Source organism: Trichosurus vulpecula, chromosome 4, assembly GCF_011100635.1.
Source record: "Trichosurus vulpecula isolate mTriVul1 chromosome 4, mTriVul1.pri, whole genome shotgun sequence".
Lineage (NCBI taxonomy): Eukaryota > Metazoa > Chordata > Mammalia > Diprotodontia > Phalangeridae > Trichosurus > Trichosurus vulpecula.
In genome coordinates, this window is record NC_050576.1 from 238,811,355 (window position 1) to 238,883,443 (window position 72,089).

A 72,089-nucleotide genomic window follows, 5' to 3' on the forward strand; every position below is an offset into this window, starting at 1 on the left:
TATATATATATATGTATAAAGAGAGAGAGAGAGAGAGAGAGAGTGAGAGAGAGAGAGAGAGAGAGAGGCCACAGTGTGAAGATGAAGGGATGATAGCTAAAAGAAATAAAATCAAATTAAGAGATGAGAGAGGAATATATTGAGTGAGAGAGGGAGAAAGGGAGAGATAGAATGGGGTAAATTATCTCATATAAAAGTGGCAAGAAAAAGCAGTTCTGTAGGAAGAGAAGAGAAGGCGGGTGAGGGGGAATGAGTGAATTTTGCTCTCATCAGATTTGACCTGAGGAGGGAATGCCATACACACCGAATTGGGTATCTTACCTCACATTAAAGAAAGAGGAAGAAGATAAAAAAGGGGGCATGATAGAAGAGAGGGCAGATGGGGGAGGAGGTAATCAAAAACAAACACTTTTGAAAAGGGACAGGGTTAGGGGAGAAAATTGTATAAAGGTGGATAGGTTAGGAAGGAGCAAAATATAGTTAGTCTTTCACAATATGAGTGTTGTGGAATGGTTATACATAATGATCTGCATGTGGCCTATGTTGAATTGCTTGACTCCTTAGGGAGAGTGGGTGGTAAGGGAAGAGGGGAGAGAATTTGGAACTCAAAGTTTTAAAAACAGATGTTCAAAAACAAAAAAAAAAGTTTTTGCATGCAACTAGAAAATAAGATACACAGGCAATGGGGCAAAGAAATTTATCTTGCCCTACAAGAAAGGAAGGGAAAAGGGGATGGGGGGAGTGGGGTGACAGAAGGGAGGGCTGACTGGGGAACAGGGAAACCAGAATGTACGCCATCTTGGAGTGGGGGGAGGGTAGAAATGGGGAGAAATTTGTAATTCAAACTCTTGTGAAAATCAATGTTGAAAACTAAATATTTTAAATAAATTAAATTTAAAAAAAATAAAAATCATAAGCTTCTGCCCACACAAAACTGAAACATAGAGATTAAGAAGGGAAGCAGCTAAGTGGGAAAACAATGCTTGTATCAAATTCCTCTGATAAATTTTAGATATCCAAGATACAGTGACAGCTAACTAAACTATATACAACCACAAGCCATTCTCCAATAGGTAAGTGATCAAAGGACATGAATAGACATTTCTCAAGACATTTGTAAATTATTAATAACAATATGAAAGAATGTTTCAAATATATCATAATCAGAAAAATGGAAGCCAAAACAACCCTGAGGTTTCACTTCACACCAAGCAAATTGACAGAGATGACAAGATATGAGAAGAGTCAGTGTTGGAGTGGCTGTGGGAGGAAAGTCACACAAAGGCATTGTTGGTGAAGTTGTACATTAGGATATGCATTTTGGAAAGAAATTTGGAATCATGTAAATAAACTATGTCCATATACTTTGACCCATTGGTTCCACTAAAAAGCATATATTCCAAGGAGGCCTTTAAGAAGAACAAACCTTCTATATACCAAAATATTTATAGCAACAGGTGTTTTTTTTTTTTTTTAGCAAAGCCATGGAAACAAAGTGATGCCCATATATTGGGGAATGGTTAAATTAATTTGGAAATATTAACATAATGGAAAATGGCTGTTCTGTAGGGAAAAAATAGATATAAAAATGCTATATAAAGAAAAGTGTGGAAATACTTTCATGAACTGGTGTAAAATAAAATAAGAGGGGCTGAAAAAGTAATATAATTTTTTTAAAATTCTTATTTTAATATTTAGTGTTTTTAGTTTTCAACTTTGATTTCCACAATATTTTGAGTTAAAAATTGTCTCCCCATTTCTACACCTCCCCAACATGGCATATATTCTGATTGTCCTGTTCCCCAGTTAGCCCTCCCTTCTGTCATCCCAGTACCCTCCCCCATCCCTTTTCCCCTTACTTTCTTGTAGGGCAAGAGAGATTTCCATACGCTATTGCCTGTATATATTATTTCCCAGTTGCATGCAAAAACAAATTTTTTTTGTTTTTTTTATTTTTTCTATTTTTTATTTTTATTTTTAAAAAATCCTTATTTATTTAATATTTTTAGTTTTCAGCATTAATTTTCACAAGAGTTTGAATTACAAATTTTCTCTCCATTTCTACCCTCTCCCCCACTCCAAGATGGCATATATTCTGATTGCCCCGTTCCCCAGTCAGCCCTCCCTTCTGTCACCCCACTCCCCCCACCCCCTTTTCCGTACTTTCTTGTAAGGCAAGATAGATTTCTATGCCCCATTGCCTGTATTTCTTACTTCTTAGTTGCCTGCAAAAACTTTTTTTGAACATCTTCTTTTAAAACTTTGAGTTCCAAATTCTCTCCCCTCTTCCCTCCCCACCCACCCTCCCTAAGAAGTCAAGCAATTCAACATAGGCCACATGCGTATCATTATGCAAAACCCTTCCACAATACACATGTTGTGAAAGACTAACAATATTTTGCTCCTTCCTATCCTATCCCCCTTTATCCAATTTTCTACCTTGACCCTGTCCCTTTTCAAAAGTGTTTGCTTTGGATTACCTCCTCACCTATCTATCCTCCCTTCTATCATCCCCCCTTTTAAAATCTCATTCCTCCTTCTTTCCTGTGGGGTAAGGTACACCAACTGAGTGTGTCCCTCCTCAAGTCAAATCTGATGAGAGAAAGATTCATTCATTGCCCCTCACCTGCTCCCTCTTGCCTCCCAACAGAACTGCTTTTTCTTGCCACTTTTTTGCAAGATAATTTACCCCATTCTATCTCTCCCTTTCTCCCTCTCTCAATATAGTGCTTTCTCATCCCTTAATTTGATTTTATTTTTTTCGATATCATCCCTTCATATTCAATTTACCCTGTGCCCTCTGTCTATATATATATATATGTATATACATATATATATATATATATATATATATATATATATATATATATGCATATTCCCTTCAGCTACCTTAATACTGAGGTCCCATAAATTATACACATCACCTTTCCATATAGGAATGTAAGCAAAACAGTTCAACTTTAATAAGTCCTTTATGATTTCTCTTTTTTGTTTACCTTTTCATGCTTCTCTTGATTCTTGTGTTTAAAGTCAAATTTTCTATTCACCTCTGGTCTTTTCACTGAGAAAGCTTGAAAGTCTTCTATTTTATTGAAAGTCCATATTTTGCCTTGGAGCCTGATACTCAGTTTTGCTGGGTAGGTGATTCTTGGTTTTAATACTAGCTCTATTGACCTCCATAATATCATATTCCAAGCCCTTCCATTCCTTGATGCAGAAGCTGCTAGATCTAGGATTATTCTGATTGTATTTCCACAATATTCAAATTGTTTCTTTCTGGCTGCTTGCAGTATTTTCTCCCTGACCTGGGAGCTCTGGAATTTGGCAACAACATTCCCAGGAGTCTTCCTTTTGGGATCTTTTTTAGGAGGCAATCAGTGGATTCTTTCAGTTTCTATTTTACCCTCTGGCTCTAGAATATCAGGGCAGTTCTCCTTGATAATTTCTTGAAAGATGATATCTAGGCTCTTTTTTTGATCATGGCTACCAGGTAGTCCAATAATTTTGAAATTATCTCTCCTGGATCTATTTTTCAGGTCAGTGGTTTTTCCAATGGGATATTTCACATTGTCTTCCATTTTTCATTCCTTTGGTTCTGTTTTACAATATCTTGATTTCTCATAAAGTCACTAGCTTCCACTTGCTCCAATTTAATTTTTAAGGTAGTATATTCTTCAGTTGTATTTTGTACCTCCTTTTCCATTTGACTAATTTGGCCTTTCAAGGCATTTTTCTCCCCGTTGACGTTTTGGAGCTCTGTCGCCATTTGAGTTGGTCTATTTTTAAGGTGTTATTTTCTTCAGTATTTTTTGGGTCTCCTTTAGCAGGTCACTGACTTGTTTATTGTCGTTTTCCCACATCACTCTCATTTCCCTTCCCAATTTTTCCTTTACTTCTCTAACTTGATTTTCTAAATCCTTTTTGAGCTCTTCCATGACCTGAGACTGAATTTTTTCTTGGAGGCTTTTGATGTAGGCTCTTTGACTTTGTTGATTTCTTCTGGCTGTATATTTTGGTCTTCTTTGTCACCAGGGAACGATTCCAAAGTCTGAGTTTTAATCTGAGAGTATTTTTTATGCCTGACCATGTTCCCAGCCAACTACTTGACCCTTGAGTTTTGAGTTTTTCATTAGGGTGTGACTGCTTGTAGAGTATAGCTTGCCCAAAGCTTGAGGGGCTGCACTGTTGTTTTCAGAGGTGTTTCTACACAGCAAACTCTGCCACACTAGTGCTCCTCCTCCCCCAAGACCTGCCAGCCCGGACCACAACTCAGATCTGAGCAGGCTCTGCACTCTAGCTTGGATCTGCCACTTAATTCCTCCCACCAGGTGGGCCTGGGGCTGGAAGCAACGGCAGCTGTAGCTCTGTAGCTGCCCCACCTCTGCAGCCCCCACAGTGGTGCCTGAACTGCGAACTTCTTTCACTCTGTGCCTGCAGTTGTTTCCCACTAACCTTCTCTGTTGTCTTTGATTTTTGCGGGTTGAGAAGTCTGGTAACTGCCACAGCTCACTGATTCAGTGCTCTTGTGCTTGTTCCACCCATCTCCCCATCAGGTTGGTCTGGGTGCAGCCCATGCTGGGTTCTGCTCCCCTCCGCTCCCAGCTCCATGCGATAGACCTTACCTGGGGACCATGCAGGCTGTCCTGGGCTGGAGCCCTGCTTCCCTCTGCTATTTTGTGGATTCCACAGTTCTAGAATTTGTTCATAGCCATTTTTATAGGTGTTTGGCAGGTCCTGGTGGAGAGTACTAGGCAAGTCACTGATTTCCAGCTGCCATCGTTGGGATATTTTTCAAGAGGAGATCAGTGAGTTCTTTCAATTTCTATTTTGCCCCCTGGTTCTAGAATATCATGGCATTTTTCCTTGATAATTTCTTGAAAGATGATGTCTAGGCTCATTTTTTCATCATGGCTTTCAGGTAGTCCAATAATTTTGAAAATATCTCTCCTGAATCTGTTTTCCATGTCAGTGGCTTTTCTAATGAGATATTTCACATTGTCTTCTGTTTTCATTACTTTGGTTCTGTTTTTTAATATCTTGATTTCTCATAAAGTCACTAGCTTCCACTTGCTCCAATCTAATTTTAAACGTCGTATTTTCTTCAGTGGTCTTTTGGACCTCCTTTTGCATTTGGCTAATTTGGCCTTTCAAGGCATTCTTTTCCTCATTGGCTTTTTGGAGCTCTTTTGACATTTGGGTTATTCTGTTCTATAAGGTGTTATTTTCTTCAGTATTTTTTTTTGTTCTTCTTTAGCAAGTCATTGATTTGTTTTTCATGATTTTCTTGTATCACTCTTACCTCTCTTTCAAAATTTTCTTCTCCTTCTCTTACTTGCTTTTCCAAATCCTTTTTGAGCTCTTCCATGGCCTGAGACCAGTTCATGTTTTTCTTGGAGGCTTTTGATGTAGGTTCTTTGACTTTGTTGACTTCTTCTGGCTGTATGTTTTGATCTTCTTTGCCACCAAAAAAGTTTCTATAGTCTGAGTCCTTTTTCACTGCCTGTTTATGTTCCCAGCCAACTTACTTGACCCTTGAGGTTTTTGTCAGTGTATGACTACTTGTAGAGTAGAGAGTACTTTTCCCAAGCTTTAGGGTCTGTGCTGCTGTTTTCAGTACTACTTCTATTCCACCATTGCCAGAAGCTCTGCCACACCAGTGCTCCTCCTTCCCCAAGAACTGCCAACCAGGACCATATCCCAGATCCAAGCAGGGGAAAGCAAGAGAACCCTACTTCTCTACCAGCAACGCACTCCCTACACTCTCCCTCTAAACCGCCACTTGATTCCTCCCACCTGGTTGGCCTGGGGCTGGAAGCAATTGCAACTGGACCTCTGGTAGCAGCCACAGGAGCTGCCTGCTGCAGCTGCTGCTGTGCCATATCCACTGCCACTTCTGCTTTCCCTAGGGCTGAGGCTGGACCTCTCTCACCCAGATCCAGCTGTTTTCCCACTAACCTTCTCAGTTGTCTTTGGCATTTGCAGTTTGAGAAGTCTGGTAACTGTTACAGCTCAGTGATTCATGGCCCTAAGGCCTGCTCTGCCTGCCTGACTCCTGGTCTGGTTGGACCTGGCTCAGCCCAGGCTGTGCTGTGCTCTGCTCCCAGCACCATGTGATAGACCTTTCCCAGCGATCTTCCAGGCTGTCCTGGGCTGAAGACCAGCTTCCCTCTACTATTTCGTAGGTTCTGCAGTTCTAGAATGTGTTCAGAGCCATTTTTTACAGGTGTTTGGAGGGATTTGGGGGAGAGCTTAAGCAAGTTCCTGCTTTCCAGCCTCCATTTTGGCTCTGCCCCAAAATAATATATTCAAGTTCTACAATAATGTAAATGATGTCAACCTGAAAGTTTGTTTAAAAGATGCAAACAGGCTAGGTGGCATATAAATTCATATTGTTTATTTCCTTAAAGCTAACAAAGCTAGCAAACATGTATGCACATGGAGCCAGAATGTGAAATCTGACTGTCTGATAAATGAATGACCAGTCTTAAATATATTTTAGAACAATCCCAGCTCAGGACTCAATTTTATGATCTCCACGTATGTTTAACCATAGTATAGGAAGATAATTTTCTTAATTGAAAAGATGGCAAATACAATAAGATCAGGAGCACTCTGATCCAAGGCACAAAGCCATACAGGGCTTTATATAAAGTTTTAGACAAAGAGTTCACTTGACACTAAGAAGCACCTTCCCTATTAGCCATAAGGTAAGGCAACAGGGTAGTCTATACCACTGAAATGAGCGAATTTTCAGTATTGACCAATAAGAAATGAGGAATCAGGCAGAGATACCCAGAAAGCAATTCAAACTTGCTACAGCAAGCAAGCTAATAGGAAAAGGAACAGTGCTCCAAGCCAGGTCAGTTAAACCTCATCATACATACTTCATGGTTACCTGGGCCCATACCAGTCAAACTGTTTTTAACCAACTTGCAGATGAGTTTTACAGATTGTAGAGCTTTGTTTTATTATCTATTTTTTTTTACTGTTCTTCTTTAATCAATTCACCTTTGCAATTTTGAAAGGTTTTTTTCCTCCTTTTATGTCTTATTATTTTTGGTTCTTTCTGTTCTTAGTCAGTATTGTGTCTGTTAATGTCTGTCTGTAGCAAAAATGGATAGAGTACTGGACCTAGTGTTAGGAAAACTGGAGTTCAAATTCAGTCTCAAGCACTAACTATTGTAACCTTGGGTAAGTCACTTAATTGATATTTGCCTCAGTTTCCTCATTGTAAAATGGAGATAATAATAGCTCTTACCTTGTAGGCTTGTTCTTAGGACCAAATGACATAATATTTGTAAAAGCACAAAGCACAGTACCTGGCACATAGTAGGAGCTATGTACATGATTTTTCCTGCTTCACCTTCAATTCATTTTGTTTAATCTATTTTGTCACAACTCTTCTTATAGTTCACAACTTCCCACTTCCACAGTCCCATTTGTCAATCCTTTCCTTAGATATTCTTGATGGTATTCCTGATGATTTTTTCTTGATATTAACTCTGGGATCCCACTTATCTTTAAAAGGCAACAAGCCCCTAGATAAACCTCTCCCACTTACCTTGGATAAGAGAACAACAGGTGTGAATGTGGGGGAAGAGAGGGAAATACTCTGTTATATTTTAAACCAGCTTTTAATAACAGCTCATGATCAAGTTTAGAGGGTACTTTCATCACAGTAACCATTTGAGAAGGTTATAATACAAATATTATTTTTATTTTACACATGAGGAAATTGAAATTTAATGAGGTTAAGTGACTTTCTAGAGTCCCACAGCTGACTATAAGGACTGTTACTCAACGAATAACTTCTCATTCCAAGTCCAAATGTTCCTTCCACTTCACCACTCTAATTCTATGGTTCTAGAAGCCAAAATAACCATACATTTTCTATTTCAAATGTAGAATTTAACTGCTATGTATGAATGGAATTTAGGTATTCATTATTTTTTCTATTAAAATAACAACTATAGAAGATAAATTTGTTAAAGAGATGGAGAGAGAGAGAGAGAGAGAGTGAGAGAGAATGGAGATTTTTCTATCCTACTTAGGTTTTAGAATCATCTTCCCCAAATTTATTTTGGCATAACAACAGGCACAGTCAATGACTAAATTCCCCAAGTGTGAGTGACTACTCACATACTTTGTATAAAACTTTTTCATAAAGGAAACTAAGCTTTGGGCATAATTTCCCAAAGGGTTTGTATACTGAATCTCATTTAACATTAATAGGATATATGCCCCTATGAAGAGAACCTTGATCAAAAAATCATGACAAAAAGTCTTCTTTGATTTGCAAAATTAGAATATTTAAGTTTTTCAATCGTGAGTTATGACTGATAGATATAAAGAGGCCAAAAACTGAGTTGAAAAGTGATAAAGAAAGTTTTGGAAATAGGGATGTTGGTTTTAACACTAATTTGGAGAAGACAGATTGATAGGTATTCACTGTAAATTATCGTGTGTTAATTACATGCTTTTGAAATTAATTGAAGAACCATAAGAATAGAGACTTTTAAAACTCATTGTACCATTTCCTGTAAAGGCTATGCCTAAGTCATTCCTGATATAGGCCCATTCTACTTTTTGAGACTCCCAGAGAGGGTGGTTCTATATTTTTAAAAGCTCTCACTTTCTTTCCATTGTATTACATCTAAATCCCTCATGCTTTAGATTAAAGCCATCTTCTCTTCCTCTAGTCTTAGTAGAAGTAAAGATAGTCTGAATCTTATCATTAATTAATTACATATTTAAACATTATTATGCTCATAATTCAGTTTTCTCTTCTCTGGAATGATTGTCAAACACAACAAATTTTCCAATTTTAAAACCACAGGATATCCTAGCCCCTGAACATAGCAACCCAAAGCATTCCTAGGGTGAAAATTCTAGTTGGAGTCAATGGATCTATATTATCTTATATAGGTAATCTTTTACCATTTTTAAGGGGAAAACTGGATCAAATATACATGGCAGGTCTAATTCAGAAATCTGCTTACTTTTAATGGCTGAGATAATTTACTAAGAATAAAATGGGGCTTCCAAAGACATAGTGGAAAGGACAAGGGTTGTGGTGAAAGGCACTGAAGACAGATGTGAGTAGAAATGAGAGTATGAGAGGGTCAAGAATAAAATCATGGAGTTTCAGCACCGAATGATGTTAGTCAGCAGCTAAAAGCAAATTGCCAAGCAATTTCATTCTCTTTGGGATGCATAGAACTCATTCCCTGGCCAAGAAAAAAGCAATGTCACAATATGGCTTTGCAAGATCTATTTGTTTTAAGAATTCAGACAAAATCCATGTGTTCCCTTTGTCATGGGTGTTCCTTCTGCTGACACAAATCAAAACCTCTCTTCATTAGAGTAGATGGATTGTGTGATTTTGCTTCTTTCAAATCTCTAATGAAGGGTCACTTTCTGTCATGAAGCTTTTCTTGATCCTTCTAAGCCTTAGCTACTAGTAATGCTAATGAAATCACAGTTTAGTTGATATGAAAACTTCTAAATATACTTATATATAATGCATAGTATTTCCTCTCATAAAATGTAAACTCCCAGAGGCAAGGATTGCTTACATTTAATCTAACTTGTATTTATTATGAATATACTGACATAAGTACATGGTGTCTCCTCCAATAGCGAGTAAGCTCCTTGAGGACAGTGTTTCATTTTTAATTTTGTATATTTACTATCCAACCCACTCCCTAGCACATAGCATACGACTTAATAAATTCTTAATTGAAGGATCACTATAGTGAATCCCAGTCATTATGAGGTGACTGGCTCATCATCTAGTTATAAGCTTTTCTAAGCATGATTAGATTTATTCTTAGACAATGTATACATGGGCTATTCCCAAGTCTATGCTGAAAGATAACTAACAAGCTTGGTAAGACTTGCCAAGGCATCTGTCAGGTACTTCAGTGAAGAATGTATTTTATTTATTTATTTTTAAGTGAACACCCCTGCGCTATCCATCTCTCTAGTCTAACTGACCTATCTATATATCTTTTTTCTTCCAGCATCCTGCTATCAGAATAAAAGGCAAACAGAAGCACCACCAACATAAATAAAAGCCCTACCTTTCTATTGTTTCTCCTCCAATCTACATTTTCATTCATATTAATCTAACCCTTATCACCTCTCTCAATGGGAAGCAGGCTTTATCAGGTACTGTCTGTCTGATGCCTTAAGTCCTTTGGAACCTGTAATCACAGAATCTCCAGATTGTATAGGACCTTACAGGCCATCTCATAGTATGTGTTATTTTAGTTGAATAAAGACTTCCCCCTGCATTTAGTTGGAAATCCCAAAGATTTATTAAATAATCTGGAAGATGTGGAAAAAAAACCCCTGCTTCTTTAGAATATATCTTTCATCCTACATGGGGCAGCTAGATGACTCAGTGAATATAATTCTGGGCCTGGAGTGAGTAACACTCGTCTTCTTGAGTTCAAATCTTGCCTCAGACACCAATAGTGTGACGCTTGGCAAGTCATTTAATCTTTTTGGCTCAGTTGCCTTGTCTGTAAAATGAATGGAGAAGGAAATGGTAAACCACTCCAGTATCTTTGCCAAGAATACCCTAAATGGAGTTATAAAGAGGTGTTTGCAACTTAAAAATGACTGAGCAACTCATTCTATAAGGGTCCAAAGTGATTTATTCACAACAGATAAAAGGATGGAAATTAGTTTTCAGAGGACAGGATTTTTTTTTTAACATTACAACTTTTCTAGAATTTTGCAATGTGGATATCCTGCTATTAAGAAGCAAAGGGGAAAAGAAAGCAACCAAACCAAAACAGGTAGTGACTGAGACAAAGTCATGTCTATGGAAAACCTTGGTCTTTATGTGTACTGGCCTAGAAGACTGTTACTTTACTAAAGTTAGGGGAAAAAAAGGTTGGGGCAAGGTTGACTGATTGAATTAATGCTCTCTCCTATGTTCATTATAGCAATAATACTCAAAAGAAAGCAAAAGTGTGAATAAAGCTAGTGAATCTTTGGATTGTTGGAGTTTGAAGAAAGATTATAAATGAGAATAAATGTAAATGTTGCAGTTTGAAGAAAGATTATACATGAATATAGCAAGCAAAATAAAGCAGGGGACAGGGGCCAGATGAGGCTCACAGGTATTGTTAAGTGATCACAGCTGATTGGCTGGGGCCCAGGCATCTTCCTATTGCTTGCAATTGTGGGCTCTGGTATTTGATGTTGGAAAGAACAATGAAGAGAGTTATGGTATTAGTGTATCCAAAATATAGAAGTTAGTTTCAGTTATGTTATTTGTTCCCTGATATCTAGGTATACCTTCATTCAGGTGCAGTTACTCTGATGATAGACTTGTCTAAGGTCGTTGGTATAAGCATCCCTAAGAAAAACTTTATTTCGGTCAATCTACCTCTCTAAGAGTTTGCCAATTTCTCTTGCTTTTGGACCCTGGCAGTCAGAGTCTGTCAAAATTTGATAATTCTCTTCTAGCCTTAAACTGCTGCCTACTGCCTACTGCCTACTGCCCCATCCCCTTCTAATGGATTCTTAAGCCATCCATATAAAGTGATAGAGTTTTCATAAGAGCACAGCTTGGTAAAAAGAAATTTAAACAAAAGAAGAGGAAGTGCCTTTCTTGTATGGATTAGGTTTGCTATCATATATACTAGGCATTTGTAGTGCTGTGTACTCAAGAAGCTAAGAATTGTTTTAAGACCCATAGAGGTTCACAATGGAACAAAATAATTATTCCCTTTTCTAGAGGATCTTTGTTGATTAGCTTGCATCTGATGTTTGATTATGAGCAAGATATAACAGATATGAGAAGACAAGCCAAATTTACAGAAAAAGTAATGAGTCAATATTACTTCTTAATACATTATAAAATAATTAAGAGGCACATTTTGTTTTAACCTTTTTCCTTATGAGAAGTTGGCTATAATTTTAATGAAGTACTTTGAGGTTATTTATAATTTTATTAAATTGATATTTCATATGTAATTATGGTTAAGTGAATAATTTCTGATATTCTCCTCAGTTCCTCTAACCTCAAGAATGAAATAGCTAGACTTTATTGCCTAAATAGAAATGTCTATTAACTAAGGATTAGCTACCTTGGACAGAGTTTTGGGTGAATTATTCCACTCAACTAGAAGTTTCGCGACATCTCTAAACTCAAAATGGTTAAAAAGTCCCAGAAGTAACAAAACAACGTTATAATTGTTTTAATTTGTGTAACAGTGATGAAAATTAGACCAGCAAGAAAGGAGAAAAAATCAATGAAAATTAGATGAGTAGATAAAAAGAGTTCAAAGAGTACAAGAAATAGTTTAAAAATATGTCACCAGCTTCACTTTCTTAGAAAACCTGCATTATTTTTCCCTAAACCAGTAAACAATTATTCTAAACAAATAGGCAACAAATTATGCCGAGATTAAATAGCATTAGGACATTAGGCCAAATAGCAAAGGGAAAATTGTCCATTAGTTTTGAGCATCTTCAATCCTAGAGTACCTCTTTTTAACCTGTTATTACAACTTATGGAACACTACAATCTCAGAAGAATCAAAATTTTAGGTGGACCCTTAGATCAATGGCCAATCAAGTGATGGTTGTAAACAGAATGAGACATATTAGCAACAATAATTTACGTGTAAAATGTAGCATAAAAGACAACAAGAGAATTTAGGATAGGTTGGAAAAAGATCTTTGTCATACTGGAAGAGTAAGGAAAAGGAGTTGGACAACTCTGGTTCTGAATGAGTACCCTTGAATAAAGAATCAGAAGAAGACTTCTAGGATGTCAGGCACAGCTTCTATAAAAGACTTATTTTATTTCATTTTTTAAAATGGATTTTTATTTTATTTTTTTGGAGGGGAGAAGGCAGGGCAATTGGGGTTAAGTGACTTGCCCAAGGTCACACAGCTAGTAAGTGTATCAAGTGTCTAAGGTTGGATTTGAACTTAGGTCCTCCTGACTCCAGGGCCAGTACTCTAGTCACTGTGCCACCTAGCTGCCCCATAGAAAACTTATTTTGAAAGACATGCTAAAAATTTCCCAGGATAAGAGATTGGTGGGATATGATCTGTATGAATGGAAGGAGTACTCTTATCCATGTGATCATGGATCTCTAAAAATATAAGAGCAGAGTGTTAGGGGAAAAACAACTTTGTTCTGACTTAGTAGTATTTACATTGATTGAAAAAAATCAATAGAACTTGGAAGGTGCTTCACCAACATTGATGGGGAAAACCTGCTGTATATGAAGTTACCTTTCAATCATCTTACTCCATAGAGATAATTGATTTTTTTAAACATATAACCTGTCTAGAAATTTTTATTGATTTAATCCTGTTAATAAAAGAGAATTATAATCTTCAGTGAAGGACATTTGAGAACTGAATATAAATCGCTTATCATTTTTTTTCTATTAAAAGATATGATTTTGGAGATACCAAAATTAGCTGTGTATCTATGATTTTGGGTAGGCTTGTACCTTTAAGTAAATAAATTACATTAACTCATTAACCTTATTTCTTAGAGGAAAATTATCCATCTAATATATGTAATGAATTCTGACTCACTAAATTCATCAGGAACAAAATTCCTCTTGTGTTACCATAGAATATCAAATCTAAAATTTGCTCTATGGCCTCAAAAGAATAATTTCCATGAGAAATATGATTTGAAGCTATTCCTTATTGGCTATTTTCTGAGTTACTGAAGATCTATCCAATACAATGGGGAGTCACCTTTTGTTTTATTATATTTAGTAATGGTAGTGTGGTATAATGAAAAGATTGAGGGACTTAGAGTGGCGAGGCATAGTTTCAAGTTGAGGGCTCATGATTTACTAGTGGTATGACCTTGAGAAAATTATTTTATTTCTCCAGGCTTTGCTTTCCACATCTGTAAAATAAGTCATTTGGACTAATTGATCTTTCAAGCCTCTTTTAACTCTCACATTCTCTGACTCAGATTCTAAATAGATATATGATACACACACAGACACACACACACTTATTTGCTTTCTCACCTTTTGGCTAAATATGCTCATTTCTGGAGTTCCTAGCTCAAAATCCATCCTTGCAAGAAAAATTTCTAGTGATTCTTGTTAATTGGGGGAAAAACAATTAAAAAGAAGAAATTCTAACCAAATAGTTCCTTCTCTTCATAGAGGGTAGCATTTATTAATCAGGCAAAAGGGCATCATTACAAATCATTTAATAGCAAAAGAAGGACTGCTTATATTATATTCAATTGATAGTATAGTTTGTTTCTTCCTAAGTCTTCTTTAATCAACAGACTTAGAGTACCATTCATTAATGATAATAATGACATTTATAATAACTCAATATTTTCCTATTGAATCAGCTCATTTTTTCCTTGATGATTCTATTTTTGATAGACTTTCTATCACAGTTTCTACCCTCAGATATTTCAGTAGATCCACATATTCCCTCAAATGACCCAGATTGTAGCCCATCTATCCTTCCCCAAAAAGTCACCCCAAGTGAATCTACTAGAGTGTTGGGTGAGATGAGGTGGAGTGGAGAATATCAAGGATTTCCTCATATTCTTTTGAAATTAGTAAGAAAATACAAGTGAAGCATGAGGATTGTCTACCAGTTTGCCTTTTGGACTTTAAATGTGATGACTCAATGTTATTTTTCAGCATGGCAGGATTTTTCTCTGATGACATCCTTCACTCTACTCCTGCGCCCTTCCTCACCTATGTTAGTTGCAGTGAAAAGTTGCAGTGTAGTAGATGAAATGAAAAGAATTCTGAGACTGGAGAGAGGAAGACCTGAATTCAAATTCTGCCTCCAACACTTACTAGCTATTTAACCCTGGGTAAGTCACTTAATTGTTTTTATCCTTAGCTTCATTATCTTTCAAATGTGGATGATAATGGCACTTACTACACAGGTTGGTTGTCAGGATCAAATGAAATAATAAATGTGAAGTTCTTTGCAAACCATAAAGCACTATATAAATGCTTGCCATGAGCTATTATTATTAAAATTCTTGGGGCCTGTTAAGACTGGCCATGTACCTCTCTATGAATATGAGTAATTCTCAAGCATTTTCACCTTCAATATGAGTAGCAGATATTGATTTATAAAAATTTAGTCAATATTAGGGAAGATGTGAAATATTCCCAGCTGTCACTTCTGTGTCCTTTAATATACTGTCCCGCTATAGGAAGAATTGATTTTTTTAATGTGCTAATTTTTCTCACACAAACTGTATTTCAATCTTATTATTTCAGAGTATTCCATACTATCCAACTCTGTTTTACTGTGGTATTAGGAGCCTTTTGATCCCAAAAAGATATCTTTTAAAAACAAGTCTTTGTTTATTGTAGGCATGGAAGGTTTTTTGTTTGTTTTTGTTTTGTTTTGTTTTTCAGTCATGTATGTGCCATCCTCAAATAGCCAGTCTTTCAGTGGACTTCACATCTCTGTAACAATAAAAACCAGGAACTGATGAAGTATTTTATTGGTAAAGTGAACTTGTGCAAGAGAAAATTTTCTCTCCCAATACAGGTTGACACCTCCTTTGCAAATGAGAGTCTCAGAGAGTGTCCTAGAATACTGAGGGCTTCAATAGGTTGCCCAGACTCAAAGGCTAATAAGTGTCTGAGGAAGGACATGAACCTGGGTTTTCTTGGTTTCTAGACTTGCTCTTGATCCCCTATAGCATACTTCTCACAACTCTGATAGTGGTAATTAACTATCCTTAGTCACGGAGGATATAATCAAAATATATACTTCTAAGCCTGATTTCATCAACTAGATGAACCAGCCACTCTTAATTTGGGGTCCATAAACATGTAAATAAATCATAGATAGATAACAGGTAGAAGATAGACAAAGTATCTTTCAATATAGTTATTTTTCTTTCTATTCCTATGTATGTAATTTTATGCAGTTAAAAATATTTTTCATGTAAAGGGTCCATAGGCCTCACCACATTGCCCAAAGAGTTCATAATTAAAAAAAAAAAGTTAAATCCCTTTGGCTTGGAAATTTTCTCTCACCAAAACTATTTCTATAATTGGAAATGTAGCAAAATGAATTGATATGAATTAACTCAATATGCCAATGCCTACACAAACTAAGGCTATTTCTAATTTATAAAGAAATGTACAGTGGTGGAGCCAAGATGGTGGCATGAAAACAGGGACTTGCTAGAGCTCTCCCCTAAATCTCTCCAAACACCTGTAAAAATGACTCTAAACAAATTGTAAAGCTACAGAACCTATAAAGTGATTGAGTGAAACAAGTCTCCAGCCCAAGATGACCCAGATGGTCCATAGGAAGGGTCTATCACACCTTGCTGGGAGTGGAGTGCAGCCCAGCATGGTCTGTGCCCAACAGACTAGGCTGTAGCAAACTGGGCAGAGGGGGCCTCAGGGCACTGAATCACTGGCAGTGATGGCAGCTTCAAGACTTCTCAACCCACAAACCCTAAAGACAACTTAGCAGGTCAGGGGGAAAACTGCTGGACCTTGGTGAGAGAAGGTCATGGTCCCACCCCAGCTTTAGGGTGGCAAAGGTGGCTGCAGCAGCAGCAGCAGTGATTGCTTCCAGAGCTCCAGGCCCACAGGAAGTGGGGGGAAACAAGTAGCTGATTAGAGTAGGAGTGCAGGGATCTCTTTCCTGGCACTGAGGCAAGATTCTCTTCCTTTGCTTTGCTTGGATCTTGGTCACAGTCCAGGTTGGCAGTCCTTGGGGGAGGAGGAGTGCTGGTGTGGCAGAACTTATGGAGGCTGTGGAGAGGAAGTCCTCCTAGCAGAAAGAAGTGTTTGCACTCACAGACCAGAGCACAGTCTAGGAGAGGAGTATCATACCACCTCACAATTAGAAGTAGCTCTGAAAACAGGTGCACAAAACCACTGAAGCTTGGGACAGAGCACTCTCCACTCTGAAAGAAATCATACCCTGACAAAGAGCTCAAAAGTCAAGTAATTGGCTGGGAAAATGAGCATACAGCATAAAAGGACTCAGACTATAGAATCTTTCTTTGGTGACAAAGAAGATCAAAGCATATAGCCAGAAGAAGTCAACAAAGTCAAAGAGCCTACATAAAAAGCCTCCAAGAAAACTATAAATTGGTCTGAGGTCATGGAAGAGCTCAAAAAGGATTTGGAAAATCAAGCAAGAGAAGTAGAGGGAAAATTGGGAAGAGAAATGAGAGTGATGGAAGAAAATCATAAAAAAGGAGTCAACAGCTTGCTAAAGGAGACCCAAAATAATACTGAAGAAAATAACATCTTAAAAAATAGACTAACCCAAATGGCAAAAGAGCTCCAAAACACTACTGAAGAGAAGAATGCCTTAAAAGGCACAATTAGCCATATCCAAAAGATCGGTGAAGAAAATAAGGACTTAAATATTACAGTGGAGCAAGTGGAAGGTAGTGACTTTATGAGAAATCAAGAAATTATTGAACAGAACAAAGAAAAATGAAAAAATGGAAGAAACTGTGAAATATCTCATTGGAAAAACCACTGACCTGGAGAAGAGATCCAGGAGAGATAAGTAAAATTATTGGAGTACTTGAAAGCCATGATTAAGAAAAGATCCTGGACATCATCTTTCAAGAAATTATCAAGGAAAACTGTCTTGATATTGTAGAACCAGAGGGTAAGGCAGAAATTGAAAGAATCCACTGATTGCCTCTGAAAAAGATCCACCCCCCCAAAAAAACCTCCTAGGAATATTGTAGCCAAATTCCAGAGTTCCCAGGTCAAAGAGAAGATACTGCAAGCAGCCAGAAAGAAACAAGTTGTGTATTGTGGAAACACAATCAGGATAACACAAGATCTAGCAGCTTCTACACTAAGGGACTGAAGGCCTTGGATTATGATATTGGCAGAGCTGGCACATCCCCGCAAACTTGGAGCATAGTACTCTTTACTCTACAAGCAGTCATACCCCGCTGAAAAACTCAAGGGTCAGGTAAGTTGGCTGGCAACATGACCAGGCAGTGAAAACACACCCAGATTCAGTCTCAGACTCTGTAATCTTTCTTTGGTGACAAAGAAGACCAAAACATACTGCCAGAAGAAATCAACAAAGTCAAAGAGCCAACAACAAAAGCCTCCAAGAAAAACATGACCTGGTCTCTGGCCATGGAAGACCTCAAAAAGGATTTGGAAAAGCAAGTTAGAGAAATAGAGGAAAAATTGGGAAGAGAAATGAGAAGGATGTGAGAAAACTAAGAAAAACAAGTCAAGGACTTGCTAAAGGAGACCCAAAAAATACTGAAAAGTATACTGAAGAAAACAACTCCTTAAAAAATAGACTAACTCAAATGGCAAAAGAGCTCCAAAAAGCCAATGAGGAGAAGAATGCCTTGAAGGGCAGAATTAGCCAAATGGAAAAGGAGGTCCAAAAGACCACTGAGGAAAATACTACCTTAAAAATTAGATTGGAGCAAGTGGAAGCTAGTGACTTGATGAGAAATCAAGATATTATAAAACAGAACCAAAGGAATGAAAAAGTGGAAGACAATGTGAAATATCTCCTGGGAAAAACCACTGACCTGGAAAATAGATCCAGGAGAGATAATTTAAAAATTATTGGACTACCTGAAAGCCATGATCAAAAAAAGAGCCTAGATACCATCTTTCAAGAAATTATCAAGGAGAACTGCCCTGATATTCTAGAGCCACAGGGGAAAGTAGAAACTGAAAAAATCCACAGATCTCCTCCTCAAAAAGATCCCCAAAAGAAATCTTCTAGGAACATTATCACCAAATTCCAGAGCTCCCAGATCAAGGAGAAAATACTGAAAGTGGCCAGAAAGAAAGAATTTGAATATTGTGGAAACCCAATCAGAATAACCCGAGATCTAACAGCTTCTACATTAAGAGATCAAAGGACTTGGAATATGATATTATGGAGGTCAATGGAGCTAGGATTAAAACCTAGAATCACCTACCCAGCAAAACTGAGTATCATGCTCCAAGGCAAAATATGGATTTTCAATAAAATAGGGGACTTTCAAGCTTTCTCAGTGAGAAGACCAGAGCTGGATAGAAAATTTGACTTTGAAACACAAGAATCAAGAGAAGCATGTAAAGGTAATCAAGAAAAAGAACAAGAAAAAGAATTCTTAAGGGACTTACTAAAGTTGAACTGTTTGGTTTACATTCCTACATGGAAAGATAATGGGTATGATTCATGAGACCTCAGTATAAGGGTAGCTGAAGGGAATAAGCATATATATGTGTGTATGTGTATGTAGGGAAGGGAATAGGCATATATATGTATATATATATACATACATATATATATGTGTGTGTGTATGTGTATGTATGTATATATGTATGTGTGTGTGTATATATATATATATATATATATATATATATATATATGTATAAAGAGAGAGAGAGAGAGAGAGAGTGAGAGAGAGAGAGAGAGAGAGAGAGAGAGGCCACAGTGTGAAGATGAAGGGATGATAGCTAAAAGAAATAAAATCAAATTAAGAGATGAGAGAGGAATATATTGAGTGAGAGAGGGAGAAAGGGAGAGATAGAATGGGGTAAATTATCTCATATAAAAGTGGCAAGAAAAAGCAGTTCTGTAGGAAGAGAAGAGAAGGCGGGTGAGGGGGAATGAGTGAATTTTGCTCTCATCAGATTTGACCTGAGGAGGGAATGCCATACACACCGAATTGGGTATCTTACCTCACATTAAAGAAAGAGGAAGAAGATAAAAAAGGGGGCATGATAGAAGAGAGGGCAGATGGGGGAGGAGGTAATCAAAAACAAACACTTTTGAAAAGGGACAGGGTTAGGGGAGAAAATTGGATAAAGGTGGATAGGTTAGGAAGGAGCAAAATATAGTTAGTTTTTCACAACACGAGTGTTGTGGAAGGGTTATACATAATGATATGCATGTAACCTATGTTGAATTGCTTGACTTCTTAGGGAGGGTGGGTGGGAAGGGAAGAGGGGAGAGAATTTGGAACTCAAGGTTTTAAAAACAGATGTTCAAAAATAACAAAAAAAGTTTTTGCATGCAACTAGAAAATAAGATATACAGGCAATGGGGCATAGAAATTTATCTTGCCCTACAAGAAAGGAAGGGAAAAGGGGATGGGAGGGGAGTGGGGTGATAGAGCGGAGGGCTGACTGGGGAACAGGGCAACCAGAATGTACGCCATCTTGGAGTGGGGGGAAGGGTTGAAATGGGTAGAAAATTTGTAATTCAAACTCTTGTGAAAATCAATGCTGGAAACTAAATATGTTAAATAAATAAATATATACATAAAAATGAAGACTTCTTGATAAGGACAGTTTGTGGGGAGCTGGGGCAATCCATTCACTTTTATTCTAAAAGAACAAATCAGTGATAAACTTATTTTACTAACTAATAAAATGATTCCAAAGATATGTAACTTAAGAACAATATAGCTGACTATATGACAAGAATTATTCTAAGAAAGGCTATTGTTATTCTCAATAGATTAAGATAATTGCTTAGATGTTTTGATCTACTTCATGTCAATTGGCTATTTAAGATAATGATAACTTTTGTTTACATGATGCTTTAATGTTTACAAAGGATTTTTCTTCACATCAACCCTGTGAGATACTTAATGAAGTAATTGTTATCCTTATTTTTCCAATGAGAAGCCTTTGTGTCCTTGTGGAGTTTGTTTCAGTCCTTAAGTTACTTATTCTTTTTGTCATCGTTAGAGTTAGTAGCCTATGTTGGTAAAAGTATAAAATATGCAGTTAGAAATCCAGATTCACAGCTTGAGATAAAACAAAACAAAACAAAACAGGGAAGCTAGTTAGTGGATTCAAGAATCATCAGCATAAAAATGCTTGTTGATTCTGTGGGAGTTGATTAGAGGGCCAATGAAAGAATATAGGGAGAACAAAAAAATTAATAAAGGGTGGAACTTTTTGAAGTGTATTCGTTAATCATGGGCTAAAGAATAGGAGCCGATGAAAGAAACTAAAAAGAAGAGGTAAGAGAAATGAGAAGGTGGTGTTCTGCAGTGTCATAGGAGGCAGGGGAGAAGCTAGAACCAAAAAAAGTTGTCAACTATATCAAGTGAGCTTAGAATCTCTATCCTGATTTTTATTGAAGAAAGACATGAGAACTTAGAAATGACCACTGAATTTGGCAATGAGGGCATCAGTCGTGTCTTTGGAGAAAAGTTTTTCAGATGAGAGATAGAGGATAATTCAGAATTTTTTTGTAGAAACTAACTCTCACTACTCTCAGGAAATTAATTTTAAAAATCTGGAAGTGAATAAGCTAACATTTGGGTCTTCCTTAAAAGGGTAATTCAAATTAAAATTGTTCACTATGTTGGGAATGATCATAATATTTGGTAGGCATCCAGAACAAGGTTCTCCCCACATTTGAGAAGAATTTTGGAATGTGAATATTATCAACTTGTGACATTCTGTCGTAGTTTAATTTCCTATTTTAAAAAGGTATGTGTGTGTGTGCATGTGTGTGCGTGTGTGCATGCGTGTGTATGTGTGCATGCCCACGCTCCTGTGAGTGTGTGTGTGTATGAGTGTATGCCTGTGGGTGTGGTTTTAGGCTGTGGGTCTACTCTGTAACTTTGTAGATATCAACCCATTATGGATATAGACTCACTCTCTAGCTCCTAAAAGTCAGACTCTGTGTTTTGACAAGAGCCCTGCTTCTTTTGGTATATGTGCCTTGTTTCCATAATTGTGTTAGCTTCCTGTTGTAAGACAAATCCAATTTGATTACTAAACTATATCATCTATCTGTGTCCGAATCCCCACAAGACAACAAAGAGTACCTTGAGTCTTTAGCATTCTTGTGAGTCAGGGGCAAAGCTAAAGTAAATTGATGATCAAAGGTGCCAGTGCCTCAAATGGCAGCTCTAGCTGACACATACATCCTCCATTTTATTGAAAGCTTGTAGACATGTTGTTTTCTCCAGTTCTCCTCCAAAGGGGCACCTGGACAGTTGCTTGGCAAAATAGCAACAGAAGACTTCAGGACCATTAAAAGAAGCTCATTGATGGCCCCTTACTATTACCAAATTCCCGGAAATTGTTTTCTTAAATTGCTTATGTTTAGCTGAAATTTCTGTTCTCTTTTTGTTTTGTTTTGTTTTGTTTTTTTAACAAGGAAACAGAAGCATTTGTTTGGCCATGCTATAACATTGTAACTTTTATCTTCTTTCTTTCTCCCCACCTCCTTGAAGAGGAGTCTCCTAAGAAGAGATGTCTGTTTTTTTTCCTGGTTGTTTATCAACTCTCTCTCCCTCTCTCCCTCTCCCTCCCTCTCTGTCTCTCCTCTCATTGTTGTTTTTAGGATCACAGTCATTTTAGGATATGCTCTTCCCCTCAAAAAGAAATTCGTTTGTGAAAAATCAAAAGAATTCAGCAAGACAACCAATACAGCAACTAATACAGCAATATGAAAATGTATGCTGCATAGTGCACTCACCATTCTACCAAGAGAAGAGAAGAGCTAGGTTATACCCCCTGTTCTCTAGAACTAAGTTGGTTCTTTGCAAATAATCCTGAGTTCATAGAATCTTTAGCATTGTTTTCATTTACAAAACAGTCTTCTTAATTTCTCATGAGAGAATATTCCTTTAATTTGCTTAATTATAAAAATCTTTTGCTTTTCATATCACTTTAATTTCCAAATAAATCCCCTGTTCTTTATCTATGTAAACATTGGTTTTAATGACAAAAAAAGAATAATCAGAATAAACATTTATACAAAGTGAGCCAACACAACTGTGTCTGACATTTCATGAAATGTTCTATATCCATAGTCTCACACCTTTGCAAAGAAGGGACAAGATGTTTTTTCCCATCTTTTTTCTTCAGAAACAAGCTTAGTCATTATGATTGTATATAATCTATTGTTGTTAGTTTTTGTCGTTTTGTTGGACTATTTTCCTTGTAATATTGTATATTGTTTTCCTAGTTCTATGTACTTCACTTTTTATCAATTCATATATCTTTCAGTACTTCTCTATGTTCATTTTCATTGTTTCAATGTCAGTTGGAAGAAACATCCTTTGACTATTACTATCTTCCATTATTAAGATCAGTCAACATTTCCTATCCTAGAAAATAGGATATTTTTTAACCTATTTTGATACTAGTTTTAAATATCAATCTTAAAACTATCTTTGGGAAATTAATCTTCACCTTTTGAATGAAAAAAGAGCATCATATTGATGAATTTTATACTTTAGTGCAATGTAAATATCACAGAAATACAATGTCTTGTCATTTTTTAAAAATAAAGAAAAGTAATTTTTTAAAAAAATACATAATAAATTTAAATTGAGGTAAAGAAATAAACAATCTACATAGAAATTACATCATCTCAAGCAATATTATGCCCATATTAATGAACCTGGGAATACACAAATGTATGTTAAATACATAATATATGTATATATATATATATATTTGAAAATATAATTGAAAAGTGAAATATACTTAATTACAAAGATGTTTGCTAATATGTGGGTTAATATGTGAATTAAGTTCATAGAAACCAAGATTTATTGGTCATACTGAACTCTCAGATGCATATATTTCCCCTGCCCCAATCACTATGGTTTTGATCATCTCTACGTCTGAGGTCTGTGTGTTCCAATTATCCCATTATTTGTCTATGTCTCCTTCCAGTCAGTCTCTCTCTCTCTCTCTCTCTCTCTCTCTCTCTCTCTCTCTCTCTCTCTCGCACACACACACACATGCAACATAAAAGATCTTTATTTAGCTATGTTCTGACACATTTCTGGTTGTTCCTAAAAGCTGGACTGATTAAGGATGGGAAAAAACTCTTGGAAATGAGGTTTGAACTCTCAGGAGAGAAGTGTGGTATCCTATAAGGTTGATGGGGAATAAGATCTTCCCCACCCAGCAATAGGACTCATGTGGAACCTATTAAGGGAAACTTGATTCCTTGGAGGGAGGCTTGCACAACTTTTGCTAATTTCTAATTAAGCACTGATTCAGATGGGTTCTGGCTCAGAGCCTATTAGCTGAAAGAGTATATATTCTGAGAGATGAGCTTTTGCTTCAGGGCTTGCTTACAATAAGCATCTTGTTATTCCCTGGTCAAGACTCTGAACGGCTGCATGTTCAGAGGTTCCTGACTGCTCAGAGGTAAAGGCTCTCTTGATTCAGTGGTGGATGTAAAGTATATAGCAATATTGTTTTGATCCAGGCAGTAGAACCTTGTCTCCTGGTCTTTATTTCTTGGCTCTGTATTTTCTCTGTTTGTATATTATGCAATTAAAGAAGATCATTGATCCCTTTAAAGTTTCTTTCCTTAGTAAAGCAGATAAAAGAACCTGCACTAGCAGCCGTCCTGTATGTGCCAGTGTGCTTGCCATTACATAGGGTGAGGGGGAATTTCAGGATTGTTGTTGTTCAGTCATTCAGTTGTGTGTGACTCTTTGTGACTGTGTGGACCATAGAGTTCATCAGATTTTCTTAGCAAAGATACTGGAGTGGTTTGCCCTTTCCTTCTTCTGTGGATTAAGGCAACTGGTTAAGTGATTTGCCCAGGGTCACAAGCTAGTAAGTGTTTGAGGCTGGATTTGAACTCAGGTCTTAGTGATTCTAGGCCCAAAGTTTTATAGCTAACTAGATTCAGGACAGTGGACAAATGGAAAGGAAAAGTACCAGGAGAATAGATTTTGGATTCATGACAGCTAGCTAGATTTTTAGGGGACAAGAAGTTAGAAGGGAAATTTTTGTGGAGAAAAAGGGAAAAGAAAGGATGGGATCATGTATGCTATGTACTCTTCTAACCAAGCCAGCATTCATATATTCTAAAGTAACTAAATCAAGTTTATCTTAAGCAACAGCTGTAAGAACAACATGATTCTGAGATCAAGGAGAGAGTCCTCCTGTTCCTTTCCATAAAAATAGACGCAACTACCTCCTGAAATCACTTGAATTTAGGACCAAGCCTTTCATTCCACAGATAAAACCTTGGACATGCAAATATTTCAGGGAATTACTACATAGTTGTGAATGTGTTTTGTTGTTTGATTGTTCAGTTGTGTCCAACTTTTTGTGACCCGGTGGACCATACTGTTCATAGAGTTTTTTTTTGTTTTTTTTTTTTGCAAAGATACTAGAGTAGTTTGCCATTTACTTCTTCAGTGGATTAAGGTAAGCAAAGGTTAAGTGACTTGTCCAGCTAGTAAATATCTGAGGCTGGATTTGAACTTAGATCTTCCCAACTCCAGGCCTAGTAACCTATGCATTGAACCATCTAGCTGTCCCCTATGTGTTTTAGCCATAGCATAAATCCATGACTATTAGATACATCTTTTATGTTTCATTTGATAAAAGAAAGAAACAAGCATTTATTAAGTGCCAATTATGTTCCTGGAACACATGTGCTTTACAAATATTATATCATTTTTTTCTACAACAACCCTGGTGTTCTGGTGCTATTATTATCCCATTTTAATCTTGAGGAGCAGACAGAGGCTAAGTGACTTGTCCTGAGTGACACAGCTGGATCCAGTCTATGGCTGGATTTAAATTCAGGTCTTCTTACTTTCGAGCCAATTGCTTTATCCACTGTATCACCTAGTTGCTTCTATTAAAGGAAAAGATTTTTAGAAAGAGTAAAATGAAAATGTTATGGACGAAATAGTTGTCTTCAAAAACCATATTAGAAAAATTTGGTCTTAAAAAGAGTTTTTTTTAAAAAGTATGATATTAGCCTGCATGTGTATCAGACTCCACAATCAATAAAATGGTCGGATTACTCATGGAATATTGTGATCACTTCTAAACGATATACTTTTACTGACACTAACAAAATAGGACACATTCAGAGAAGAATGACAAGGTTTATAATGGGAGTCAAAATTATTTCATTCAAGGATCATCTGAGGATTTATCGAGCTTAGGCAATAGGAGCATACTGGGAGGCATGAATGCCATATTTAAATATCTTAAGGACTGTTATGTGAAGAGTTATCATATTTATTCTGCTTGACTCCAGAGATGGGAAGTGGGGCTTAATATGTGCAATTAGAGAAGACAGATTTGGATATAATATAATTCCAAACTACTGGAGTTCTCCCAAAACTTGGATGGCCTATATCATTGTATAGTGAATCCCCTATCACTATAGGTCTTTAAGAATTTAGGTTACAAACTGAGATTAAAAGATATTATAGAGGAAGTTTATGCTTCAGACATGGGGACGACTAAATGAAGTAAGAAAGTTTTCCCAATTTGTGACTCCATCCAATGTCCCTAGGGTTGAACTCTGTAAAAGAATAGGGAAAGGGCCTGTACCTGTGATTTCATTGGTCTAGAGAAATTCCTAGTGAGAGAAAGCCATGTGCCAATGAAGGTTGGCACGTTCTGGCAAGTACTATTGTCAGAGAATGGACAAGATCATTTAGAGCTTGAGTATCATGCATTGGGTCCCACAATCAATTTGTGTCATATTCAGGAATTCAAACCAGATTTTCCTAGCTTTGATGTCAGCTTTCCATCTATCACACTCAATTGCTTTGGATGTGCAGAAGTAATACTAATCATACTCATTCATAAATTTTATACTTGTCATGTAACAGTGTAATATTGTGGCATATCAACAAATAGATCGCAATAAGTTTTATAAAAAGTTTTGGCACTTTTAAAAGTTCTGTTATTAAATTCCTTATTCTTAAGGAAATCTTTCTATAAAAGCACATCAGCTCTTTCTGTAGCCGGGGCCCGGGGCTGTGCGCTGCCTCCCGCGCCGCTCCGGGCAGGCGGGCGGCCCCGCGTTCCCCTGGCCAACTCCGCGGGCCGTCCCGGGGCTCCGGTCGGGGCTGCGGGGGCGGGTCCCGGCCCCGGACCGGTCCTGGCGCCCGGTTCCGTCCCTTCCCTCCTGTCCCAGCCCCTCCTTCTTTCCCGCTCTCCGATGGTAACTGACGCGGGGCTCTCCTTGTTTCCTCAGACTCGCGTCCCGAGGAGCCGGCCACTTGCAGGGCCCGCGTCATGGAGCCAGAACAGCTGCTGGAGGGACAGAAGCCAGTTTCAGAAAATCCTCACTCCGAGTATGGCCTCACTGAAAACGTCGAGCGAATAGTGGAAAATGAGAAGATTAATGCAGAAAAGTCATCAAAACAGAAGGTGGACCTTCAATCATTGCCAATTCGTGCCTACTTGGATCAGACTGTTGTACCTATTTTATCACAGGGACTTGCTGTGCTTGCAAAAGAAAGACCTCCAAATCCCATTGAATTTCTAGCATCGTATCTTTTAAAAAACAAGTCACAATTTGAGGATCGAAACTAATTTCGGGAAAAGAATAAAATAATTTGGTTGTTACTATAGATACTTATGATTAAGAGATAGTTCATATTGCCATGATTCCTTTTTCTTTTTCTTTTGAAAGTATATGAATCTTCAGGACCACAGATCTTGTTTCAGTAACTCCAGAAGGGAACATATTCCCCTTATTCTTATTTAATAAACATACTTATTTAATGAGCATATTCTTTGTTTTTATTTTTTCCCATTGTCTTAAAATCAACCTTCAGATTAAATTGCTAAAAATTTGATTATTAAAAAAAAAGCACATCAGCTTTATCACGCCTACAATAAGGGTTACAAAATCCATTTCTGTCTTCATATGATGCCACCCCTCCCCACTGTCACTTTTAGGTATCTTTTATGTATTGTCTCCCTATATTAAAAGTACATTCACCAACTTGAAGTCAGTAACTATTTTGCTTGCTTGAGTTTTTATCTCCACTGCTTAGCATACTCATTAGAACATGTCATTTAATAAATATGTTCTCTCTCTCTCACATACACACACATGTACACACGCAAACACACACACTCACTCTCACTCTCCCATTCCCTCTAACCCTCAATGCCTCCCTCCCTCCTACTCTTTTCTCTCATCTATCTATCTAGTCAGATAGGTGGCTATTGAATACTAATACCTATTTGACCATGTATACACACACATATATCTTTATACATATACATATATGTATATATTTGAGCTATCTTTCCATTTGTCTACCCATCTTCTATCTCTGTCTATCTATCTGTCTATCTATCTATCTAAATTGGAGGCTTAGAAAGTCACTTGGGGGTGCTAAGAAGTTAGATGACTTGCCCAGGTTTGCACAACCAAGATGTAGCAAAGCCAGGATGTGACCCCACATCTCACTAGCTCTTGAGTCAGCTCTCTCCACTATACAATAATGCCTTCTCCTTTATTGATTACATTGAATTCTAAGTGTGGATGCATGTTCATCTTTTTGCTCAAATATTATATTTATCTGTTCATGTGCTTCTTTAAATAATAGAGGTGACATTATAGGGAATCTGTTTCCAATAATAGGATGAGCTAAGTGGTAGAAATGGCTATATAAATCAGACAATAATAATTCTATTTGGGGGAATAAATTTATTCTATGGGGACTTCCCTTTACTGTTGTGGTATTACTGTTACAAAGATTTTTAATACTCAATAATCTTCAGTGACAGACAATTGAGCTCAACTGTGAAGGATCACAATAAAGAGCTCCATGGGCAAATTCATAGGCTATGCCTTTTCATAATTACTTAAATCTTTTCTGTATTGTACATTATAGACTTGTTCCTGAGAGGTACCTGATCCAGCTGTGGACTATACAAGACACTCACAGAAATGCTGGCATGGCACATGATCTCTTTGATCCTCTCCCTAATTTGAGGCATCTACAGCAGCACTAAGGCAGATTATGAAGGAAGACTCCAGATCAGAAGAGTTGAATCATTGCAAGCTTCCTGAATTATTACCTATTAGACACTTTTCCACACTTTTGTGGAGGTAGTGTAGTAGAAAGAATATTCAGTTTGGAGTCAAGAAATCTCAGCTCTGCCCCCTATATTTGTAACCTTGGGCGAATGACTTAAACTTTATGTGACTGAATTAACACTCTTGTCCCACAAAATGTCACTCCCATCCTTTCTTCCATTGAATGAGAGTAGAGTATTTATTGACAAAAACCATCTAACTAACTCAGGGTCATGGGCATCATTTACTGATTCTCACATCTTTCTCTCAAAATTATACATTCCAGACATCCAGGGGCAGCATTAAGATGGCAGAGTAGAGAAAGCACTCACCTAAGCTTTAACAACATTCTTCTCCAACCACTTTTAAAATAATACCTCAGATTGAATTTTGGAGTGGCAGAGCCAAAAATTAATGATCATAGAGAGATATTCTCCCAGACTAAGATAACATGAGAGGTTGGAAAGAGAGATCCATAACATGGGTATTGAGGCTGGCTCAGACCTCACATGGATGACCCACCGGTGCTTGGACTATGTGGTGGTGACAGAAGCAGCAGCACCTTCAGGAGCTCTGAAGCCAGACATGGCAAGGGGACATGGAAAATGATCAGAAAGAGATTACAGAGGATCCCTGTATTAGTACTGGGTGCAGAGCCAAATACTGTTTGGCAACTCCACTGCCTATACACACTTCTGAATCATTGTTCAAGGGTAGGGAGGAACATTTTTAGTTAAGAGGGAGTGGAAGCCTTGAGAGGCAGAAAAACTTCTGGTTCCAAGCAATCAGGGACCCTGAGGAACAGTGCTATTTCTGCTCACAAGGGAGGAGAGACGCTGAGGAGCAGTATTGATAGCAATCACAGGAGATCAGAGGCCATTCCTCAGTAAACACCAGAGAGGAGACCAAGAGAGCAATGACCATACCTCTCCCTAGATCACACTACTTTGGAAGCATCAAACCCCCAGAACTAGCTCTGAAAACAGCAGTGTAAAAAATCCCGAAGTGTGAGACAGTGCCCCTCCCATCCACCCTACATGTGAGAACATTCACATAAAGATTCAAAATTAGGATTGGAAAATGAGCAAAAAAATGACTGTAAAAGCTGCTATGGTGACAGGGAAGGCCAAGACAAAAGACACAAGAAGCCAATGAAATCAAAATAACTGTAAGAAAAGACTAAAAGGAAAAAAAAAGTGAATTGGACACATGCCCAACAAATTCCTAGAAAAGCTGAAAAAACTATTTTAAAAATCAAATATAGTCTTCTTGTAAAAAAGGAGTAATATGGAAATATTTTATAAGAATAAAAGACAGTTGTTTTTTTATATTGGCCACATCTCAATAAATAGCATCATATCTTATTACTTTTAAAAGTATTAGCCTGCCTTTAAAGAAAAGCTTTTTAAAGCTTTATCTTTAAAAAAAATCAAATAACAAAGGTATAAGAATCAGTTAAATGAATGCAAAAGAAGAAAATTACAAAAAGAAAATTAACAGCTTTGTCAAAGTAGTATATTAAAAACTGATGAAAATAACACCTTAAAAAGAAGAATTGTCCAAATGGAAAAAAAGATTCAAAAGCTACCTAAAGAAAATTATTCCTTAAATATTAGTTTTGAGCAAGTAGAAGCTATTGAATGTTTAAGCTATCAAAATATAAAAATCAAAAGAATGAAAAAAATTAAAAGAAAATGTGAAATCTCATTGGAAAAAAAAACAACTTTCCTGGAAAATAGATCAAGGAGAAATAATTTAAGAATTGTTGGATTATCTGAAAGCCAGGATAAAAAAAAAGAAGGTAGACATCATTACTTCAAGAAATTATCAAGGAAAACTGCCCCAATATCTTAGATCCATAAGGTAAAATAGAAAAAGAAAGAGTCCATGAATTGTCTCCTGAAAGAGATTCTGAAATGAAATTCCCAAGGAATATCATACTCAAATTCAAGAGTTCCCAGGACAAAGAGAAAATACATCAAGCAGCCAGAAAGAAGCTGTCCAAGTACCATAGATCCACAGTTAGGATTGCACAAGATTTAGCAATTTCTATATTAAAAGAGTGGAGGGTTTGGAATATGATAATCCAGGAGGCAAAAGAGCTGGAATTACAACCCCAAATAACCTACTTTGTAAAACTGAGTATAATCCTTCAAGGGAAAAAGGGATATTAATAAAATAGAGGTCTTTCAAGCATTTCTGATGAAAAGATTAGAGTTGAATAGAAAATCTGACTTTCAAATACAAGATTAAAGAGAAGCATAAAAAGGCAAACATGACAGAGAAACCATAAGGGACTCAGTAAGGTTAATCTGTTTGCGCTTCTAGATGGGAAGATGATACATTTATATTCTAAAAGTGTGTAATTATTAGAACAGTTAGAAGGATTCTACATAGAAAGAGGGCACAGACTAGAGTCAATTATTTTGGGATGATGTAAAAAAATGGATAGGTGAGAAATAGGGATGCCCTGGGAAAAGGGGAAAGGGAGAGGAAGAATGGGGGAAATTATCTCACATAAAAGAGGTGTACAAGGTAAAGTTTTTATAATGGTGGTTAAAATAGGTGGGTGGCGGGGAAGGGCAGGCAATGCTTGAACCTCACTCTCATCTAAATTAGTTCACAGAAGGAAAATATACAAACCTAATCAACTGGCAATTGAAAGAAATCAGGGGTCAGAAGCAAAGCAGACTTTAAAGGAATGACAGGATAAAAAGAGAAATATAAATAGAAGAAAAAAAGATGGAGGGAAATAAATAGTAATCATACCTGTGAATATGAATGTGATGAACTCATTGATAAAATAGAAGATAGTAAAATGGATTAGAAACTAGAATCCAACAATATATTTTTACAAGAAACACATTTGAAACAGAAACACACACAAAGAATTAAAATAAGGGGCTGGAACAGAATCTATTAGGCTTCAGTTGAAGTTAAAAAAAAGGCAGTGGTAGCAAAAATTGACCTTGTATTAGGGTGTAAAAACCTCATAACCAAGTGCAAAAAAGCAGAAATATTAAATGCCCTCTTTTAAGACAATAATGCAATAAAATATATTCAATCAAGGGCTGTGAAAGCATTAATTAAAAATTAATTTGGGGGCACTTTCCCTTGAACATTGCCCTTGATAAATTCTTATTGAATTGAATTGAGGGGCTAGCTGGGTGGCAGAGTGGACAGAGCACTGGCCCTAGAGTCAGGAGGACCTGAGTTTAAATCTGGCCTCAGACACTTGACACATACTACCTGTATGAACCTGGGCAAGTCACTTAACCCCATTGCCTCACCAAAAAAAATAATAATGATAACTGGAAAATAATCAAAACCTAAGGAATGAGTGGATCAAAGAACAAAAAACAACAGAATCAACAATTTCAATTAAAGTAACAACAATGAGAAAACACTCCAAATTTGTGGAATGCAGTTAAAACAGTACTTAGGGCAAAATTTATATCTATTATATATATATATATATATATATATATATATATATATATATATATATATATATATATATATATATATATATATAATACATGCATCAACAAAAGAGGGAAAGGTCAGATAAATGAATAATAAAAAATGACAAATTAGAAATCACCAAACACTAAAATAAAAACTCTGAAAATCAAAGGGGAGCTTAATAAAATTGAAAGCTAAAAAATCGAACTAATAAAACAAGGAGCTTGCTTTTTGGAAAAAAAAAAACACTGGTTAATTTGACTTTAAAAAGAAAGACACAAACCAAATTCCTAGTATCAAAAATGAAAAGGTTGAATAACCACTAAATAAAAATTAAATTAAATATAAAGAGTTGTGTTGCTCATATATGTGGCATTAAAATTGACAGTCTAAGTTTAATTAATGAATATTCACAAAAATATAAATTGCCCAGATTAACAGAAGAAAAAACACATCTTAGAAAAAGAAATTCAAGATTAGGACCTGATGGATTTAGAAGTAAATTCTACCAAAACATTTAAGAAACAGTTAATCACAATACTATATGAACTCTCTGAAAAAATACATAAAGAAGGAATCCTATCAAATTCTGTTTCTAAAACAAATATGGTTTTGATACCTAAACCAGGGAAAACCAAAATAAGGAATGGGAACTCTAGACCAATTTTTAAAAATTAATATGTTGTTTTTGTTGTTGAATTGTTTCAGTTCTGTTCAACTCTTCATGTCTTCATTTAGGGTTTTCTTTGCAAAGATACTGTGGTGGTTTGCTATTTTTTCCCAGTTGATTTTACTGATGAGGAACTGACATAAATGTGATTAAGTGACTTGCCCAGCATTACGCAGTTAAGTTTCTTAAGCTGGATTTGAACTAGGGAAGATAAGTCTTCCTGACTTAAGGCCCAGCACTCTATCCACTGTGTCACCTAGCTGACTTTTAGTGAATATAGATGCAAACATTTTAAATGAAGTACTAGCAAGGATATCCCAGCAATATATCCAAAGATCTGACACTATGAGCAGGTGGGACTTATACCAGGAATGCTGCACTGGTTTAATATTTGGAAAGCTATCAGAAAAACTGACTATAACTATAACAAAACAACAAATCATATGATTTTATCAATAGATGCAGAATATGCATTTGACAAAATACAGCACCCAAACTTATTATATTCCAGGTCATTGTGTTGGTAAGCAAAATGGGCTCTTAGCACTTAGTTGGCCTTTGTTTCCTTTGAGTAATTCAGTGTATTTCATTGAGCCTTACTAGGTGCTAAGCCCCAGGCCCAAAACCCTATTAGGTGTGGAACTTATGTGGGTGTGGATTGGTGACTGAGGTGGGGCCCAAGATGGGGCTGGCTAAGGGGAGGTGCTAACTCCAGAGCCATGCCTGTCTTGAGTCTTACTAAGTGCTAAGCTCTAGGCTCTAACCCCTATTAGGTGTTAACCTAACCTATGTGGATGTGAACATCCCAGGGTCCTAAGGGGAGGGGCTAACTCAAGAGCCAATCATAGCAGCCTAAGTTCTGGTCATTCAGATGACGTTTGATGGCATCTGAAGCCCTATAAGAAGAGAGGACAGAGCCATGGGGGGGGGGGGGCGGGAGCTCTCACTCGTGATAGTGCTGATGCAGACACTCCAGGCAGCTGCAGCTAAGCAACCCTCCAGCTTGTAACCTGGATGCTGAGACTTTGTTAAACTCTGGTAACTATGTATTGGGATTTGAATCAGACAAGGTCTGTCTGTCGATGTTTGTACTTAGTTTGTAATTTGCTCTGAAGTTCAGTGTGCTGGTTTCTTCCACTGAACTGAGTGAATGATATTTGTATGCTGAATTAAAGTAAGCTTGTCAACCCCTTAAACATTGCTTTCCTTAAAGCAGATCAAAAGAACCTATGCTTTTGCAGCTTGCTGGTAGCATTCTCGTTGTTGGGCTTTCACCCTCAAAACAGCTGCTAGCCGGACTGTTGAAACAGTCATCACCTGTCATTTTGACTTTTGTCTTGCCACTGAACTACAATGACTCTGAAGTACAGAGTAAGGTTGAAAAACTACACAGCTCTGTCTTGCTTTAATCTAATTCAGGTGCAAGTCAAGATATCACTCAATGCCATTGGTCTTTGAGAATGAAGGACAAACAACAACAATAACAAAGAGTTCTGCATGGTGTCTCTACAAAGAGAGACAAAGAGCAGGCGCTCTTCTTCTTCCTCCTCTCTCCTCCTCCTCCTTCTTTCTCCTCCTTTTTTCCATTTTCTTTGATTGGAAAACTGGAAAGCAATTTGGCAAAAATAGCCCAACATCTCATACCGTATATCAAGATACAGTCAAAATAGATACGTTTTAGACATAAAGGGTGATATCATAAATAAAATATGGGAACATAGAAAAATATACCTGTCAAATCTCTGAATAAGGAAAGAGCTTATTACCAAACAAGAGATAGAGAGGTTCACAAAAAAAACTAAAATAAATAAACAAATAAATAAATAATTAAAATAATAATAAATAAATAATTTTGATAACAAACATAACTAATGCAGCCAAAATTAGAAAGAAAACAGGAAACTGGGGGAAAAATTTATAGCAAGTTTCTTTGATAGGGATCTTATTTCTCAAATATATAGGGAATTGAATCAAACTCAGAAGAATATGAACCATTCTCCATTTGACAAATGGTCAAAGAATGTGACCAGGAAGATTTCAGCCAAATAAAATCTATCAATAGTTAGGTGCAAAAAAGTGTTCTAAATCACTATTTATTAGAGAAATACAAATTAAAACAACTGTGAGGAGCCACCTCACACCTATCATATTGGTTAATATGACAGAAAAGAAAAATGACAAATGTTGGAGGGGATGTGGAAAAATTGGGGTAAAATGCACTATTGGTGGAATTGTGAACTAGTACAACCATTTTTGGGAACAATTTGGAACTATGCCTATAAGACCTATAAAGTCACGTAAAATTGTGCATTCCTTTTGACCCAAAAACACCATTACTAGTTTTGTATCCCAAAGTTACCAGAGAAAAGGGAAAATGACCTGTTTTATTTGAAAATAATTATAGTAACTTTTTGTGGTGCAAAATTGGAAAAAAAGTTTATGTCCATCGGTTGGGAAATAGATGAGCAAGTTGTGGTATACAAATAAAATGGAATACTATTGTGTTATAAGAAATGATAAGCAGGATGTTTTTTTTTTCCTGAAAAACCAGGGAAGACTTATGGGAAGACTATATAAACTCTTGCTAAATGAAGTAAACAGAACCAGATGGTCAAGTGTGAGACAGCTATTCTGATCAAGACAATCATACAAGACAATTCCAAAAGACTCCTAATGAAACATGCTTTCCACCTCCAAAGAGAGGATTGATGAACTCTGAATGCAGGTTGAAGCTTACTTTTCTTACTTTCTTTATTTTTCTTGCTTTTTTTCTGTTTACTTTTGTGATGTGGCTAATATAGAACTATGTTTTACATGACTTTACATGGATAACTGATATCAAATTGCTTGCCTCCTTATGGAGGGGGAAGGTGTAGGAGGGACAAAGGGAATTTGGAACTCAAAATTTTTAAAAATGCATGTTCATTTTTTAACATGTAATTGAGAAAATAAATATATTTAAAATATAAAAAGACTATACATACTCCAAGCAATTAAAATGCCATGGTATGGCATGCACTTAATAACTAAGTTGTTTCAAATTCATTCTGTGAACTTAAATAAATATGGATTGGCAGAATACAAGGCAAATTTTTGAGACCTTGTATAGCTGCTTTGTATATGAATAAACAAACAGTCAGATGATGGCAAAGAACCCTGACTGAGCAATCAGTCCCTAACTCAATCAATCAATAAACATTTATTTATTGCCTTCTATGTGCCATACACTATACTAAGCACTGGATTGATAATCATTGAGAGGCCTTTACACCACTAAATTTATGTGGTCTTTTAAAACCTTCTCTCCTGGCTTCAACTTGTATACCTGCATGAAACTTGTTTTTATTATTGGATCAAGAAACTGCATTTGGTCAATTTTAAATGTATCATTATGCAATTCGAGGCCATTATTGTGTCTTCAAAATATTCACCAAGCAGAACATGCTTATTAGAAGTCTGAGAGAAGCATAAAGTTAGTTGTACTGTCAAGACAACACCCACTAACTCTGATGATCCATAGTGTAATAATGAAGGAAATTCTTTATCTCTTGCTTAACCTTTCTAATTGATTCTAGACCTATAGACATTTTGCTTTGAAAAAGCAATTTAACTTAAATCTGCTCTATGTCACATCAGAATTTGGCCACAAACCATCTGATGACATCTGTTCTAGAAGTCTGTGCAATTTGATGTTGTTCTGAAATTGAAAACATTTTGGTAAATTTGACTGTATCTTTTGGGGTCCCAAATTGAGAAGATCAGATAATGTTATATGAATACAAAAAGTATGACATAGTCCTGTAAGAATAGTTGTCAAAAATGTTAAAATTCAGAATGAGTTGAGGCTGATAGTGAAGCTTTGTCACTATAAGAAAGGCGGTGTAGTAAAAGCTGGGAAGACTTGGACATAAGTAGATATCCTGATACCTAAATGTCTAAGAGGCAAATACGTAGTGCAGTGGCTAGAATGCTCAACCTGGAGTCAGGAGGACCTGAATTAATATCTAGTCTCAGAGAGTTAGTAGCTGTGTGACCCTTGGTAAATCACTTAATTTCTGTTTCAGTTTCCTAAACTTTAAAATAGGGTTAATAAGAATACCTACTTCCCAGGATTGTTGTGAACATAAGCAAAGAAACAATAAATATATTTTCAAAGTGCCTGACACAGTTTCTGGCACATAATCGCTGCTAAATTAATGCTTGCTGTTATTGTTATTATTATTAGTGGTAGTGGTAGTAGTAGTGGTGGTAGTAGTAGTAGTAGTAGTGGTGGTGGTGGTAGCAGCAGCAGCATGTAAACGATCCTGGGCTGGTCATTTCACCTCTCAGTTCTACACAACTCCATGAAATTGTAAGTTTCAGAAAGTTGTCAAATTATATTCCTACATGAAGTGACCTTATGTGAGAATTACCTAGTCCAAAAAATGATGCCTGATTCTGACGTCTATTCAAGTGTCGGAAAATGGTGTATCAAAGACAAAGTAAAACTACTGCTGTAGGTGAATGGGGTGATGATAGTGAAGGATGAGGAAAAAAAGGTAAAAATATTCAGCTCTTGATGCTTCTGTTTTGTTTTTTCCCTACTTTACTGTGGCCAAAAATAGCTAACTAACTCACCCTCATGCAGAAGGAGCATATAGGAAGGTAGGAGTACACCCTTCCAGGGATGGCAGCATGTTGCCACACTGATCAGGCAAAGAACTAAAGGACAGAGGGTACTTGGGAAAGGCTCCGGCAAACTCCACAAAACATACTTATTAAATTAAACGATTTCAACGGCAAAAAATATTTAAAATCTTCAAATGACTAGGAGAAAGATTTCAAAAATAATGTAAATTGAGTTCAAATCATAAAAGAGTTTTCTACATCTATCTGAAACCACCTATGGGAATTGTTCAATAGTAAAGAGGTTCTAGATTCATCCCAAGGTGACATAGTCTGCCAATGTGAGCTTAATTATCAATGAAAAAATATTATTAATAAAAAAATAGTCATTTGATACAGTCCTACAAAGAAAACCAGACCTGAGAAGATTATTTGCTTTGCAAATACCCAACATGCAAGAAATATATGAAAAGTCAAGAAATACAGCAACCAAACCCTACATGGGTAATAGAAAAAGGACAATAAATAAACTAGAAGAGAAAGATATACATGGGGTTAAAAAGAATAACAAATTAAAAATTGGGGAAACATTAAGATATTTCTAAAAGCGAACAAGAGATATGAATGAAAAGGGAGCCCAAGTAGTATTATTGATAGTGGATCTCATATCTTACTCTTGCAGGTGAATCTTTTTTTTGGAGGGGGGTGGAACTGAATTAAAGGATAGGAGAGTAAATGAAAGGGATGGGAGATATACAAAACAGATTGTAATGCATGATTTATCATCATCAAGCCAATAGTACACAATGAAGAATTAAGTCTTATAATCCACCAATAAGAAAGGCTATGGGACAGTGGGTGGGGTGGCAAATTTAGCTATTGAAAGAAAGTGAAAGAAAAGGGAAAACTTTGATTCAGTAATGAGAGGGGATCTGCTGAAGAGCATTCCCATGGGCTGAAGATATATTGACAATGGATATGATAGAAGGGCATTTAGGGCCCAGTGAGACCACTACCGCACAGAGGGTGTTGTGCCTCCATGGTTATCATTCTGCCTCAGGAGAAGATGAATGGCATATCCTAGAAACAGCTGATGCAGAAAAGGAAAGGATGACATGGTCCCAGAGAGGGAGAGTTCAAGATAAATGGGAAGAGAATGATTGGAGTATGGGTGTATAAGATAGAAATGGTTTGCATGAGCAGGGATTCAGGGAAATTTCTACCATGGGACACTAAATATATCCTCTAAATCTCCTGCAGATATTTTCTACTTCTAAAATGGAGGTACAAAAAAAGAAGGGCAGAGAACATAAAGGAATAATGTAAAAATTGTTTCAAAGAAGGAATTATAAATAGAATCTTTAATTGCATGAAGAACACAGACATTTTAAAAGGAATCAATTAAGTGTTCAATAAGTATTGAAACAGAAAAGAAATGAAAGAGAATTAATGAAGAGAATGAATATGAAACAACTTTTGGAAAAAAAAAGGTGCTTAAAAAAACAACTAATAAACAAATATGGAAGGTGGAAGGGGAAACTGGAAGCTATCTGAGAAGTGAAGAATTAAGTAAGGTAAAAGAGAAAAAAACAATATTCAAACTTTAAAACTAAAGAGAGTGACAAATAAGAGGGAACAGAGTGAGAGGAAGATAGTCTATGGCAATACATTTGCCTTAATGTAGATTAAGATGAAAAATAACTTGAGAAACATACTGTCAAGAAATGAAAAATCCTAATTGATTCCAAAAAGCAATATTAGAAACACATGAATAAAAATGAACTTGAATTTCATGTCTTCAAATTTTAGTGGATTAAACAATCTTGTAAAAGAAAGATAGTTACAAATTAGGTAAGGGTAAAAATTCCAGTCTGTTGCTTACAAGAAAAACACTTAAAATGCAAAGACATACACAGAATAACTTTAGGGGATGGAAGAAAATTTATTATGCATTGGTTAAAGTCAAAATTTAAGGAGATGTGATCATGCTATGAGACAAAACAAAAACAAAAATAAACAATAGAAATAGAAATAAACAAGGCAATTGCCTTGTCAGTTGATGCAGGACCAAAAAAAGACACAAGCCCAAAAGGATGTTTAACAATAAATCCCCAAAAATGTTCAGGTAAAAAACAAGTCATAGAATCAATTAATAATTATTTGAAAGAAAATGATAATGATAAAACAATATAACAAAATTTCTGGGATGCATCTCAAGCAGCACTTTGGGGAATATATACACATATACACACATGTATAAATATGTACATGTATTTTATTCATATGTTACATATATACAATATGTGTGTATATATTTATGTTTGTACATGCATATAGTATAACATGTACATATGATTATATAATATATGCATACATACCTATTTACATCTATTTACTTATCTATCAATCTATTATCTATCCCTAAAAATACATGCTAAGAGAATAAAAATGGAAATGAATGAAAAAGGCAATGTGCATTTAGAAAAATGTAGAAATCTATTAAATAAAGAACTTCAAACTACAAAAAGTTGATAATGAAAATTGGTTGGGAAATAGATTGGAAACCAAAATAGATTATCTTATTGATAAAACTATATGTTTATTCTTTAAAATACTAACAAACTTGAAAATCTTTTTTTGGATTTGATTTAAATATAAAAGGGCAGAATGTGTAATCACCAAAATAGCAAAGAAACTGACATCACAACAAAACTAGAATATATAAAAATAGGTATCTAAATCTACTATTTACAGTCATATGCTTATAAAACCCAGAACACAAAAGAAATAGAGGAATGCCTTCAAAAACAGGAGATACCTAAACTACCAGAAGACAAATCAGAGATCTCACATATTCCAATCTGACAAAAGGAAATGGAAGTAGCTATAGTTTTTTGTTTGTTTGTTTTTGCGAATGGGGGAAATAAGCAAACAAAAAGAAAAATAAACAAATAAACAAAGACCTATTCCTATTGGAGTCACATGAAAATGAATGTGCCAGACGTTGTGATGAATGCTGGAGATACAAAGAAAGGAAAACAAAACCAAAGACAAGCCCCAAAACAGTAACAGCCCCCATCCTCCAGAGGCTCCTATTCTAATAGTGGGGAAGACATATAGTTAGGTACAGAAAGAATATACACAGAGCAGTTGGAAAGAGATCTCAGAGGGAAAAGTTAATGAATAGCTGTCCCTAGATTGACTATTCCTGAGTTAAAAAGAATTGGAGGAAGTGGCTCCATCAAATTTTCATGATTTCACATGCCATTGAAAAATTTTCCTGAGTGATAAGACATTGAATCACCTCATAGTATCATAGATTTAGAGATGGAAGGGACTTTAGAGATAATTTGGTCCAGTGCTTTCATTTTATAGAAGAGGACATTGTGGGGCAGCTAGGTGGTACAGTGAGTACAGCACTGGCCCTGGAGTCAGGAGGACCTGAGTTCAAATCAGACCTCAGACACTTGACACATTAGCTAGCTGTGTGACCTTGGGCAAGTCACTTAACCCCAATTGCCCTTCCCCCCCCCCAAAAAAAAGAAGAGTGGTTTAATGCTTGGATGGGTCATAGCTAGCAAGTTTCTGTAATTTAAATACAGATTATCCTAACAAGTCCAGGGGCTTACTCATTATATCATATAAAGGGTCCTGTAGCCACATCTGCAGGACACATTAATGCTCAGATCACTTCTTGTATTGATTCTATATCTTCTAAGAATAGCAGGACCCAATTGTAGACTACAAAAACATAGCTATAATCCATGAACTCTTTGGGCCTTATAAAGCAATAGAAAGATGGAGTAATGGAGAGCCCAAAATGGTGACAGTCAAGTGTTGTCCATAAACTTCCTGAGATCTTACTTTAACTCACAATTTCACTTTCTTAGTACTACTATATAATTCCCTCTATAACTCTGACAAGGGCTAGTTTAATCTGATGAGATTACCAGAAATCAAGGTAGCATAAGGCTAGCTTAAACATTACTTCTCTCATGCTAGGTAGAGATGAAACTACTCATGTTTGGTTCATGATGCCAGTTCAATACCATTTCCCTTCTCTTTTGTGTATTGAAAATAAGGAAATCTTACTATTAGAAAATATAATGTTGTTAGTTGGTAGCAAGAACTGCCCTCTGCTTATTGTCTGACTGACGGTTGAGCCAGAGAGAAGTTAAAAATTTTTCCAATTTCACAAAGATAACAAATATCAAAGACAATTCGAGTCTAGTACTTCTGCTGTTCCACATCTATTTCTGATTCTGGTATCAGTGTTATAGGCCTTAGAGCTTGCTAATATTTTAAAGACGAACTAGGCCAATCCTGTCATTAAAATGATGAAAAAACTGAGAGCCAAAAAGATGAATTCAGGCAAATTCACATAGAATGTCAACCCAACTATTCAGACTCCAAATCAAGGGCTCATCTCACTATACTTTGCCTTCTCTTCATTGTTTCCATCCTACCTTTCTAAATATAAAAAGTCATCAATGCAATTTCAATAAATATAGGATTTAATAGTGGTAGGTGTTCTCTCTGTCAGAGTAGATCACAACCCATCTGTCTGTGCTTTCTCATCTTGTATGACGCTTGTTCATGGTCTCTTATAGATAATCTATAGAGGTTCCTGCCAAGATAATTATAAAATCAACACCTGGAGGAACTCACCATCTACTGGGAATTCTTCTTCCATTTGTGCCTCATATAGGAATTCTCCATTACATTTACAAACAAGTCAATGTGTATTTTTATAGGTGGTTACAGTGTGCCAAAAATAGGCTAGGTACTGGTAATATAATTTAAACAAAAAAAGAAAAACAGTCCCTACCCTTGAGGGGCTTACATTCAAATGAGGGTAGATAACACAAAAGGAAGGTAAAAGGAGAGGAGATTGGGGGTGGGAGTTGAGCAACTCCTGATGAGTATAGTAGAGAAAGAAATCCAGAGTTAGAAAAAGAACCCAGACTAGAGTGAAGGAGTGAAATTGTTGGCCTGGCCACTTTCCATAAATTGAGATTCTGGGAGGAACTGGTCAATCAGAGGAAGGGAAAACAGGGGAGATCATGCATTTTTAATACATATTTCTCTTGACCTTAAAACTTCTATAAGTTTTGTTCTTTAGCAAGCATGATTTTGTACACCTAGGCAAACCCTCTGCCAACACAGATGGCAACCCTTCTCTGTTTCAGGAAAACTTTTAGCATTGCTGTCAATACAAAAATGAGTGCCCTTCAGCCATCATGATGTTGAACTTCTGAAAGTTAAACTAGGCTGGTCCTTTGAGGATAGACAGCCACAGACCAATATCTGATGTTGTTCCTGGTTGGCTAGGTCTGTCATAGACTTCATTCTGCTAGCCTTTGTACACATATATGTCCTGCACATGATATAATCTCTTTGAGGGAAAGGGCTGTTTCTTTTTTGTTGTTGTTGTTGTTGTTGTTATCCTTGTATCTAGAGTGCCTAGCCTTGTGTTTGGAATGTAGCAATTTCTTAATAATAATTATTATTCAATGATTTATTTTTGATTAAATGATAAAAAACAACTCTAATTTGATTATCTTTTGGTTTAATTTTATTACAAAAGCAACCAACACAATTATCAAGTAAAAACAAGTATCGTTTTTAGAATTCCACAAAGCTTCAGTTCAGGAAATACTATAGTGCTTAAACAAAAAATGTAGCCAGGGATTCTAAGATGCCCAAGAGGCCAATTTTAGATAAACCATAAAAATTCATTTTATTGAAGTGATTCTTTAATGTAGATATTTTAAAATATTGTTTAAAATGGCAATAATTTCCATTATGCTGCTTGGAATGTGTAATCATGTCCTGTTGAAGAGATTTCTTTTCCAATTGAATATACTTTGGGGAAAGGGGCAGAGCAGAGAGAGGAATGTTGTTATGGTGACCAGCAGATTTCTCTAAATAATGTGAAACATCTTGGTCTAACACAAACATTTTTTAGACTTTTGTGTATCCAGGAACCCTTTGGCTGCCTGGTAAAGTCATGGGCTCTTTCTCAGAATAATGTTTTTAAATGATTTTATCTATCTATCTATAGCTACCTATGATTATAAAGAGGGAGCAATCCTGTTGAAGTACAGTTATCAGAATATGTATATTAAAAATGTTCACAAACCCTATCTTAAGAAATGTTTGGACTTTAACAGATATAGTTATGACATCTTGTTGTGGATAAATGATAGAAAATATAGGTTTGAAATGTTTTCTGGCCATTGTCTGTTCTAGGATTTCTCAGACTCTGCTAGCCAAGAAAATTTGTGGTCTGTTCTCCCCTGTGTATGTAACCACATAGCTGATTGCCTGATTCTCTCCCCCTCCATTCCTCTTCCTCTCCCTCTTCCTGACCCTGACCCTCCCTCCCTCCCTTCCTCCCTCCTCCTCTTTCTTCTTCTTCATCTTCTTCTTCTTCTCTCTCTGTCTCTCTGTCTCTGCCTCTGTCTCTGCCTCTGTCTCTCTGTTTCTCTGTCTCTCTGTCTCTGTCTCTGTCTCTCTGTCTCTGTCTCTCTCTCTCTCTCTCTCTCTCTCTCTCCATCCCCCTCCAGTTCTCCAAAGAAAAGAGAGAGGCAACTGAAGGGGCTGAGGAGGTATTGAATATCAAAGCTGAATTAATCTCCAAGATAATGACATTTCAGGTGATGAGATTATCCTGGTGGAGTACTGATGTTCCTGGAATGAAATCAAGCAGAGCAATAGATGTATTTAGTTAAGAAATCTCTCTTCTTTAAGAGTTGTGTATTATATACTCACAAAGAGGAACAAATGAGGTGATATTTATTCCCGGCTAGGCTGCATGTACCCATATACATGTATGTACATATGGCATATATGCTTATGTTTATGTAGATTCATAAAGATCCATTTACCTCTCTATCAAACATTGTAGGTTTTTTATGTTGTAATATTTCTGTATTTTCATGTGTTTTCAAGTCTAAAACACTAATGGCCACTTTTTGTTTTGCTTCATTTTGGTCTAGATAAGTGATTTCATTTGTTTAGGGATTCACAGTATAAATACTTCCATCATCATGGATCTTTCACTTGTCTATTATTTATAATACTAGACACTTACCTTAGAACACTGAGATCAATAATAACCACGCAAAAATCAGCCACAAACACAGTTATTTGGTGCTTTAAGGTTTGCAAAGTGAGATATACATACATATGTACATACGTATAATTGTATCCTCCAACAGTCCTCTGATGCGGTTCCTATTACTGTGAGATCCAAATAATTAAATTGATGAAGGTCCCAGAGATGAGTTAAGGTTAGAGGCAGAACTCAAGTCCAGTTCTCTGTCCAATTCATCATGCCAGAGCATGATTAATGAACTTGTTTTTTTTAAAGTCATGATTCTATCTCAATATAGTTCAAGACTGCCAGACCACCAAAGGTGTCTATAACAAAACAATCCTCTGAGCTAAGACATGGATGCAATTTTAAAATATATATGTATCTGTTTATACACACATACAAAATATGCATATATTATTTTGTAGTCCTACATTATGGTATTAAATGTTTATATGTATGTATACATATAATGTGTATGTAGATAGTCTCATGATCACTTTATTATATGTTAGCCTTCCATTACCTACTTCTTGTTGATATGAAACAAAAAGACAGAACTTGTATGGAATTACTAATATAGCTAATGGGTTTAATTATCTTTTGAAAATAATTTTGTAAAAGATTTCAAACATTAACATAGCACCAAATACCCAGGGATTCAGTAATTTGAATGTGTTAGAAACAGTTGCTCTGAAAGCAAACTGCTTGCTTTGGTTCCTCTGGCCTTTGGGAATTTGTACTCTGACAGTAAACTTCACTGAAACTTTCATCAAAGTGGGAATGGAAAGATTATTGGAACCATATCCCAGAACCTTTCAAAAGGCTCACACCATTATGCTGTATATAATACAGGGACCATTTTACACAGTGATGCTTATTATTTTATTTTAGTATTTAATTGGGTTATTAATTTTTCCCCCCTGTAGTGATTAGTGAGCAACACGAAGCTAATCTGTTTTAGTTCAGGTAGATTTTGTATATACTTTCTGTAGAGGAATGCACCTCAGCATAAGAAAAACCTAGAAAACTGATAATTTTGTACCATGTGAGGATATATTTGGTTGATGTTATATTTGGTTGAAGTATAATCACAAATTTCAACATTAATTTATTGAAAGCTTCCTGCATGTTAGACATTTATGGGATTACCACTGTGGGCTAGATTATTACATGATGTAATTAAAGAACCCAAGAAGCTAGTCAAGGATTGTTGACGTTGAAGAGATAGGGACTGTGACTACCAGCACATCTGGTTTAAATGCGTTACAAGAAGTAAAGAAACCCTCAGGGCAATTGTTGGATCTCACGAGTAAATCCTGTCCTTCTTATGGGATTTTTCTTTCTTTATGTTCATTCCAAATGCTTGGGAAGAAAACACATGCATGCATACATGCATACCTGAAACTGCCAGGTCTATTTCAGACAACCTGCTACTTAGGCATGCTGCCACCATCTTCTACTTGGTGAGGGTCATGCTTTGAACCCAGTTGACATTTATCCTTATTGAAGATTATCTTATTTGACTCAATCTGATGCTTCATAACTTGCCCAGATTCTTTTCGGCTTTTAATTATATCATCCATGTTGGCTATTCATTCCAGCTTTGTATCATCTTCAAATCTGATTAACATCACACACATAACTTTTTCCAAATCATTAATTAAAAAAAATCTTGCCAAACTGGTACTAAATGATCAATGATTTTGCCTGAATCTCACACTTTAATCAGATCTGAATCCAGCTAAATTTATTATCCTCCAGTCCTGCTCTTTCCATATTTTCCATAATAATGGTATGAACTACTTCAGCACATGTTTTGCCAAATTTGATGTTACCTTTATCTACAGCATTCATATTACCGTTCTTGATGGATCTATGCTGGCTTTTTTTTGTAATCACTTCTTCCACCCAATAATTATCTTTTTAATGATATACTCTATAACTTTCCCAAAAAATAAAGTCAAGCTCATTCCCTTAAAATTTGTAGAATTATCCTTTTCCTTTTCAAATAGTGACATGTTAGTACTTGTCTAGTATTTTGCTGCTACCTGTAATTGATGTGCATCATCATAACTATGGCACTCGGCTTTGATCTATGTTTCCAAAGCCATTGGATTTTGAGTTCATTGAAATAAAAGACATTTGCCCACCCATTCCTTTAAAAATACCCAGTGTTTATCGCAGTGGCTGCCACAGTCTATATGTTTAATAAATGCTTGTTTACTTGATTCATCATCTATTTTCTGTTTCTGCCCAGGTGGTCTGTAGAATATGAAACATCTTCTGTTCCTTCCTACACTCATCTTAATCGAAAAGTTTTTTTAGGGATACTCTTCCTCTCCCACTTCCCCCTGCTGTCTTCTACTCCTAGTTCCCAGTATGTAGCTACTGTGGTGAGAATTCACTATTCATCAACAACTACTGAGAAAATTAGAAATCAATCTGGCAGAAATTAAATTTAGACCAGCACATATTATTATTGTGTTAGGTATACTCCATCCTTGACCAGTATCTGCAATTCTCAGATTTTAAGCTATGGTAAAGAAATATAAATTTCCTTCTTATCACCATCTTTTTACCTAACACTTTACTTGCAAATCCAAGTTTTATTCTATCCTTCCCTTTTAAAATTGACAACAGCGAAGCAATCACAGTCTATGCTCATATAGTCTTTTATTTCATAACATTGTACAATACTTCCCTAGTTTTATTCTAGAGCTATCACTGATTCTCAGGTGAAACATTAGAAGTAGGTAACAATTAAATATTTTATCAAATTTTATGATTTGGGCATGTGCCCTGGGATGACAACAATAGACTTCTTTCTCATTATTACTTTGAAATATGGTTTAGCAAGGTCCTAATAACCACCCCTATACAACCTTTCTTCCTTTGACTCTGATTTGATATCTTTATCATTTCAGTGGTTATCATTCCTTGGATGACAAACAATTGCATCCTCCTAAGAACATTCAATTCCCTCCTATTCATGTAAGGTGCCATTTTTTTCTAGGTCCAAGTGCTGCTATTTAGACTCAGAGATGCCAAAAACTGTTGCAGTTTCATAATGTGTCATAGTGGAACCATCTCAAAGAATTCAGAGTCAGACCACCTTTAATCCAAGAATAGGGATTTATTGAGATTGACGCCTCTCATGAAGTGGGCTAAGATCTAAGAGGAACCAGCAACTTCAGAGAAAACAAGATAGATTTTTATAGGTTAGAGATGTAATTACATAAGAGAAATTATGAATATTAAAAAGGAAGGAAGGATTAGGTAGTAGGGGATGGGTCCCAGCCTCAGTGAAACTGCACATGCGATTACCCACAATGCACACAGAGAAAACCATTCGGAGGGTTATGTATATATGATGATGATACTATAATAAACCTCTCTACATCACAAGTTCGCTCTAGGTTGATTCTTTACTATTACTGCACAGGTACCTACTAAAGGAAAGTCCCTTCTATTGTTTTGGGGTCTACATCCTGCTCTGGCATCCTGGTGATACTGCTTTTTGATTGGCTGAGTATTGTGGTCCTGTCTGAGACTAGATGGATGTGGTTGTGGTTGAGTGCATGGACACACCACTGTTTCTGTGGGAAATGTGAGGAATGGGTCTGAGGGCAGTGCCTAGCTAGAGGCCTGCTGTTTCTCAGAGAATTATGAGCTCATGGACCCACCTGTTATTCTAGTGAGCAGTGAGGCATATATGAAGAAGTTAGGATATTGAGTCAAGGTGGGGGGGTGAGTGGCTAGGTGGGTGAAGTGGGCCTGCTTTTCAGTGGAACCTATAATGCAGTTAGAATATTGGGGCTGGGGGCAGCTTTATTAGGATTCCGTCACAAGTGTACTTATGAGTTTTTTGCCCTTCCCGTCCTCTTCTTTTTGACATTACTCTCAAATCTTTTGGCAAGTATAAATATTCCCCTATGACTTTCCAACACCTTTACTCTCATTAAAGCCCTCTTATCATTGTCTTTAATGGATGCTGGAGGTGTACCTTCAGTCCCTTTAGCTTCCCGTCTAAGAAGGATACCGGTGTGATGAATGAAAAGCCAGAGAGACAGAGTTTTGGGCTAATTAATAATCAAATCATTAACCCATGGCACCTAATAGAGATACTGGAAACCATAATATACTTTTAGAAAAGGAGGTACCCCTGACAAGTGAAAATTAACCCTGATTGCTGAACAATTAATGGAGTGGGCTAAAAGGCTTCAGCTCCTCCTGCTGAGACTCATTGATAATGATACTCAGCTGTCTCTAGCAATCTGGACAAAAGAATCCAGCTCCACACTGACCACTCTAGTTGGTTTTCTCCTTCATGAACTGGGTCACTCTAAACTCCAATGGAGAGGTACAAAGAAGTGGACTTATTGTTTGGGGGCAGGATTTCTCCTAGATTAGATTTTGTTTATTCTTCAAACAGAAGTAAAATATCCTACTTGGGTACTGTCCTGGCCAAGATCTAAGAGCATGTACCCTGAGCATTAGGGAAATCTCTATCAGCCATACCCTTCAGAGATTGGATGACTGACCTACAGGGGCTGGTTTCTGAATAAGGAAACAAAAAAACACTGGATTATGATTAATAATGGGTTATTAATGTAATGAAAACTAATAATTTTTCTCATAAGCCTATACTTGGAAGATAGGCAGCAAATTATTCACCATCTTTTTGCAACATAAACACAAATATTTAATCAATACAAGTCATTGCAAGATTCATCTTTTCTCTATAGAGTTAAAGATTCTCTTCCTTGCTTTTTGAATTACTTATAGGTGTTAATACTTCACTTCCTAAGGGCCTTGCTCCAAGGTAGATAGCCTTTTACTAGCTCTCAACCACTTTATAGCTACATGCACCCTCTTTCTTTTACCCCAAACCTTAATAGCCAACACAAGTGTTATTTTCAACTGAACCCTTATTTCTTTCAAAAATTGGTTTTTCATGTTAATTTGTTTTATTTACCTTTCCTTACTCATATTGCCACATCTTTTACCTTTTCTGGTTCTTATTAAGGGAATTCTATCTTAATCTTTTCTTCCTTCATAGAAACTCCTATATCTCAAATTGTTCTTCAATTTATCTTCAAATTCTGAATTTCTCCAGATTCTTGCTCTTTTAAAATTAATATCTGGTCCTCTTGTTTATAAGCCCAATCCACTCCAAAATGACCTAAACTGTTTCATTTGCCTTTTGATTCAAGTCATGTTTCTACTTCCCTCCTGTACAATGATTAGCAATCTCATTTTATAGAAGTTTTATTGAATCTAGACTTTGATTTTATTTAAATATATAATATCAGTTTCTCCCATTTTTTCCTTCTCCAGGTGTAAACTATGATGTCATTTATAAATCATGACTCATCCCAGTTGCCTTTTTTGAGGCAATTGGGGTTAAGTGACTTCTCTAAAGATTCGCAGCTAGTAAGTATCTGAGGTCGGATTTGTGCTCAGGTCCTCCAGTGCTCTATCCACCTAACTGCCCCCAAATTACCTTTTCAATATCATTTTACCTATTTAGTTTTAGTCTTAGCCCTCCTCTTCTATGCCTTCTCTCATAACCTTACCACACTACACTAGAAAGTAAATGAAGAAAGAGATACGATTGTTTTCATTGTAATAATCATTTTCAACAACACAGTCAAGAATCATTTATCAAATACTTACTTTGTGACAAGCACCATTCAAAGCACTGCTAATGCAAATATAATTACAAAAAGTCAGACCCTCCTCTCAAGAAGATTTAACTGTAATGAAAGAGGGTAACAACTTAAAAGGAGCTGAAAAGTAGGGTTTGGAGAGAAGGTACCCATTCAAGGATATGTTGGAAAAGTGTGTACACTCAGGAAGTAAGATGAGAGAGGAGCAGAATGACTACATGAGAATTTACTCAAAATGGAGGTTTTAGGAGGAATTCAGCAATCAGAGAAAAGGGCTACAGGGACAGAGGGATGTTCCAATGTGCAAAGGCCATTGAAAAAGGGTGGAAATGTTAAACATATTAAGAATAGAATCAAGAACAGAAGGAAGAAGTGAACGTGGCTAACCTGAGAATTTCTCCAAGTCTTAAGCGAGAAGTATAGATTAAGATTCATGGAATCATAGATTTAAAGAAGAATGGCTTTCAGTGTTCATCTAGTCCAAACTGGTTAATTTACAGATGAAGAAGCTGAGGCTCAGATAGATTATGTGAATTGCCTATGATGACATATTATGTATCAGAAAACTGTGTAGGTTGGTTGTGTGGAGAAGCTAAAGCTACATCTTGATTTTGTTGGGTGAATAGGTGGTAGAGAGATGAGAAAAAGAGAAAGATTATAAATTCCTGGCAGAAGAACATCTTTAGCAGTACAACCTTAATTATGATGAGGCCTGTTGACATAATGATTACTATGAAGACAAATCAGCTGCAGATGAAGGTGATCAAAAATGTAACGTATTTCAGTAGAGGAATGCGGGGGTGGGGTGGGCAGGGGTAGTGCTTGAGAGGACAGTAAGATTAAACTAAAATTTTGCTATGAAATTCCTAGCTCTCAGTGAGTGGCTGTTTGCTGAAAAGATACAGAGAAGCTGTCACATGTGAATGAATATTAGAGATTTCTGTCCTTACAGAAATGTAATTTCTAATCAGCAGATTTTGAACCACTCAAAGGAGAGGTACAGGATTAAGTCTCTCCTAGATAATGCAGCTCTGACTGGAATATGTTTCCTATAGCAACAAATAATTCCCTTACTGTTTAACCAACATTGTTCTGCCTCCCTAATTACCAGTACTCCAAGTAATTGCCTCTTGAAACAGAGAGTTAGAATATATAAGAACACTCATAAGAAAGTGAATAAATAAATAAGAACACACTGTAATAAAATATTACTCAATAATTTACTAAAAATAAGTGTTGCACATAGCCATATTTACATGAAAATTCATACATATGACTCTTTGTGGCTATTTGTGAAATTGGAATTGGATTAATCTCATCAGCAGAGCAGATGCTGGATCTAATGGGCTGACTTTGCTACAAGGGAGAGGATAATTGCCCCATATTGGTAAAATGCAATGAGAATCCTAAGCTGATATCCTAGGACCTTTTCCTTTTTTAATGTTTTCCTCCTCCTCCTCCCACTCCTAGAATAGACTATAGCACATAGCTGAGTAGATTCCCTTTGGTTCATGCCTCTTTCAGTTGCAAATCCATGTAAACTGCGGGACCAGTTTGGCACCTGCTGGGATCATGAGCCTACTGCTGTTTCTCTAATCAGAAAACATTCCTATTAGATAAACCATCTGGCTTCAGAAAGCATCCTCCTTTTCCATCCAGAACTGTTTTGTTAGAATTCAGCCTGAGTAGATTTTTAAAAAGAAGGATGTTAGCAAGCTCCGGTCTGTTTACTAATAGGGTACTCCTCTGACAAAACAATCTGTGCAGCATAGAAGCCAGGAGGAGAAATGATTCTGGGACAAGGACCTGTTCCAGTTACATGCAAGCATGTGGAGGAAGATCCATTCTCTAGAGGTCATTGACATTAATCCAACTATGTACAAGAAGACATTGTCTTATTCTAATTGGTGCTGTTTCAAATTGGTCCTATTTTCTCATCTTCTCCCTTGAGCTGTCTGAAATTCTGAACATGGATTTATGCCTACAAGTACTATATTTTACAATAGGCAGTATGTTTGAAAGATCATTGGACATAGGATCAAATCCTGACTACTATTTATTACCATGTAACTTATGACAAATTATTTAGCATCTCTGAGCCTCAGTTTCCTCAATTGTGAATAGGCAAACTCAACTGCATAATCTCTGTGATGTCTTCTAATTCCTATTCTAGGTATTAAGAAAACTAAAGCACATTGGTGCCCAACAATGACTGTTCTAATAGCACAGATGCTTTAGTCACCAACTCATATAATAAAATTGATGATGATGATAATAGTTGGAATTTATATAGTTCTTTAAGTTTTACAAAGTACTGATCTTCTCTTGTTTAATCCTCATAACAACCCTATTAAGTAGGTACTATTATTATCCTCATTTTGGTAGCATCATGACTTTTAAAAAATTCTTCTCAAATAACAGAAAATATCCCTCATTTTAGTAAATAATATACTCCAAAACTTTGTTTGTGATCTCATCAATCTGCACATATATTCCAAAGGTGAAGATTATAACCCATTTCTGCCTGATCATTTTCAATAACTCATCAATGTTGGTCTAAAAATATACCTGAAGGGATTTATTCAACATGCTGGAGCCTTCCTGGATTCTTCTTATTATCAGAAGGATGCCAAGAGTGGCCATTGTTTTGATCCTACCAGATGATAAAGCCTATTTTTCACTATGCTCAGATACATTGCGCATCTTTCCATTGCCCTCTGGGTGATATACATTTTGTAGTATTTTGCTTAGCCTTCCAAATAAGATCCATTATAACTCAAAAGAAGTGGGTATAACCTTTACACACACACACACACACACACACACACCAAGTGGTTGAGGAATCTCTCTGTCTCTCTGTGTCTGTGTCTCACTGTGTTTGTCTCTTTCTCTCTCTCTCTCTCTCCCTCTCTCTCTCTCCCTCTCTCCCTCTCTCTCTCTCTCCCTCCCTCCCTCTCTCCCTCTCTCCTCTCTCCCTCTCTCTCTCTCCCTTTCTCTCACATCCAGTGGTGTTTTTATGATTCAAAATTAATAAGAAATGTATTCACACATATGTATGTGTATTATGTATATATAATACATATACAGACATATGCATATAATATGGATAGAGAGCATGAGAATAGACAATTAATGCATTGAGACAAGAATTTCAAAAAAGAAAGGAACAAGCTGTATTATTTATGAAAAGTTTGAATTTTCTTTTCATAACCTCAAAGTTTTCCCTAAAACAAAGGACCACCTTTGTAATGCCAACATTTTACTGGTAGTAAAGTATGACCTGAGTCATGGAACACTACCTGTAGAATTGGAAATGATATAGAGATACTAAAATATTTTAAGAATCATAGTCTAAGGTTAGTTAGGCAATAGGGAATTCTAATCTTTCCCCATTCACCAATAAAGTTTCTTGATAAACATCAATCACTTTTGAAGCATATGGCCCTACTTATCTGTATGTCAAGTTATATTGTGAGCAAACAGATGTCAGAAAGTTGTTTCTTCATACAGCATGCAGATTGATCCTTCCCTTCAACCAATATAGATCCAACTTTCTGCTGATCCCCGTGCTAAATGCAATAGGAGATATCAAAGAAATAGACATTCCTCCTGCCTTCTTTTAATCTTTATCTTGGGAAATCATGCTAACACATATACATTAAACTGTCCAAAAATGGTGAAAAATTATATCTTGTATTATGTAGTTCATATTAGACATGAAGTTGAAATCAGAGAAAAAAGGTGAAAAAAATAGACTTACCGGATTTGAGGATATAAAAAGGCAGAAGAAAGAAGGAAACATACTAGGTAACAAAAGTAAACATAAATAGATGGAAGCAAAAATAAAAACAATGTGTTTGAGGAGTGATAAGGCAAATGTTTTGACCAGAGGGTGGGAGGAAAACTGGGAAATAAGTGGAAAATAATGTGCAGTTTTAATCTGTGATGATTTAATGGGATATGGTCATATTGTCCAAACAAGCTTGTATGTTTCTCAAGAAGAGATAGTATGATATATCCTCATGGTGCTTGGTATATTATTAGGACCACTGTAGATTTATTTATAGGTACTGAATACATACCTCTTTTTTGCTTAATAAATATTTATTGAATATTTTTGTTTTATTTAATAATATTTTTTTCCAATTACATGTAAAGATAGTTTTCAACATTCATTTTCATAAGATTTTGAGTTCCAAATTTTTTCCTCCTCCCTTCCTCACATCCCCCTGCCCAAGATGGCAAGCAATCTGATATAGACTATATATGTACAATCATATTAAACATATTTCCACATTAGTCACATTGTGAAAGGAGAAACAGCACAAAAGGGAAGAACCACAAATAGTATGCTTTGATCTGCATTCAGAATCCATAGTTCTTTCTCTGGATATGTATATAGCATTTTTCATCATGAGTCTTGCAATTATCTTACATCATTGTATTGCTGAGAAGAACTAAGTCAATCATAGTTGATCACTGTGCAATGTTGCTGTTACTGTGTACAATGTTTTCCTGGTTTTTCTCACTTAACTCAGCATCAGTTCAAGTTCAGGTTTTTCTGAAATACAACTGCTCATGATTCTTTCTAGCACAATAGTATTCCATTACATTCATATACCACAACTTGTTCAGTCATTCTCCAATTGATGGGCATCCCCTCAATTTCTAAATATTTTCCACCAGAAAAGAGCTGCTATAAATATTTTTGTATATATAGGTCCCTTCCTCCTTTTTATGACCTCTTTGGAATACAGACCTAGTAGTGATATTTCTGGATCATCAAGTATACACAGTTTGATTGCCCTTTGGGCATAGTTCCAAATTACTCTCCAGAATGTTTGGATCAGTTCACTAGTCCACCAACAATGCATTAATGTCCCAATTTTCCCACATCTCCAAGATTTATCATTTTCCTTTTCTGTCATATTAGCCAATCTGATGCGAGGTTGTACCTCAGTTTTAATTAGTATGTCTCTAATCAATATTGACAGAGAATTTTCTTTCATATTCCATAGATAGTTTTAATTTCTTCATCTGAAAATTGCCTTTTCATATCCTTTGACTATTTATCAATTCGGAAATGATTTGTGAATACATACTTTTTATGGCAAAATATTCTATAATCATTTTCTGCTTTTCAAGTGAAGCTATAACAACCTGTTGGCATGGACAGTTATTGTAGAGAGCAATAGTTTCACTGAAGGAATTATTGAGAAGATAAAAATTTAGGCTGTCTCCATGAGTAGAATCAATCATTCAACTGTAGCAATTTTAAAGCTATCTCAAGTTGACCAAGGAAAGTTTTGGAAAATGTTCTCTCCACACCCCACCCCAACCCCAGGTTATCTGATATTCTGGTTCATCTTATCTTTAGTCTTTCTCTAGTACTTGTTTATTGCCTAGTTCTCTCCCAGACTACTGTTTACTGTATACACAGGTGCCCATGTCTTCTACATTCTCAAATAAAATAAAATAAAATACAGTGAAACAAACCTCAATTTCATCTGTCCATCTGTACTTTCATCTGTCTCACATATTATCATTTTATTGTAGCTGAACTACTTGTGAAAGCTATGGACAATCAATAATTCCATTTCCTTTCTTCTTACTCTCTTCTTAATTCGCTGCAGTCTAGTTTCCACCTTCATCATTCAATTGAAAATGCTCTTTCTAAAGTTACCAATGATACATTAATTGCCAAAATTTGATAATCTTTTCTATATTCTCTTCCTAATTGACCTCTCTGTACCCTGTGACACTGTCAATATCTTTTTCTCTTTTATACTGTCTTCTCTCTAGATTTAAAGGACACTACTCTCATCTGGTTGTCCTCCTACCTGTGAGACAGGCCTTTCTCAGTCTCCTTTTCTGGATCTTCATCCAGTCACAGTCACTAACCATAAGCATCAACAAAGTCACTGTTTTTGGCTCTCTTGTCTCTCCCTTCCATTTTACTTAGTGATATCACTTCCCAAAGATTTAAATACCGTGTCTATGCTGATGATTCTCAGATCTATTTATCCAACCTTCACCTCCATCTTAACCTCTAAAAACTTGCGTCTGCAAATTTACATTTTAATTTGGATGTCTTTTAGTCATCTTAAACTCAGCATGTCAGAAAAAAACCTAATTTCATAATACTCTGAGTCCTCCACTTATTTTTTTCCCCTTAATATAGAGATCACCACCATCCTCTCAGTCACCCAGGTTCTCATCCCAGAGTCTTCCTGAACTTCTCACTCTTTCTTGGCTCTGAACATTTTCTTTGTCTATCTCTCATTCCTGGAGTGTTCTTTGTCCCCATCTCCACCTCCTTATTTCCTCGATTTTCTTTAAATCTCAGTAAAAATCCCACCTTCCATGGAGAGCTTTTCCCATTCCCTCTCCATGCAAATACTTTTCTTAGGTTGATTTTCAACATTTTCTCCTGCATTTATCTTTTTTTACATAAAGTTATTTGAATTTTGTTTCTCTCATTAAGCTGTGAGATCCTTGAATATAAGGATTGTCTTTTGCATTTCTTTGTATCATCATTGCTTAGCACAGTGTCTGACAAAGATGGATCTCTAATACCTGCTTGTTGACTAGTTGACTTGGCAGTGCCATTAAGGATTACCATGTTTCGCAGGTCATTGTAAAAATTTATGTTTTGGTTAGGCCAGAGAGAGTCCACCTACCCCTCTTCAATTACTACCTTTTAGTGGTTATTTCCTCAGATGGAAAAATAAACATTCCTGAAGAAATATATCAGATACTGATATTATAAGAATGAGATAAAGAATCTCCACATTTTAATCAACTAAAAAGCATAGAAATTTAAAATTTTGAGTCATCCAGAAGTCAGAAGAAGTGCCAATAAAAAAAGGAAATCCTGATTAGGAAAACCCAGTTGGATGCCAAGACATTGAAAAGTTTCTGGGCCAATAAAATAGGCTATTGGGAAAATGGTAAAGAATAGACACTTCAAATACTTTTTCAATTAAACCATTTGAAAGTTATAATAAGCATATATTATCTTCTTTTAGTGTAATATTATTTATATATTAAAAATTGTCAGTAATGGATATCTTATGAGAAAATGAACCAAAAGTAGAAGGATGTCAAAAATATAGGATGGGAACACCTACTTGAAGAACAGAAAATGAGAAAAAAAGTGAAAGGAGATATTGATTGTAGAAGGCTTCCACAAGGAGTTTAGCCATAAAAGGAATCTGAGATATGAGATTATAGGTAGTGGGGATGAAAGAAACAAGGAAGATTTTTTTAGGATTGGGGATAACTACAGGTTTGTAGACAGTTTTAAATTGTGGAAAACTGGTCTTGGACTGTGAAAACCTGGACTTAAATCTTTTTCTTTCCATCTAGCTGCCTGACCTAGGATAAGTCATTTATCCTGGTGAGTCTCAGTTTCTTCACTGATAAAGTAGGGATAGTACAATTTGTAATCACTAAAAGTAATTACTGTGCTGCTGAATATAAAGCAATTTCCAAAACTTGAAGGGATTTATAAGTATGAATTATTATTAAATTGTAAGGTACTATATTATAAAATTCAACACCAACCCACCAAATATTCATTAGGTACTTTGAATCACCCAGGCTCACCATGTAGGAGTTATTCTTGACTTCTCACTCACATTACTCCATACACAATCTGTTTCATGAGTCTGTTAATTTTACTTTTACGGTATCTCTCATTTATGTCCCTTTCACTTCTCTCACATTGCCAACACTCTAGAATCAGTCCTTCCTCACCTCGTGCCTAGATTATTGGTATAGCCTGCCAGAAGTCTCTCCTCATACTCTAATCATCTGTCAAATTTATATTCTTAAAGCACAGGCTTGACCATATCATCCTCCCCTCCCCTCCTGAATATATCATTCTCCCCTCCCCTCTCCAATTCAATAAACTCCATTAGCTCCCTATTATCTCCAAGATCAAATATAAATTTCCCTGGATTTTAAAGATATTTCTATCCCAGTTGCTTCCTACTGTTTCAGTCTTATATTCCCATCTATGCACTCTGTGACCCAGGAACTTTCCTGCTTTTTTCCTTCACAAGACACTCCATCTCCCAATTCCACATATTTTCTCTGGCTGCCTGTTATTCTGGAATGTTCTTCTTTGTCTCTCCTTTCTGGCTTCCCCCACTTCCTTCAAGTGTCAGCTAAAACTCTTCCTTCTGCAAGAAACCTTCCTTATCCCTCTTTAGTAGTGGCATCTTCCCTCTGAGATATACACTTTATCTTCATACATAATTGTGTTCATGTTATCACACACCCTCCCCCATTCAATTATGAGCTCCTTGAAGATGGGGAATGTGTTTGTTGCCTTTCTTTGCTTCCCTAATCCTTGAGTCCAGTGTCTGGCACATAGTAGATGATTGATAAATGCTGATTGATGACTTAAATTGCCTTCTTATGGGAAAAATGCACTATGCTGTTTATTCTGGGAGGTATAAAACTGAGACATGAAATGACCCCTGTCTTCTTGGAATTAACAGGTTCTGGTAGTGGATTAAGACATAATTATAATGCATGAGTGTATGTAAAAGATGCAAAAGTAAATCACTGTATGAAATGCAGGTGGGGGCATCATTAGAGGTGACCATAAAGTGAGAGAAAGAAAATGTGATTGAATATTCAAACTGGCATTTTAAAAATGGATATCAGAATTCCATCTGTGAAAATAGGAAAGGAGAACATTCCAGATACAAGATCAATGTAGGCAAAGCCATAAAGATGGAAATGACCATATCATATTTGAAGATCAGACAATTAGCATCTTTGGCCTGGAAAAGAGTGCACTGATGGGAATAGTATAATTCAATTCTGGAAAGCTAGGTTAGCACCAGATTGTGAACACCAGGCAAAGGAGTCTGAACATTGTTCATTCAGAAATAGTGAGCCACTAAATATTCATCAGTATGCTATACTAACTGGCTAGTGGCATAACTAGATCTAGACATAAAGAAAATTCACCTGACAGCACTGTGAAGGATTTATTAGAGGAAAGGAAGTAACATATTGAAAGCTGGATGACCTGTTAGGAGATAATTCCAACAGTCCCAGTGTCTGGTCTAGGTCAGAGGCTAAGTGAATAAAGAGAAAGTAACAGATGAGAGAGATGAGATTTGGAGGGAATTAAAAGAAACATTATGATTTCAAACAAATGACGTAAGACTAATGGAGAACCTGCTGGGAGAAATAGTGAAGTCAGAAAGAACGGTTTGGTGGGTCGTGGAGAGAAAAATGGACTTTTAGCCCAAGGACCCAGATTCAAATCCCTCCTCTGCCACTTGCTATCTGTTTGACCTTCAACAAGGAACTTGAAATCTCTGGGCTTTGGTCTTCTCATCTGCACAACAAGAATGTTGGATTAGATAGACTTGAAAGTTTCTTCTAGTTCTTAATCCATTAGCACATGCGAGAAGAAAATAAGCCTAGTTTAGAGTTTATTGACTTTGAGGCACAAAAGATATATCTATTTGGAAACAGGGATCTGTAGCTTGGAAGAGAGGTGAGGTTTGGCAGCCCTCTCAAGAAAAAATCATTTAGAAGGAAAAAAAGCGTCGAGTATAAAAGCCTGTGGAACAAATACTTTAGGCAGTAGGGTGCTGAAAGGAGTAATGAAGTTAAAAAAATAAACTAAAAAAAGCAATAAATAGCCAAGGAATAGGACTATATTGAGTCTGTTCTGATCAAATGTTTAAAGGGGTATCCAAAGTTCTAAGTAGGGTGGGATAAATAGGCCTCTGATCTAGAGCACTGACATCTAGAAGATGTCAAGATGTTGAGAGATCTTGCACTTTTCAGTAAAAACTATGTATATATATACATACATATATATATATATATACATATATATATATTTATATGAACTTAGCAACAAATTATCAAGAAAAAACATAATTTCAAAAAGAAGCCACTATGTGATATGGGTTTCCTCTCTTTGGGGGCAGAGTTCCAGATAGGCTTATCTCCAAACTGGCCCTACACTGACCCTTTTCTACTATTCCATACACTATATTCTCCAGAGCAGTGATCATTTATGTCTTAAGGTCTCCACCTATGATATCTTGTGTCTCATATTCAAAGGCATCCCCCAATCCCTTCATGGTTTTTTTTTCTTGAAAAGTCAATTTGTGGATATCATTCATATTTCTTGTAACATAGTATGTTTTATGGGTCATGTCCTAGGTTCCAGAATTACTAGTTATAGCTCTCAGGATAACTGTTCAGTTGTGATATTTGAGGATATTTTAGCACAGCAAAAGCAAGACTCTGGTTAAGGGGACAGGGGAAGAATGCCAGGGCTGTCAATGAGACTCCATAAGTCATCTAATTTTGCTTGGTCCTTTTTAAGATTAATAAATTCCTAGAGCAGGACCCTGGATAGAATGTAATTAAGACTCAGGAGTTGGAAGAAATGGGAGCAAACTCAAATTTTAAGTTACCATGCTTCTCTAATGTAAGTGGAGTAGTTTTTATAAATGTTTTAACTATGGTCAATAAGCCTTGGAGTATGGACTTCCAAATTTCTAGGAGGGAATAGACTGAGGGATTCAAATGCTAAACTTTAGCTAATTGTAGGGCTATTAGAAACCAGGACATTGGAATAACTGGAGCACTGGAGACCTTTGAATCTAGTGGAAAGTAATACTGGCAAGATAGTCAAAAGGGTGAGAAATCCTAAAATTTAGTTTAAAATTTTTGAATAGAGGGCTAGCAGTGGGATATCATTCCCATTTGCCTTCTCCTGTTTCACCAATCTTCTGTTTCACCTTCACAAAGGTGAAGAATGAGACATGTTTTCAGTCAAGGTATTGATTTTTTTCATTAACTACTTATTTTTTATAGGGAGGATTTTGTTTGTGAAGGGAAGGAGGGAGTACATGGAAAGTGATCAAGATGTAAAAACAAAGAGAAACTTTTTAAAAAAGAAGCAATTTAATAGTTAATATGATGGTAGTATCCATAAGACTTTTGTGTTACATTTTAAAAAATTGCTCTTTTGTATATCTGTTTCTGCTTTCATATTATGAAGATGATACTTTTATTGATCATTTTAAGGAGTTTTTTCCTTTATAATAAAAAGCACATAAGTTTTACTTATCTTTACTATTCACTGGTACAGATACAACACGAAGTCATAATCATAGCTCATAAAGTCTTGAAGTTCTGTTCCACCTCTCATTTTCAGATGAGGAAACTAAGACCCGGGGTGGGGATGGAGGAGGGATGATGAGTATATGAGTCAGAAGCAGAACCCCGTGAAGTAGGCAGTATGATTATTACTATTTTATATATCATAAATCTGCAGCTTAACTACTTTAACTTATTTGACACTCATAACAATCCTGGGGTGTAGAAAATGTAATTGTCTCCATTTTATGGGTTAATCTGAGACTGAGTAACTGCAATTTATCCAGGGATGCACAGCTAGTAAATGTCTGCAGTGTGTTTTGAATCCAAGACTTCCTGAATTAAAATCTAATGTCCTCTGCGCTCTACAACACTGCATTCATGTTCCACAATGTGAAATATCACTAGTGTCTGATGTCAGTTACATGAATTTTAAGTACGAGGCCCATACAAGGACATGACCAGTCTCATGTGACTGTGGCTTGCAATTTAATCTAATTTCTGTTATAACTTATCATTCAGTACTCCTGAGATTGGGAAGTGCAACAGTATTGAGAAGTAGCACAAAATATAAAGGGCCTGTTTTACAAATTTGACTAAGGAGGCCTTGGGAAATAACAACATCATTATTTCCTGCAGTGTTGTCCTCTGTAGCACTTCCTGAATATGCTTGACCTGCTAAGTAACTATGACAAACACACACACACACACACACACACACACACACACACACACACAAATTCAATTTGTAAAAGACTATGATTTACTGAGTGGAAATTAATGGGGTTTTGTGAAGAAATAATTCCAGGACAATTTAATTTATTTCTATGACAGAGTAGCGGGCCAGATAATGGGGAGACATAGAAGTAATATATTTGGTTATAAATAAAACTTTTTATTCTACTACAGGATATTCTTTTTTTTTTGAATTTCTTTATTTTTAGTTTACCACACACGGTTCTACATAGTTTTGAGTTCCAGTTTTTCTTCCCTCCCTCCCCCCTCCCTCCCCAAGACGGCATGGAATCTCATATAACTGTCATGTATAACTTCGCATTGAATTAATTTATGCACTAGTCAAGTCGTGGAGAAGAATTTTGACCAATGGAATGAATCATGAGAAAGAAGAAACAGAACCAAAAAAAAAACCCCAAAAAACCAAAAAAGAAGCAAAAAAGGCGAGCGTATAGTGCGCCTCGATCTGTATTCAAACTTCGCAGTTCTTTCTCTGGATGAAGATAGCATTCTCCATCGTGAGTCCCCTGGAGTTGTCCTTGCCCCTTAGGTTGCTGAGAAAAGTGCAGTATGTCAGGGTTGGTCCTCACGGAATCCATATATCTGTGGCTGTGCACAACGTTCTCCTGGCTCTGCTCCGCTCACTCAGCATTATGTCGTGTAGGTTTTTCCAGGTTGTTGTGAAGTCTGCAACATCCCCATTTCTTATGGCACAATAGTATTCCATCACCTTCATATACCACAGCTTGTTCAGCCATTCCCCAATTGATGGGCATCCCTTTGATTTCCAATTCTTAGCTACCACAAAAAGAGCTGCTATAAATATTTTTGTACATATGGGTCCTTTTCCCGCTTGTGTGATTCCTTTGGGATACAACCCTAGAAGTGGTATTGCTGGGTCAAAGGGTATGAACATTTCTATAGCCCTTTGGGCATAGTTCCAAACTGCTCTCCAAAATGGCTGGATCAGCTCACAACTCCACCAGCAATGCAACAATGTTCCAATTTCCCCACATCCTTTCCAGCATTTATCATTTTCCTGTTTCGTTATATTAGCCAATCTACTGCAGGATATTCTGATAAAGAATGCAGTAGTATGTAATTTGTGCCATAATACTCCGAGGTGAGTACAAACCTAGGTGGAACATTGTACCTATTAAGTTGAGATCAATGTCTCATTCCTATGAATGGCACCCTACAGAGGTCAGTTCAGGGACTAGTTTCTTCCAGCTAGTAATGCTTACTGGATTACATTCTCTTTCATCTCTAACACTCCTATAAGAACATGACCACTGATTCTTAATCAATTACTTTATTCTTACTTCCAATTCCCTGTAATGAATTTTCTTTCCACCACTGACCACTGCCACATGATTTTTGGTTGTTATTAAATATTTATATGCTATTTTTCACATAGTCCCTAGCACCCAGTAGTTTCCTCACTCTTCCTCACTCCACATGTAAAATTAGTTGCCATATCCTGTAATTTCTACTTCCCTACTATCTTTTCCATCTTACGTTTTGTTGCTATTCACACAACCTCCTCTTGCTTCAGGGTCTCATTACCTCTTGCCTAAGCTATTGAAATCATCTTCTAATTTGTTGCTCTGTATCATCTTTCCCAACTTTAATTCTTCCTTCACACAACTACTATGTGATTTTTTTCATAGGTAGTTCTGGCCATTTAGAACCTCCACATGACTGCCATGGGATTGTCCATGGGATAGATCATGACCTCTACTCATTAAACTCCAATGACTTTCTTTTGCTTTCTCATTAAATCTCTTCGTAGTCTATTCCCAATCTATCTTTGATCCCCTTCTCATACTTTATGCACCTACCACAACTTAAAGAAACAAAAATTTGCTAAATTCTTCTATGTGCCTTGGGCATTCTTCAGTATTTGATTATATGAGTTTTTGTTCAGAACCATGGACAGGGTAACAACAAACATCTTACAAAATGTATGGACTACTATCATACTTCAGACTTGAAATGGCAAATTTAGCTGCCACCCCACCCTAAAATATGAAAGATTTTATTTTCTGGATAAATTGTTTCCCCATATGGGAACCCTTTTCTCAAACAGTCTTTGATTTTCAAGGCTTTTCGACCTGAGAGTATCAGTTTGCTTAGGATTTCCTTTGGCTATTTCTTATTCCTCATATGCTCATAGATATTTTCATGCACATTGTTCTCTGCATGTCTTTTGTGGCACTTTTAACAAAGCAAGTGAATGCTGTCATACAGGGAGTGGTGACCACAAAAATATTTCAGAATTATAATTAAAATAACTATTACAAATTAGAGAGATAGTCCATTGAAGCCATGATAAAGTTTAAATTGGCCAAATGTATTGAGGCAGAAACATGAAATTCACAGAAATAATCCTGGGAATGACTGTACAGGTAAAACTATGGCAAAAATAATTAAGGTTTGGGGATCATAGAAAACCACAAATTGAATATAAACCCATTATCTTGACAATGAGAAGTGTTTAGAAGAGCGTGATATGCCAAGCTGTTGGAGTTAAAACAAGAGAGAATGAGATTAGAAAACACATTCAGAATGGAAGGGCAATTAAGCACTAGAATAGGATTCTAAGTAAGGTTTTGAAGTCTCATTTTCTATAAATCTTTGAAAACAGCATAGATATTAATTTAAATTGCATAGTTTAAGTTTAAACTAAATGGCATCTGGAGAAGTCTTTTAACTTTACTAAAAAATAAATCCTAGAATACTAGTACTTACTAATTCTTAAATTTAGTAATGAGTGGTCTCTCAGGAAGAAAAGGAGCAACAATTTGCTTCTCTATAAGGGCTGTATCTGCTAGGGATGGACATGGATAGCATTAAACACCAAATGGGTTTACTTGATTAATTACTGCTTTCTATGACAAAGAATGGAAAGCAGTATGGAAGAAAGGAGAAACAAGTGGCTCTTGAATATTTCATCTGTCCTTCCCTCTTCCACCCACACACTCTAGGCTATTTTCATCCTCTAGTTCTCTAATCCACTCCCCCCAATGCTCTCTGACTCATTCACACTATTAGTTTTCAAAGGCCTACTCAAATGCTGGGAGTGAGACTGACAGAAGTTTCTTGAGCCTCTCTGAAAACCTACTGCTTGCTATTGCAAAAGGAAAGGTAACTAGTGGAAGGGGCAAGAGTCATCTCTTGAAAGTCCCTGAGATCCCAAAGAAGAAGTATTGAGATCAGGTTTTTTCCCTTTGCTTTCTCATTCCTTTACCATCTCAAAGCCCACATAGTTATTGGAAGGGCTGAAAATGATCCATAACCCAAAGGGATTACTTTAATTTGTTTTGTTTTAATCTTCTAGACATGCATTAATTTGATAATAATCAAATTTTAAGAATGTAAGTGTTTCACCTGTGTCAACATTAAAAATGACAAGAGATTGTCAAAGGAACTGATATAGCATCTGTATTCTCATCTGTACTGATTGGCCATCTATATTTAGTACTGTGGGGTTTTGTTAATTATCTTTTATGTATGTCTATTATCATTCTAAATAGACACTAGATGCTTGGAGGCAGGGAAGGAGTCAGCCTTTGCTTCACTTATGGGCCCTGGTGTTAGAGTCTGTACATAGTAGATACACAATCTAATTTTGATTCATTGCTCTTCTGATTTTAATGCCGTTTATTTGGATTTAAGGTTCTAGGTTTGAAAATCTCTTACTTAGTCAATTAAATTATAATTTTCCTCCAAGTGGGTAATCAGTGGACAATGACCTTGTATGGTGCTTTAGAAGGTTTGCAAGTATATACTTATTCCAGTGCACCCTACAATTTCAAGGTCAGTGAAATTTTTCACCAATTCCACATTGGAAATATCATGATTTTCGTATACTTCCTAGACCTTTTTCAGTGGATGAGCAGCCCATAGATGTGCTTTCAGATATGTTTAATGCTAAAATGGCTCTAAATGTATTCTCACTGGTAATACTTTTATCCTTTTGGAAAAGAATGTCCTCTTTTTCCTATGTTAAACAATGTCAATTTGACTTCAAACACAAATACTAAAATAAAGGCTGAATCTGCTTTAGGGATATGGCCTTTGTTTCCAGAGAGTGTCTTAGATGGAGGGAGAAGAGATACCTTTCTGTATATTATAGGTATAGAGAAACCTCTCTCACTCTTTACCTGTCCACATTTTTTTTAGCAATCCATAACATTATCATAATGGGGAAAGAACTTTCATATCAAAATATGATTTCTGAAAGGTTCTAAATTCCAAAAATGAAAGAGAGTTAACACTTTGAATTGAATTTACACTGCGGAGAAGATGATTGCTGTCAAACTGTTTTTAGATGGGGGGAGGGAATAAGCATTTATGTGGTACCTATAGTGTGTCAGACATTGTGCAAAGCAGGTTTAGTAGAAGGATACTTGTCATGTGTAGAGTACCAAGGATGGGAGAAACTGTTGCTATAAGGTATTTGGTGGAGGGAAACAAAAGAAAATATCTTCCTATTTTAATGTATTACTTAAAGAGCATTCTATCTTGATTTATTACCATCACCACTCCCATGACTTGTGGGATAATTGATAGTAAGTGAATGTAGCCATAAAGAAGGAGAAAAGATTAAGAGAAATACTTAGTACAAAGGGCTCACTACACTGCTGGGCATTCTCTTCTTCTTTTGCCAAATTTTTCTCTGCATGGCAGGTGGATAGAGAGATGGGAAATGTTTATAATAAATGTCTTCCTCAGACTCTTCAAATTCCAGTTTTCTGAGAAATAAAATACTTTTTTTCAGGATATAAAATAGTAATAAAATCTTCGAACATTTCTGGTCTGATATCAAATTCCAGACACTTGGATATTTTGAAATTACAAATTTAGGTCTTACCCTATCTTCAAATGTCAGGAATTCTTTCCCCTGCATTGATTTTCAAGTATTTGTGATTCCTCACAATGGGTATTCTTTCCTCAAACATCCTTTGACTCCCCCCCCCCTCTCTCTCTATCTCTATCTCTCATATATATATATGTATATATATGTGTGTGTGTATATATATATATATATATATATATATATATATATATACATATATATAAACTTTTTAAGTAAGAAGGGTTCTAATAGAAGGAGAAGGAGAAGAAGGAGAAGGAGAAGAAGGAGAAGAAGAAGAAGAAGAAGAAGAAGAAGAAGAAGAAGAAGAAGAAGAGGAAGAGGAAGAAGAAGAAGAAGAAGAAGAAGAAGAAGAAGAAGAAGAAGAAGAAGAAGAAGAGAAGAAGAAGAAGAAGAAGAAGAAGAAGAAGAAGAAGAGAAGGAAGGAGGAGGAGGAGGAGGAGGAGGAGGAGGAGGAGGAGGAGGAGGAGGAGGAGGAGGAGGAGAAGGAGGAGGAGGAGGAGGAGGAGGAGGAGGAGGAGCAATAGCAGCAACATTTGTATAGCTTGTACTATATGCTAGGCACTATGTTAAGCACTTTACGAATATTTATTTGATCCTCAAAACAGCCCCCTGTAGTGGGTTATTACCCCCTGTTACCTCTATTATATGGTCCCCAGAAGGAGAAACTTGGGACAGAGATCCCTGAACCCCAAAAGCAGAAATCCACTGTAAATTCAGGAAAAAAGCTAACCAACATGAAGAGGAACATGAAAAAACTGAGGACCATTGATTAATTTTATGGAGACAGGGATGATCAAAATACAAATTTGGAAGAGGATAGTATTGACACTATACCCAGATCTGATACCTCAAAAGGAAATGTGAACTGGTCTCAAGCCCAAAAAGCATTACTGGAAGAGCTAAAGGAGGATTTTAAAAACCAAATTAGGGAGGTAAAACCAAAAATGGAAAAAATGAAAAAAAAAACAACTGATGAATTTAAGTCTTTAAGAAATAAGATCAGCAAAATGACTATCGAGATTCAGAGTCTAAACAGAGAAAATGACACCCTGAAAGGCAAAATCAACCAATTGAAAAGGAGACTCAAAAGCAAAATGAAGACCGCAACTCATTAAAAATTAGAATTGAGCAAGTGGAAACTAATGATACTATGAGGCATCAGGAAGTAGTAAAACAAAATGTAAAGAATGAAAAAATAGAAGAAAATATGAAATATCTGATGGGAAAAACAACTGACTTGGAAAATAGATCCAGGAGAGACAGTCTAAGAATTATTGGTCTACCAGAAATCCACAATAGCATCTTCAAGGAAATTATCAGAGAAAATTGCCCAGAGGTCCTACAACCAGAGGGTAAAATAGTCATTGAAAGAATCCACTGGTCACCACCTGAAAGAGACCCTTAATTGAAAACTCCAAGAAATATCGTAGCCAAATTTCAGAATTACAAGGTCAAGGAGATTAATACTGCAAGCATCCAAAAAGAAAGAATTGAAATATCATGGAACTATAGTCAGGATGATGCAGGATCTCTCGGCTTCTACATTAAATGACAGGAGAAATTGGAATATGATATTCCGAAGGGCAAAGGAGCTGGGAATACAACCGAGGATCAACTACTCAACAAGACTGAGCATAATTTTTCAGGCAAGGAGATGGACATTCAATGAAATAAGGGAATTCCAGACCTTCCTGATGAAAAGGCCAGAACTCAATGGAAAATTCGATCTTCAAACACAAAAACAAAGGGAGACATGAAAAGGTAAGCAGAGGGAAAACAACCCCACAAAGCTTATTAATAAATAAGGGCAAATTATTTACATCTTTACGTAGGATTTTATCATCTTATGCATGTTACATATGTATGTACATATACATGTACATACATATATTTACATATATACATATATGTACATATATGTCAATCTTGAAAATAGTACAGTTATCATGATAATTGAAAGGGATACACATAGATTGTGTATGTCTGCATAAAATAACTGATATAAGGATAAAAACCATAATTAAGAGATGTAAAAGGAGGGTTCTGGGAGAAGAGGTAAGGAGGTAATAGAAAAGGGTAAATTACATCAAATGAAGAGGCACAAAAACACATTATAGTAGAGGGAAAGAAGGGAGGGAGAAGAGCAGTATTTGACCTTTACTCTCAATGGATTTGGTTCAAGAAGGAAATACCCTGATAAGTATAGAAATCTAACTTTTCCTTCAGGCAGAAGGATGGGAAAGAGGGAAAAAGGGAGGGGGTGGTGGTCAGAAGGGAGGGAAGAAGTAGCAAGCAGAAAATGGTAAAGTTAAGGGAGGGGAATCAAGAGGGAGAGTAAACTGAGGAAGGCAGTGGTCAAAAGCAAAATTTTGTTGAGGAGTGGAAGCAGAAAGGGAGAAATAAAAGCATAAATGGGGGAAATAGGATGGAGAGAAAGGCACAGATAGTAGTCATAACTGTGAATGTGAATGGGATGAACTCTCCCATAAAACAGAAGCAGATAGCAGAATGGATTAAAAACCATAATCCTACAATATGCTGTTTACAAGAAACACATATGAAACAGGGAGATACACACAGGGTGAAGGTAAAAGGCTGGAGTAAAATATATTGCACCTCAGCTACAGTAAAAAAAAAAGGCAGGGGTAGCAATCCTAATCTCAGACAAAGCAAAAGTAAAGATAGATCTAATTAAAAGAGATAAGGAAGGACACTACATCCTGCTAAAAGGCACCATAAACAATGAAGCAATATCATTGTTTAACATATACACAACAAGTGGTATGGCATGCAAATTCCTAGAGGAGAGGTTAAGAGAGTTACAGGATGAAATAGACAGCAAAACTATAATATTGGGAGACCTCAGTCTCCCCCTCTCTGAACTAGATAAATCTCACCTCAAAATAAACAAAAAAGAAGTTAAGGAGGTGAACAGAATTTTAGAAAAAAGCAAGTATGACAGACCTCTGGAAAAAATGAATGGGAATAAAAAGGAATATACATTTTTCTCAGTGGTACATGGCACAAATTCAAACATTGTCCATGTACTAGGGTACAAAAACCTCACAATCCAGGGCAGAAAGGAAGAAGTAGTCAAATCATCCTTTTCAGATCATGATGCAATAAGAATCATTTTTAATAAAGAACCATGCAAAAATAAGCTAAAAACTAGTTGGAAACTAAATAATTTAATTCTAAAGAATGAGTAGGCCAAAGAACAAATCATAGAAACAATTAATAATTTCATTCCAGAAAATGACAATAATGAGACAACATACCAAAACTTAGGGGATGCAGCAAAAGCAGTTCTTAGGGGAAGTTTTATATCTCTAAATGCTTACATGAATAAAATAGAGAAAAAGGAGATCAATGAATTGGGCATGCAACTGAAAAAGCTAGAAAAAGAAGAAATTGAAAATCCTCAATTAAATACCAAATTGGAGATACTGAAAATCAAAGGAGAGATTAATAACACTGAAATCAAGAAAACCATTGAATTAATAAATAAAAGAACAAGCTGGTTTTATGAAAAAAAGCAATAAAATTGATAAACCTTTGGTCAATTTGATTTAAAAAAAGAAAATCAAATTACCAGTATCAAAAATGAAAAGGGTGAACTCGCCTCTGATGAATAGGAAATCAAAACAATAATTAGGGATTATTTTGCCCAATTGTATGCCCATAAATTTGACAACCTCAGGGATATGGATGAATATCTAAAAAAAATATAAATTGCCCAGGTTAACAGAAGAGGAGGTAAAATTCCTAAATAACTCCATCTCAGAAAAAGAAATTGAGGAAGGCAGCAATGAACTCCCTAGGAATAAATATCCAGGGGCTTGGTTTTACATGTGAATTTTATCACACATTTAAAGAACAATTAATTCCTATCCTTTATAGACTCTTTGGGAAAATAGGTGAAGGAGTCCTACCAAATCCTACCTACAAATATGGTACTAATACCTAAACCAGGAAGAGTCCAAACAGAGAAAGAAAATTATAGACTAATTTCCCCAATGAATATTGATGCAAAAAATTTTAAATAAAATATTAGCAAAAAGATTGCAGCAACTTGTGAGAATAATACATGACAACCGGGTAGGATATATTCCAGGAATGCAAGGCTGGTTCAATATTAGGAAAACTATCAGCATAATTGATCATATCAACAACAAAACTAGCAGAAACCTTATGGTCATATCACTAGATTCAGAAAAAGCCTTTGACAAAATACATCAACCATTCCTTTTAAAAGACTAGAAAGCATAGGAATAAAATGGAGCTTTCCTTAAAATTATAAATAGCATTTATCTAAAACCATGAACAAGCATTATTTGTAATGGGGATAAGCTAGATGCATTCCCAGTAAGATCAGGGGTGAAACAAGGATGTCCATTATCACCCCTACTATGCAATTTTGTACTAGAAATGTTAGCTTTAGCAACAAGAGAAGAAAAAGATATTGAAGAAATTAGAATAAGCAAAGAAGAAACTAAATTATCACTTTTTGCAGATGATATGATTTACTTAAAGAATCCTAGAGAATCAAGTAAAAAACTACTTGAAATAATAAATAACTTTAGCAAAGTTGAAGGATATAAAATAAACCCACATAAATCTTTGGCATTCCCATACATTACTAACAAAGCCCAACAGCAAGAGATAGAAAGAGAAATTCCATTTAAAGTTACTGTAGACACTATAAAATATTTGGAAGTCTATCTGCCAAGACAAACCCAGGGCCTATATGAAAATAATTATGAAACTCTTTTCTTTTTTTTTTCTTTTTGGCAGTGCAATTGGGGTTAAGTGACTTGCCCAAGGTCACACAGCTAGTACATGTGTCAAGTGTCTGAGGCCGGATTTGAACTCAGGTCCTCCTGATTCCAGGGCCAGTGCTCTACTCACTGCACCACCTAGCTGCCCCCTATGAAACTCTTTTCATGTAAATAAAGTCAGATATAAATAAATGGAAAAATATCAGTTGCTCATGGTTAGGCTGAGGCAATA

The 72,089-nt window shown here is 36.2% G+C and overlaps 1 protein-coding gene across 1 annotated transcript; it reads left to right on the forward strand.

The window, feature by feature from the left end:
• Positions 1–26,988: 26,988 nt before the first annotated feature.
• On the forward strand, positions 26,989–27,339 carry LOC118848713 (protein dpy-30 homolog). The gene has a single exon (XM_036757728.1). The coding sequence runs from the start codon at positions 27,003–27,005 to the stop codon at positions 27,300–27,302; it is 300 nt and encodes a 99-aa protein (XP_036613623.1). The 5' UTR covers positions 26,989–27,002; the 3' UTR covers positions 27,303–27,339.
• The last annotated feature ends 44,750 nt before the right edge of the window (positions 27,340–72,089 follow it).

Excerpts from the sequence above, each read along its gene's own strand:
- LOC118848713 (XM_036757728.1), top strand. The coding sequence starts at position 27,003 with ATGGAGCCAGAACAGCTGCTGGAGGGACAGAAGCCAGTTTCAGAAAAT.